This window comes from Medicago sativa, chromosome 2 (assembly GCF_051527215.1).
Source record: "Medicago sativa cultivar Bolivia chromosome 2, Bolivia_mono, whole genome shotgun sequence".
Classification (NCBI taxonomy): domain Eukaryota; kingdom Viridiplantae; phylum Streptophyta; class Magnoliopsida; order Fabales; family Fabaceae; genus Medicago; species Medicago sativa.
In genome coordinates, this window is record NC_140750.1 from 36672883 (window position 1) to 36744971 (window position 72089).

At 35.6% G+C, this 72089-nt stretch overlaps 1 protein-coding gene, 3 long non-coding RNA genes and 1 other non-coding gene across 6 annotated transcripts; 3 read left to right on the forward strand and 2 right to left on the reverse strand.

The window, feature by feature from the left end:
• Nucleotides 1–6118: 6118 nt before the first annotated feature.
• LOC146946617 (small nucleolar RNA R71) lies at nucleotides 6119–6225 on the forward strand. Its single transcript, XR_015029486.1, has one exon. It is a non-coding gene; the product is annotated as a small nucleolar RNA R71 (small nucleolar RNA).
• A 24586-nt stretch (nucleotides 6226–30811) lies between these two features.
• LOC146946618 (uncharacterized) lies at nucleotides 30812–31412 on the forward strand. Its single transcript, XR_015026783.1, has 2 exons — nucleotides 30812–30901; nucleotides 30984–31412. It is a non-coding gene; the product is annotated as an uncharacterized LOC146946618 (long non-coding RNA).
• Nucleotides 31413–36776: 5364 nt separating this feature from the next.
• On the forward strand, nucleotides 36777–56203 carry LOC146946619 (uncharacterized). 2 transcript variants are annotated; one of them, XR_015026786.1, is made up of 3 exons: nucleotides 36793–36937; nucleotides 37358–37502; nucleotides 55770–56203. It is a non-coding gene; the product is annotated as an uncharacterized LOC146946619 (long non-coding RNA). The 2 variants fall into 2 exon arrangements; XR_015026785.1 differs by lacking the exon at nucleotides 55770–56203 and having other exon boundaries at nucleotides 36777–36937; nucleotides 37358–37807.
• On the reverse strand, nucleotides 40597–44315 carry LOC146946620 (uncharacterized). The gene is made up of 5 exons (XM_085747690.1): nucleotides 44119–44315; nucleotides 42341–43892; nucleotides 41573–42243; nucleotides 41170–41467; nucleotides 40597–41067 (listed from the first exon to the last, which is right to left on the reverse strand). The coding sequence occupies exons 1-5, from the start codon at nucleotides 44313–44315 to the stop codon at nucleotides 40597–40599; spliced, it is 3189 nt and encodes a 1062-aa protein (XP_085603816.1).
• On the reverse strand, nucleotides 46006–48470 carry LOC146946621 (uncharacterized). The gene is made up of 2 exons (XR_015026784.1): nucleotides 47978–48470; nucleotides 46006–46191 (listed from the first exon to the last, which is right to left on the reverse strand). It is a non-coding gene; the product is annotated as an uncharacterized LOC146946621 (long non-coding RNA).
• Nucleotides 56204–72089: the final 15886 nt, after the last annotated feature.

The window sequence follows — 72089 nt, forward strand, 5'->3', positions numbered from 1 at the left end:
ATCCAATATTCATTCCTGAAATATAAAATATGCAGTTGTAGTAAAAAGATTCATAAAGGAAATAAAATTGCAATAAAATAAAATCGAATCTAAATAAAACTAAACTAAATACTATATAAAAATAGACTAAATAATTACTCATCAAACTCCCCCACACTTGAATCTTTGCTTGTCCTCAAGCAAAAGGCAATAGACATATCAGCAACGAAAAAAGATTTAACATGGAAACACAATTGAAAACTTATGTCTCTCTTAAGGTTTTATTTCAATACACACTAATCACAACCTCAAGCATTCCTTATGAACCTATTCAACCCAACATCAAGTCTCAAGTGAGTGTGTGTGTGTGTGTGTGCAGTCCAACCCTTTTCTTTCTCTTGTATAAGACAGATATTAAGAGGAACAGGTTCTATCCCTAGTACTAAAGTAACCGAGAAAAGTCCTTTCTTCATTTCATATAAGGGAGATGGGAATTTAGTTAAAATTAGATTAGATTAACAATTCAAGCACAAGGGTCTGCAAATTGCTTAGGGGCTATCTATCCTCATAGGAAGTCTTTATGGAGAGGGTGTCATTTCCTCCTAGATTCAAAATCACCCTAAGTAGTGCTGCAAATATTTTTTCATCTCCGCGTAGGAAGTCTTTTTGGAGAGGGTGTCCTTTCCCCCTAGCTTTGATGAATTTATTTCCTCATTTGAGGGAATTGGAATTTAAGTTCAATTAGGGAGTCACCACCACATTTAGGAAGTCAGAGAGGGAGTGTCCTTTCCTCCACATGTTGGAGCCATTCTCCCGCCCCATTTTAGTTTAACAATTATAAATATAACAATAAAGCACATTAATTATTTCCCACACAAACTTATATTACTTTTACTATAAAGACTTTTAAGGGTCTAAGTTACTACTAAAGATAGAACGTGCTCCTTAGAATACCTACTCATACACTTACTCAAAGATTGCAACTGAGTGCTTTTCTCATTGGTGAATTTTTCACAATAAAACAAGATGTGGATATAGCAAGAACACAGAAAACAAAAAAGATCACTTTCATGTACAAGAAACAACCATTTAAAAAGAGACAACAAATTTTTTTAAAGTTCATGGGAGTTTGGAAACACTACGACTCTAGACACTTTCAACCTCATTGTGCATCCATGCCCATCTTTCATTGTCATTAAGCTCTCCGGTTTCTTGGTCATGGTGCTCTCCCTCATGGTGCAAGTTAGCACCTTCTCCTTCCTCTTGTTCCTCATGCACCTGGTTAGCATCAACATACAACAGATTTTCTTCCACCTCGGTGTTAGTCCGAGATGGGTTAGGAAGCAAGAATAGAATAGGTACATTGAGTTTAAGGGCATATTGCAATGGTGGATGATGCTTAATGAATTTCATAGAGATTAGTGTCTCTATGTTAAGCCTATTGTTGCCCTCAATTAGATTTATCCCCTCCTCCTCACTCACTCCAAACTTCCTAGCAATGAATGTAATAACACCACCCACTACTATATCAGCTACATGATCAGGCTTAGTTCCTATGGAGGCAAGGTAATCAATCATGTAAAAACAAGTATTCACGGGATCATTATTAAGCATAGCCCAAAGCATGAAGAGTTCATCCATCCTACATGTTCCTACTTACTTCCTACCTCAAATGGTACAAGCCATCACTCTTTGGAGGTACCTAAGCACTAGATTGTGAATGTTACTTGCCTTGTTGTTACGTGAAACATATTGATTTAAACCGGTGATGCGTTTCCAAAAGCTAGCAGGGTCATAATCTTCTAGCTTTAGAGCTGGATTCCAAGAGTCATGGATGAACCCCGCATTTGCGAAGCCCATTTCGGTGCAAAAGTTTTCAAGGGACATCTTGTAATCAATATTCAAAAGCCGTAAGGAGACTCTATGATCGGGGTCATCGAAATTCAACTTATCCTTCTTGAATTGGATAGAACTTAAAAACTCGTAAGTGAAGTTCTCGTACCCCCTCATAGGTTTAAGCATCTCACCCCATCCTAACCTATTCAGCAATTCAAAAGCATTGTCCCTAATCTCTAAGTCAATTAAGGTATAAGAGTCAGGGTACCTACAAGGATGCAAAGGTTTAGAAATAAGAGCTTTATACCTATCCTTTTGGTTGTTGTCTTTGAAGAGGATGCCATGATTCTTAGCCGGTGCTTGTTTCTTTCGTGGAGGTCCTCCGGAAGAGCTTGCTAGTTCTTTTCCACTTCTTCTTAAAGCCATTAGACCTTGACCTTGACTTTGAGTTTTGGTGAAGGTTAGGGTTTGGAAAGAATTTTGGTGGAAAAGGTTGGTTTAGGTTTGGGTTTGATGATTAAATAAGTTTTATGAGTTTAGGTGTTGAGATTGGTTAAGAATATGTTGTTTTTGGTTTAGGTTTAGGGGAATAGGGTTTTGGTGAATTATGGATTTGGATGGATGAAAGTTATTTTTGATTGGTGGGTTGTGTTTAGAATGAAGTTTAGAGTGAAATTGGGTAAGAATTTGATTGATTTGGTGGAGATTTGATTGAGATATGAAGGTTTGAAGGTGGATGGTTATGGAGGTTTAGAGAGAAGTTTGAAAGATAGAGAGATTTTTGTGTGTGAGAATGAGGAAGAAGAAAGAAAATTTTTGAGGTTATAGTGGGCTAGAAGACGGGCACGGCCGTGCCAACCTTGGCACTGGCCGTACCAAGCTACTGGAATTTTGCTGGTTTTTGGCTCTCAAATTCTGGCACGGCCGTGCCAGCCTTAGCACGGGCCGTGCCAACCTTCTGGACAAGGGGGCTTCAAAATTTTTCAACTTTCTCGAATCAAACTTGGACAATTACCTACAAAACACTTAAAACAAAGGAAAACAAACAAAATAAATGCGTGGGTTGCCTCCCACGAAGCGCTCTTTTATTGTCATTAGCTTGACGGTTAGAAAAAGTCCTTAAAATGGATCAAAGAGATCATGTTGTGTATATGACACTATGAAGCGTTCTTTCACGTCATTATCCTTAAATAATGCATAAGAGTAAAGAGCAGGACCTTTCATAACATTTTCCAACTCAAAGCCTACCATTTTATCACTCACTTGAAAGACAATCCTACCATTCTTAACATCAACTAGAGCTCCCGCTGTTGCGAGGAAAGGTCTACCTAGGATTATAAGGACGTCATCGTCCTCTTCAATGTCAACTACCACAAAATCAGCTGGGATGTATATTCCTTCTATCTTAACGGGTATGTCCTCAACAAAACCAACTAAGTTTATGGTAGAACGATCAGCTAGTTTCAAGACCAACTCAGTAGGTTTTAACTCTCCTATTCCCATCCTCTTAAAGAGAGACAAAGGTAGCAAACTAACACTAGCTCCTAAATCACACAAGGCTTTGTCAAAGGTCTCACTTCCAATCATACAAGGTATGGCAAAACTAACTGGATCTCTAAGCTTAGGGGGTGTCTTTTGGATAATTGCACTAGTGTCCTTAGCCAAAGCTATTGTCTCATTATGCTCTATAGCCCTTTTCTTTGAAAAAATTTCCTTTAAAAACTTAGCATATAAAAGGCATCCTAGACAAAGCTTCCGCAAAGGGGATCTTAATGCAAATTTTCTTGAGGATGTTGACAAATTTATTAAATTGACCCTTCAAGTTGAGCTTAGCAAGTTTTAAAGGGGAAGGAGCTTGGTTCTTATCAAGTGGTTTCTCAGTTTTCTCACCTAAAAGCTTGACACTTTCTTTCTCAATGTTTTGAACCTTAGCAATAGTTTCTCCTAACTTACTACCCTCAACAGAAATAGCATTGACATGAGCTTTAGCTTGGCTTCGGTTTGACCAGGAAAGACTCCCGGTGTTTGAGAAATGGTGGCCACTTGTTGGGCTATTTGGGAGATTTGTGTTTCAAGCATTTTTGAATGAGTAGAAATAGAGTCGACCTTGGTATTGAGTTTGGAAAGAGAATCGTTCAGAAATCCGGTTTGGTTTGTAAGTTCTTGAAGTTGTTTATTTTAGTTGGCAATAGAATTTTCCAACAAAATTTCCAAATTAGATTTCTGAGAGACTCTCTGGTTGATTGCATAGCCAGGTGGTGCTACTTGTCCATAGGGATTTTGATTTTTATAAAAGTTTTGTTTTTATCTCATCCCTTGGTTGTATTGAGCATAATTCATTTGCTCAACACCATTAATAACACTGCTTAGGGTGATTTTGAATCTAGGGGGAATGGACAACTCATCCATAAAGACTTCCTACGAGGATAGATAGCCCCTAAGCATCTGCAGCCCCTTGTGCTTATATTGTTAATCTAATTTAATTTTAACTGAATTCCCATATCTCTTATACGAAATGAAGAAAGGACTTTTCTCGGTTACTTTAGCATTAAGGATAGAACCTGTTCCTCATAATATCTGTCTTATACAGGAGCAAGAAAAAGGTTGGACTGCACACACACACTCACTTGAGACTTGATGTTGGGTTGAATAGGTTCACGAGGAATGTTTGAAATTGTGATTAGTGTACTTGAAACAAAAACCTTAAGAGAGACATGTTGTTTTCAATTGCATTGCCATGATTAATCTTTTTGTTGCTGCTATGTCCATTGTCTTTTGCTTGAGGACAAGCAAAGATTCAAGTGTGGGGGAGTTTGACGAGTCATAATTTAGTCTATTTTAATGCATTATTTAGTTTAGTTTTATTAAGATTTTATTTTATTTTATTGCAAATTTATTTCCTTTTTGAATCTTTTACTTTAAATTGCATTTTATTTTATTTCAGGAATGAATATATGGTGGAAGGTGTCTTGGAGCAAAAACAAGAGGACTGGAGCAAATAAAGTGCAAGAATACGAAGATACGGAGACAAAAATGTCTCCACAAAGTCAGAAGCTTGGCACGGCCCGTGCCAACATGTGGCACGGTCGTGCCACCCTCCAGAGCCTCTTTTGCTGCTTTTTCTTCGGGCCCAAGTTACTCTGTTGTAGTTTTACTGATTAGCCCGGATAGTTGCTTAGATTTTAAGTCAATTGTAAAGCTATAAATAGAGTAGCACTCCATCATAAACATTCACCTTTTCTTAGAATATTTTAGTAATTATTTTAATAAAGCTCTTTTATTTTATTTCTTTCTTGCAATTTATTTTATGCTTTCTCTTCCCTTCTCTATGTCTACAATGAACATGAGTGAGTAGACTTCTCTTGTCTTGGGATTGTTGGATAAGTCTAATGACGTAATCCGGATTAAACCAAGCCTTAAACCTTAATCTTATGTAACCTTAATTTCTAATCTAGATTCACTGTTTTAACATGAATTAACCATTATCAAACTGTAGAAACGAAAGTGGAGGGTTTGATAATTGTTAATTCATTATTCCAAATATCAATTCATAAAACGAAAGTGGAGTTTTGATATTCGAACAAGTGAATCTAGACAAGGATTACGAAACATGAAAATAGTCTAGCAAACCTTGTGACATATAAAGTTTCGAGCTTCAAGGATTCCAAAGGCAATCACCCATGAAAATAGGTGTGGTTGTTGGAGGAACACACTCACTGAGACCGAAAGGAGATGTGATAGGCTAAAGAGAAACTTGTCTTTAGAAATTAAGACCAACATAAGGTTATAAGTTTAAGGCTTGTTTGTGAAAAGATTCGTTATTACGATAAACCAATAATCCCAAGGCTATTTTTATTATTGTTATTTACTTTCAACAACTGAACTCTCAACCTTCTTATTTCTTTTCTCCTCTAATCAATCTCTAAAAGTTAATTGAATTGAACAACTCCCTAGCGGAACGATACTCCTTTACTACTATTACTTCGATAGACCGTACACTTGCGGTTTGGCCTATCACACTAACATTTAGTGTTTCAAATTTTTGGGTTAGTGCATCAATCTTAGCAGCAAGGTGATCATAGTTAGAGACTTCGTACATACCTGCCTCCTTTTTGGAGGATGAAGAACTAGTGATGGCTCTCTCGTCGGTCCACTTGTAATGATTTTGAGCCATGTCTTAATCAAGGCGTATGCCTCCGTATAGTTCTTGTTCATTAGAGCTTCACCTGCAGCTGCATCAACAGACATCTTAGTGGTATAAGATAAGCCATTATAAAAAGTGTGGACTATAAGCCACTTCTCTAGGACATGGGGGGGACAAAGTCTAAGCATTTCCTTGAAATGCTCCCACGCCTCATAGAGAGATTTCCCATCTTTTTGATTGAACCGTGTGATTTGGTCCCTTAGTTTAGCAGTTTTAGAGGGGGGAAAGAATCGGGCAAGGAATGCTTGCCTCATTTGATCCCATGAAGTAATAAAACCGACTTCAAGAGAATGGAACCAAGCGCTAGCTCTATCCCTTAAGGAAAAGGGAAAGAGATGAAGTCTTACAACCTCTTGGTTCTCCTTTAGGGTTCCACTAATTCGTAGGAAAACAGAGATATGAAGATTGGGATTATCGGTGGGGAATCCCGAAAACTGATTTTGCTGCACCAAGTTAAGTAGGGCAGGCTTGATTTCAAAGTTGTCATCCTCAACCGTTGGGTACACAATAATAGCTTGTGGCTCAGCCGTAGACGGCGTTGCATACTTTTTGAGAGTGCGATCAGCCATGGCGGTATTATTTCGTGCGTCTCTCTTTCTTTTATGCAAAAACCTTTCGATCTCGGGAATGAATACCACTCGATTTCTAGTTTTTCGCATAAAAAATTAAGAACCCAAGAAGTTAATGATAACAGAAAGAAAAGAAAAAAAAGAAAAAGAGAAAGAGAAGAAAAAGAAAAAAAAAAGAAGAGAATTCTAATCACTAAGAAAAAGTTAATTAAATTAGTTAACTCCTCGGCAACGGCGCCAAAAACTTGATAGACCAAACCGCAAGTGCACGGTCTATCGAAGTAGTAGTAAAAGAGAGTATCATTCCGCTAGGGAGTTGTTCAATTTAACTAACTTTTAGAGAATGATTAGAGGAGAAAAGAGATTATAAAATCGGAGGTTCAGCTGGTTGAAAGTAAATAACAATAATAATAAAAGAGCCTTGAGATTATTGGTTCATCGTAATGACGAATCCTTCACAAACAAACCTTAAACTTATAATTCTACGTTAGTCTTAATTTCTAAAGACAAGTTTCTCTTTAGCGTATCAAAGCTTCTCTGGAAGTCAGTGAGTGTATTCCTCCAACAACCACACCTATTCTCATGGGTGATTGGCTTTGGAACCCTTGAAGATCGTAACTTTATATGTCTCAAGGTTTGCTAGACTACTCTCATGTTTTGCAATCCTTGTCTAAATTCACTTGTTCGAATATCAAAGTTCCGCGTTCGTTTCCACAGTTTGATAATGGTTAATTCGTGTTAAAACGGTGAATTTAGATTAGAAATTAAGGTAACACATAATTAAGGTTTAAGGCTTGGTTTGATTCGGATTACGTCATTAGACTTATCCAACAATCCCAAGACAAAGAAGTCTACTCGCTCATGCTCATTGTAGACATGGGGAAGAAGAGAGAAAGCATAAAATAAACAAGAAAGTAAAGAAATAAAAGATGTAACACCCATACTAGACGTATCTAGAAAGTCTAGCACGTGCGTTGAATTTAGTACTGGATACATTAAAAATTTACAACATAAAAACTTCGAATGAATTTATATACAACAAAACGCGTTCGTACACTATCAAACATCATAACTTATCTAAATTAAAATAAATACATCCTTGAGATCCATAATCTTCATGCTTCAGGTACGAACGAGCTCTTGCTGAAAATCCATCCGGCTACTATCTTGACGTCCAATCTGATATCTGAAACAAATAAGGATTGGGATGAGACATAATGTCTCAGTGAGTTCCACCTAACCCTAGGCCATAGGTAACCTCAGGGGAAACCTACGGTCACCACGTGTCTACTTTACAACCTGACGGTTGATTATACGTGTGTGGGGACTTGCTTTCTTAGACGGTCGTGCAAACTAGGGCCGTCATAATATTCTTAACTTGTTATAGGCTTCTCTTCTATACGTGCCATGGCGGTTAGGGGAAATCTAATACCGCAATGCCAAGATACGCTCTAAGCATCAAGGCTCTCTTATATCTCTATCATGACACGATTCTAAACCGGACGATTAGGGGTAACCTAAGATCGTCGTCGGCATATATTTCTTTACTTGCTTCTACTTGCTTAATATGTTGTATCTACAACATATCATCTCTTATCACCTAAGTGATTCTTGCTATGTAGCTACTTCTTGACGAATTACGCCAAGTCTCTACTTGTTCTTGACGATCTATGTCAAGGCTCTATGACATAACATAAACATGTATAATAGATATGCATAGTTAGCTTCATTGATTATGTTAGTGTGTAACAAACAACTTATCTGAGTTCATTTTACGGATTAGTTCCGAGTGGAGTAACCCCGGAAGTTAATCCCTTACTACCGGTGAAAAAGCTTTGCAATAGCGCACCGGACTCCCTTAGTGAACTTGCGGGTCCCTTACGGCTTACCCCATTCCCCTTGGAGAACCTTTTATACCCAACCTTGGAAGGAATACAAAAGACACGACACCTTAACTTAGTGAAATGCGGCTCCCTTGCGGCTTAACCATTCCCCCTTGGGGAACCCCTTGAATCCAACCTTGGAAGGATTACAAGAGACATAACACTCTTTCTTTCTTATAAGTCTTAGTATTATGCATGAAAAATAACTTAAACATGCTAACTCGTTTACCTCGGATCCCTAGACGATCCATTAGAGGTAACTATATGCTTGATTAACTTACCTTGTGAATGGATATGAAATCGATTCACGTCTTGCCAAACTTGTATGGCTCTTACTTCTTTAAGTAGATAAAACTCTAAACATATGCGAAGAGCTTAAACTTCGCGTCTTATCATTCTAGGAATTCTTGCTAACTAGCTAGTTTTCGACAACTATCGAGGCTCTAGTTTTCCCTTGCTTATGAATAACTTGCTACCCGATTAATGACTTGTTTCTCTAATATGTCATGCCTTACTAACATGCCTAATACTTGCTTCATTTCATAATAATCTTGCTTTCATTGATCATCATTTGGGACCTTGGTTTGAGGGGTTTACTTTATAAAAGACTGCTCGAGAAAGTCCGGAACGAAAAACACCGAAACTGCCTGAAACGAGCAAGCAGCACCAGATGGCACTACTTGCTCGCCTAGGCGAGTACACTTACTCGCCGTGGCGAGTGGTTGCTTGCCATGGCGAGCTGGGAGGCGAGCAGACCTCCAGAACTGCCATTTTGCTCGCCTAGGCAGCCAGTTGTTCGCCTGGGCGAGTTATGACAGTCTAGCCACCTCAAAACTGATATTTTTGACTTAAAAACCTTAAACCAAGCATCTCCAAGTGTTATATGACCCTTAGGATCATTAGAAACCTGTAAAACATGGACTCAGCAAGTATTCACAAGTCAAGCAAGCATGGCATACAAATGGGGTAACTAAACATACACTTGAAAACCTAGAATTATCATATTGTTTATATTGATCTAATCATGGCATAAACATAATCCCAAAGGGTGGAAAAACTATCTATGGAACTCACCTAATCAAATTCTTGAAGCATCACCAAGTTCCAAGCCCAAATAAGCCAAAACCCTAACTTTGTTCCATTTGCTTCCTTTGCTCAAACCAATCAACTTGTCATTCTTTCTTGCAAAACTAACACACCTTGACCATGAAGAAACCATACTTGAACCATCTTTAAACTTACCACATACAAACCCTAATTTCAATGATTTTTCCCTTGTGAAGATAAAGTTGGCAAACAATCTCCAATAAAGCTTCTACTTGTTCCTTGATCATGAGAATACCATAATATAGGTCCAAACTTCTTGATCAAACCAAACCCTAGGTTTTTGAATGACTTGAGAAGAGGAGAAGAGTTGGAATCAAGCATCACTCTATGTTACAAATCTCTTGAAGGGTGATGGAGGAACCAATTCTTGATCTTGAATGTTAAAGGAAGAAGATTTGATGAATTAAAGAAGTAGGGAGGGAAGAGAGAAGGCCGATGGAGAGGAGAGAAGGGAGAGAAGATATTTTCTCCAACTTAGAAAGAGAAAGAAATGAGAGAAATGAGATATTTTTGGTCCAAATCATATAAATATCCTTTTCCATGAAATTACCATTATGCCCTTGCCTCAAGCGTGCTTAAAACGACTCTGATACTTATTCCTCAATAAGCTAATATTACGTAATAAATATTCTCCATTAACTTTCTTCCTAAAATAAGTTCTCTGGGACGATCAACTGATACAGTTCTAATACTGACAGGCGGGATGTTACATTCTACCCCCCTTAAAAAAATTTCGTCCTCGAAATTTAGAAACCATCTATCCATCTCTGAAACGGAACCTATCTTCTTCAGGTTTTTCAGTTAAACAAAGTCTGTTCATACTCACTCTAAAGAGTTCATAGCATACTTTCGTCATCAAACATGTAACTCATACTTCTTTCTTAATCCGCAAAAACGATTATGATCTCTTCAATCTTAATATTTTTCTCACAATCATGGAACTATCTTAGAACCGTGATTGATTCTTACCTTGTTTCATGTGGATTGGTTGTCTAGGCTCCACATCTTAACTACTTAGCATAGCCATCAATAAGTAACTTATCACTAACTGAAACACTCAGGATTTGCCCCGCAGTGTTTTCTTGCATTTGAAACATCTTATCATGCATACATCTTACTATGCATACATAATCTTTCTTACCGCATCTTGCGATCTATATCTCTTACTTATGCTACTTATCTTGATGATTATACAAATCTCTTAACTCTTTCGAGCTCTTCAATAACCTTTCTAACTCGACATGAAGAAGCGAAATCCATTACGTCGATTCACCTGTTCAACTTAATAACTAGTTATTGCAGTTCACTTTTCCTTAAAACTTTATCCTCTACAGTCTCTGCATACTTTCAAATACCGCTTCTTGTTAGTTAATAACGATACCCAGTCTAGTACTTCGCTTCAAAAATTTCTAAACTTTGGTACATAGGTTTTTGGAACGAACATTTACTGGAATGAAGAAAATCTCATTTTGAAACCAAGTTTGTAATGGTACCTCAGAACCACAGGACGAGTCTCTAAATTTTATTAAAAAGGTTTTACATCTCGCCCAAACTTATCTAAATCAAGTTGATCCTGAAGTCCTTACGTCTTAAGTGAGCTTGCTCACTTACGGCGCAACTCATTGGTTTAATCAATGTTTAAAATCATTTTTTTTTAAAACAATTTCGTTCCCAAGTTCCTTAATACCAATCTTAACTCTTAATGGTCGTAAAATTATGGCTTGTCTTTATTCTAGTAAGTATCGTTATCACTCAACAAGTTTGGCATTGGAGGGTATGTACTTCTTCGTGCATATCTCATGAATTGTTCTCTATCAACCTAGCATATACTCCTTCTGACTAACTAATAGCTCTTCTACGCATTCGACATTACCAATTAGGCAACCCAATGACTCTAGTCTTCGTTGTCTTACTAAAGTAGAGATACGTCCTTTATACTTTTCCCTTAATCAATTCTGTCTCCATAAGCATTGATACTTACTTCTCATCAAGAGCTCCTTGCTCATCTCTTAATGCTTCTTCACTAAACTGTATTACTAACTCGAACATTCTTCACGGAGATTCTACTACAAAATTCCATGTCCCATGGTTATTGCTCACACTTTACTGACTATCCTCTGTTGCGCTACTCTGATTCCCACCGGTTAGGTTTAACCAATATCCTAATCCGTTAAGACAAGTGAATCTCACACTCCTTCTATCAATACTTAATATCTTCTTAAATTCTTCTCAAGACTTTCTATGTTGTAACTAACTCTGCAACCTTGTTCTAGCCTTTGCTCATATGATTGAATCTCCAGATAAACTTTTCTCTTTACATATAAGTGCCCTGCTTACACTTATTCTCGAGAATCTCAACTCATAGAGTACATCTTTGTTACTACTTCCATGATTTGTCTCTCCGACTTTCTATGATAAACTCTTCTCGCTCTTGAACATATATGCCTTATGCATCTAACACGGTGCCTTCGTATTCTCTCTTACTACGTTTTGCTTAATAGTACCTATGCTTGCTCGTTGATTTTTTTCTTTCAAAGGAAACTTTGTAAATTAGCACATGGGTTATCGACGTTGATGATTTTCCACTATATACGTTTATAAAATATACTGAACCTAAGCCCCAGTTGTTACTCTAAATTCACAGGACGAGTTGACAACACATACGTGCCATCAAATCTTATTCCTAGTGAGGTTAATATACTCTACGCGAGTCGTAACAACCGGTACCTGTAAAAATTTCTTTTGAATTCCAAAAATGTCAACTTCAATCACCCATACGCATATATCTTTCTTAAAATCTCGTAAACTTTATGATTCAACATCCTAACGAGCTTTAGCAAGTTAATTAAGCAAAACATAGATTCGAGGAATACATCATAATTCCACAATTCCAAGAACCTTATGACTTCGTATAACTCTTCACCTCTTTAATTCTTACTTTATGTCTTCAATTCCGTGCAATCCATTCTAAATATCAGAACCTCTACACTCTTGATCTGAACTCTTTATCGACCCTTGACATATTATCTTTCAAAGTTACCTTAACCGTATCGATTTTCGTTAATAGTTGCTCATGCCTTTTTCTTTGAAAATCTTAGGATGTGATATGCATTCATTACTCGATGTCATAAAAGGTTTTTGTTGCATAATAAGATTGCGAAGACAACTCCCCATTAGCCACTATAGATCCTAGGAAGGAATTGACAATTTTTTGAAAAACTCTAATTTCGCTCCTGGTTCACTATTGGCGAGTTTCTTCGACTCAATTTTCCTAAAACATTCTTCACATGAAAATTCTTATTTCTCAGGTAATTCAATGCATATCATTCATTCCCATCATCATAAAATGTTCTTCAATATATGCACGACAACCATCAACATATATCGATACAATTTTTGGCACGTCGGAATTAATGCCTTAGTTCTGACAACATAAACTTTCACTTAAACTCTTAACTTCTTTTACTACGAGTAACTTGCCTCACTACATTGCGACTTGACGCACTTTCAGAGCACTAGAACCTTGTCCACTATGAGCTTACAAATCCATAAACTCATTCAAATAATGATATCCCTGAGAGCCTACCAATTCCGTCAACAACGTCGACTGCTTTCTAACTTGTAGCCTTGCACTTACGTTCCAAAATACAATTTCTTCCTGTACAAACAACATTCCTTACTGAAACTTCAAATCATACTTAGACATTTCCAAACTCTTACTTACAGGTAAGCAAAGTATCTTCCACATCTTACCCAACACTTTTGGAACGTTCCTTCTTAACTTTATCTTACATTCCCGAAGAATTCATACTTCTACTACTCAGTTCGCCGACCACCTTTTGGCACGATCAAATCTTACTAATACTCATTCCTAGTTCTTACTTCTGAGTTCACACTTCCAGTGCAACTTCATCTCATACTTCATTTCTCCTAGGGCCTATTCAGCTCTCAGGCATCTGTTCTAATCGTTGAATGCTAATTTGAGTTGATCAGGCTCAACTAACAACAACAACTAGAACATTTACCCGGAACCCAATCGTCCCGCTACTTTAGTTGTAACTTAACGACCCAAGGCACGGTCTGAATCGACCTGCTCTGATACCAAATGTAACACCCATACTAGACGTATCTAGAAAGTCTAGCACGTGCGTTGAATTTAGTACTGGATACATTAAAAATTTACAACATAAAAAATTCGAATGAATTTATATACAACAAAACGCGTTCGTACACTATCAAACATCATAACTTATCTAAATTAAAATAAATACATCCTTGAGATCCATAATCTTCATGCTTCAGGTACGAACGAGCTCTTGCTGAAAATCCATCCGGCTACTATCTTGACGTCCAATCTGATATCTGAAACAAATAAGGATTGGGATGAGACATAATGTCTCAGTGAGTTCCACCTAACCCTAGGCTATAGGTAACCTCAGGGGAAACCTACGGTCACCACGTGTCTACTTTACAACCTGACGGTTGATTATACGTGTGTGGGGACTTGCTTTCTTAGACGGTCGTGCAAACTAGGGCCGTCATAATATTCTTAACTTGTTATAGGCTTCTCTTCTATACGTGCCATGGCGGTTAGGGGAAATCTAATACCGCAATGCCAAGATACGCTCTAAGCATCAAGGCTCTCTTATATCTCTATCATGACACGATTCTAAACCGGACGATTAGGGGTAACCTAAGATCGTCGTCGGCATATCTTTCTTTACTTGCTTCTACTTGCTTAATATGTTATATCTACAACATATCATCTCTTATCACCTAAGTGATTCTTGCTATGTAACTACTTCTTGACGAATTACGCCAAGTCTCTACTTGTTCTTGATGATCTATGTCAAGGCTCTATGACATAACATAAACATGTATAATAGATATTCATAGTTAGCTTCATTGATTATGTTAGCGTGTAACAAACAACTTATCTGAGTTCATTTTACGGATTAGTTCCGAGTGGAGTAACCCCGGAAGTTAATCCCTTACTACCGGTGAAAAAGCTTTGCAATAGCGCACCGGACTCCCTTAGTGAACGTGCGGGTCCCTTACGGCTTACCCCATTCCCCTTGGAGAACCTTTTATACCCAACCTTGGAAGGAATACAAAAGACACGACACCTTAACTTAGTGAAATGCGGCTCCCTTGCGGCTTAACCATTCCCCCTTGGAGAACCCCTTGAATCCAACCTTGGAAGGATTACAAGAGACATAACACTCTTTCTTTCTTATAAGTCTTAGTCTTATGCATGAAAAATAACTTAAACATGCTAACTCGTTTACCTCGGATCCCTAGACGATCCATTAGAGGTAACTATATGCTTGCTTAACTTACCTTGTGAATGGATATGAAATCGATTCACGTCTTGCCATACTTGTATGTCTCTTACTTCTTTAAGTAGATAAAACTCTTAACATATGCGAAGAGCTTAAACTTCGCGTCTTATCATTCTAGGAATTCTTGCTAACTAGCTAGTTCTCGACAACTATGTCGAGGCTCTAGTTTTCCCTTGCTTATGAATAACTTGCTACCCGATTAATGACTTGTTTCTCTAATATGTCATGCCTTACTAACATGCCTAATACTTGCTTCATTTCATAATAATCTTGCTTTCATTGATCATCATTTGGGACCTTGGTTTGAGGGGTTTACTTTATAAAAGACTGCTCGAGAAAGTCCGGAACGAAAAACACCGAAACTGCCTGAAACGAGCAAGTAGCACCAGATGGCACTACTTGCTCGCCTAGGCGAGTACACTTACTCGCCGTGGCGAGTGGTTGCTTGCCATGGCGAGCTGGGAGGCGAGAAGACCTCCAGAACTGCCATTTTGCTCGCCTAGGCAGCCAGTTGTTCGCCTGGGCGAGTTATGACAGTCCAGCCACCTCAAAACTGATATTTTTGACTTAAAAACCTCAAACCAAGCATCTCCAAGTGTTATATGACCCTTAGGATCATTAGAAACCTGTAAAACATGGACTCAGCAAGTATTCACAAGTCAAGCAAGCATGGCATACAAATGGGGTAACTAAACATACACTTGAAAACCTAGAATTATCATATTGTTTATATTGATCTAATCATGACATAAACATAATCCCAAAGGGTGGAAAAACTATCTATGGAACTCACCTAATCAAATTCTTGAAGCATCACCAAGTTCCAAGCCCAAACAAGCCAAAACCCTAACTTTGTTCCATTTGCTTCCTTTGCTCAAACCAATCAACTTGTCATTCTTTCTTGCAAAACTAACACACCTTGACCATGAAGAAACCATACTTGAACCATCTTTAAACTTACCACATACAAACCCTAATTTCAATGATTTTTCCCTTGTGAAGATAAAGTTGGCAAACAATCTCCAATAAAGCTTCTACTTGTTCCTTGATCATGAGAATACCATAATATAGGTCCAAACTTCTTGATCAAACCAAACCCTAGGTTTTTGAATGACTTGAGAAGAGGAGAAGAGTTGGAATCAAGCATCACTCTATGTTACAAATCTCTTGAAGGGTGATGGAGGAACCAATTCTTGATCTTGAATGTTAAAGGAAGAAGATTTGATGAATTAAAGAAGTAGGGAGAGAAGAGAGAAGGCCGATGGAGAGGAGAGAAGGGAGAGAAGATATTTTCTCCAACTTAGAAAGAGAAAGAAATGAGAGAAATGAGATATTTTTGGTCCAAATCATATAAATATCCTTTTCCATGAAATTACCATTATGCCCTTGCCTCAAGCGTGCTTAAAACGACTCTGATACTTATTCCTCAATAAGCTAATATTACGTAATAAATATTCTCCATTAACTTTCTTTTAAAAATAAGTTCTCTGGGACGATCAACTGATACAGTTCTAATACTGACAGGCGGGATGTTACAAAAGATGAACTTTATTAAGAAAACAATTGTCACTATTGAATTCCAAGAATAAAGATGAATATTTGTGATGGAGAGCTACTCTATTTATAGTTTACAATCGACTTAAAATCTAAGCAACTACAAGGGCTATTCGGTAAAACTAAAACATAGTAACTTGGGCTTCAAGCAAAAGCAGCAAAAGGCATTCTGGGAGGTGGCACGGCCGTGCCACATGTTGGCACGGGCCGTGCCAAGCTTCTGACTTGGGGGACTTATATTTTGTTCCCGAATCTTTCGTATTTTTGCTCCGAATCAACTCCAAACTCCTTTCTTTTGCTCCAAGGCTCCTTCCATCCAATATTCATTCCTGAAATATAAAATATGAATTGTAGTAAAAAGATTCCAAAAGGAAATAAAATTGCAATAAAATAAAATCAAATCTAAATAAAACTAAACTAAATACTATATAAAAATAGACTAAATAATGACTCATCAAGTTTTTGTCTTTCTTCTGAATTTTGCTGAGAAAATTCTTCAACTCGGAGAAATCTCAATAGGGTTTTTCTCTAAACTCGAAGTTACGCTGTTTTTCGTTGTTGTTGTTGTCTTATCAATGGTGTTTTCTGGTGAAGAAGAAGAGAGTGGCGCTGTTATGGGTAATGGTTCCAGTGAAGGTGTGTTTTTTGTTTTGAATTGCTTGTTCTGATTTGTTTGATTTGAATTTTGATGTTAAATTAAGTGTTCTGATTGGTTTGATTTTGGTTTTTGCAGAGGTAGAAGAAATAATGAGAATGGCAACTTGATTTTCGCAGAAGTGGCTTGATTTGAATTCCTCAATTTTTTATTTTGGTTTCAATTACTTTACTACATGAAGCTTGAAATTGATGATAACATGAAATTGTTGTTATTGTCGTTTCAATTTTTTGCAGAGAAGCTTGAAATTGAAGGGACCATGTTCATGAATCTATGAAGGAAGATTTTGAGAAGATGAACACATGGGCTTAATGGTCTTTTCGCATTTGTCTATAAAGCTCAGGGGTATTTTAGTCCTTTCGTACCAACTTTTGACGTGGCAATGATTAAGTTGGTCATGGGACGAAATTTTAAATGATTAAACAATGCAAGGGTAATTTGCCAGGATTAACGATTACAGGGACCAATTTTTAAATGACGCCTAATTGCAAGGACGAAACATATATTAAAGCCTTAATTTAATTTGCAGCACAAGTAGCTCATGGTTTTCCTTTGTTGTAGGCTTAATTAGTGTCCTGTGTTTTATGTTTGTATGGTTATTTGTTTTTCTTTGTAATTAATGGCTGAACTTTCTCTATTTTTCTTTGGGTTAATAGGTTTTTACCCCTGTAATTTGGGTCATTTCCAGTTTTCCCCCTGTAAAATATTTATTTTGATTCACCCCTTGTAATTTTTTTTATTTACCCCCCCAAATAGGCCAAACAAAAACAATTTTAATTTTTTTTTTAAGAAATTTTCGTTTTTGTTTGGCCTATTAGGGGGTAAATAAAAAAAATTACAGGGGGTGAATCAAAAAAAATATTTTACAGGGGAAAAAACCAAAAATGACCTATATTACAGGGGGGTAAATACCTATTAACCCTTTTTATTTTAAGCAAGATATGTATTAATGGAGTAATAGTTGCACTCCAACTGTGACAACGATGCTCTTCTGTATTTGCTCAAAAAAAAAACGATGCTCTTCCGTATGTTTCTTGCTTGTCCTTATAGTACCATGATTTAGTCTCTTTATAATAAATCGACTGTAATCATAAAATAAATCATGTTAAGAAATTGATCAAAAGTATTACAAAATATTGTAAAGTATTGAAGAATAGAGAAAAAGAGATAAAGAGAGAATATGACAGTATAATATTGTATTATTTTACAAGTGTGTTCTTTACAATGCAAATAAGTCCTATTTATAGGACACAAATATTGTAAGTTACAAGTGTATGAAGAGTCATAGGACTAAATACCAATGATAGTAAGTAAAGTCATTTACTCATAGGAGTTAAGGATGGTAGAAAGCTTATGGACAATGGACATCCACATCATAACAATATTATTCATAACACTCCCTCATTAATGTTCTTGAATGATATGCCTCGTTAAAACTTTACTAAAAAAACTGATAGAGAGTTGATTACAAATGTTCCAAAAAGAAAAGTCGACAAACCAATTTGGGCAAAAGATAATGTTCTCAAATGATGTTGGGCCATTGAGTTCAGTTGCAGTTTTTATTTAGATTTCTGCTCTTTACCCAGCAAGTTTCGCTTGCGCCCAGCTGAAATACCCAAACTACCCTTGTGTTAGTTAACTAATGCAAGTGTAAAAAATTGCGCCAGTTAAGTTACGCTGCGTGACTTAAGTCGCGCACAATGACTTAACTCACTTTTTTTTAATTTATTTACTTTACTATAATTAATTTATTTACGTATTTACTTTATTCTAATTTATTTATTTAAATTAATTTACTTTATTCTAATTTATTTATGAACTTAAAATAAATATTGATTCGATTTTATTCATTAAATAAATACAAATATAAATAAAAGGAAATGAACTAAATTAATATTTATTCATTAAATACAAAATTAGAAAATAAAAGCAAATATGAAAACAAGGAAGGAAGGAACAAAATTGAGGCATATAACAATATCTCATTTTATTAATAATTCATACAATACTATAATTTATTCGAATTCACTAAATCTACTTATTTTCTCCCTCTTGGGGTAAAAAGTGACCAGCCTTCTTGGGGTAAAATAGTGAACATCCTTTTTGGGGAAAATACATCATCAACCCTTGGGCTAAATTTAAATTTGTTTTTTTTTACCCCCAGAAATTCTTTTTACCCATGGTAAAAAAGTTTCTGGGGTTAAAAAAAGCAGATTTAAATTTATCTCAAGGGTCGATCACTTCCTCAAGTCGGCTACTCACTATTTTACCCCGACGAAGTTTGATCACTTTTACCCCCAAAGAGACTATTGAAGAAAAAAAAGAAGAGAAATAGAGGGAGAGAGTGAGGAGGGAGGGAAAGTGATATGGTGTGAGGAAATAGGGAAGTATGGAGGGGTATTTTTAGATGAGAATGATAGTATAGGTTGTAAATACCATTAATGTGGAAATAAACATGTATAATGGGTAAACAACATGTAGATTGAATGTTGAAAAACTGACCAAAGATAAAAAAAAACGTTTAATTCAGCTCTGACCACCGGCCAACGTGCGTGAGTTAACTTGCGCACATGCCAATGGTGCGTGAGTTAAGTCACGCAGAGCTTATAAGGTGCGTGAGTTAAGTCACGCAGCGTGACTTAACTCACGCAGGGGTATAACAGGAAATCATGTTGGGCGCGAGCAAAAAATGGAAGGGGATGAGCATAAATCTTTAATTTATTTTATTTGGCCCAGGCCCAATTTTGTATTAGGTCTACAAACCTAACCTATCTATTTAAAGGATGCTGCTACCTCTGAGAGGGGCATAAATGAATTGTCGTTTTTTATCTTTCTTGTTCTTTATGTTTCTCTACTTTGTTTATTGTTTTGCATAACTTTGAATTTGTTAGATCCAGTTAGCCTGAAACTTCAACAGGCTCATTTAATGCAATCAACTTTAGTTGACTTTTTATCTTTGCAGGAATCGAAGTCTTTTTCTTCAACTTGATGATTTCGACGAGATTTGAACTTGACGTGAAAGGGTCTAAAAGCCCCGGACTTCGACCAGACGCAAGCCAAGGACGCTAGTTCGTCGAAGCCAAGCAGTTATTGGCAAGGCCGGAAGACTTCGAATTTCAAAGAGAAGCAGTTTCCTCAATGGGAACGTGGGAGACAAGCGGTTGACTAGATGGAAGAAGCGTTGATCGTGGAGTTAGGCTTTTTCCAGTAATTTTGTTATATATAAATAGTTGTTTTCCATAGGGAAAACAGGTCGAAAATCACTTATAGAAATTTTGCAAGACTCGAAGTACCGGCGCGAGAGAAAAGAGTTATACAGAATGTATGTAAAGTATTTGTCGAACCACCTTTATTTTTAATGCAATGGAATTTATCTTTTCTTTAAGTTTCTACACTTTTAACTTTCAGCCTTTTATTTTGCATTTACTATGTTTCTTTTTCTTTTAAAACCTTTTTATGTCGAAAGATGCCATACGGTCTCGTCTTGTTCATAAAGCAACCTATGAATTTGATGAACACAATTTCTATTTTCTTAAAACAATGCACAACTTGTCCTAGGATTTATGGTTTGATCTTGTAACACCCATACCAGACGTATCTAGAAAGTCTGGCACGTGCGTTAATATTAGTACTGGATACATTAAAATATACAACACAAAAATTTTACGAATGCATAATAAATACATCAAGTCACGTTCGTATAAATCATAATACAATACAACTCATCCATACATAAAAACACAACATTGATGTCCATTCCGTCCCGCAGCTTTACGAACGAACCCTTGACGTAATATCCATCCGGCTCCGAACTTGCATAACATCCTGCTTATCTGAAACAAATAAGGATTGGGATGAGACATAATGTCTCAGTGAGTTCCCCTAAAATCTAGGCTATAGGCAACCTCAAGGGGAAACCTATGGTCACCACGTGTCTACATTACAACCTGACGGTTGATTATACGTGTGTGGGGACTTGCATACTTAGACGGTAGTGCATACTAGAGCCGTCTTAGTCTTATCTTAACTTGTTATAGGCTTCACTTCCTATACGTGTCATGGCGGTCGAGAGGGAACCTAGAACCGCATTGCCAAGAATACGCTCTACGTATCAAGGCCTAAACATAACATAATCATGGCACAATTCTAAACCGGACGATTAGGGGAAACCTAAGATCGTCATCGGTATCATGTTCATTACTTGTTCTATTCCATGCCTTGTACTTGTCTTATAGCACCTAGTGCTCTAGTTCTTAAACATAAACGTGCATGGACTCATTCTTACATGTCATAACATAATCATAATCATAAGAAACATAATTGTATTCATATCATGCATAAACGTATCTAAGTTCATTCATTAGGTTAGCGTTGAACAACCAGTTATTATCTTGATTCATTTTACGGAAAGTCCCGGGTGGAGTAACCCCGAGTACAATCCCATACATGACCGATGTACGTACATCGGACTCCCTCGGTGTCGTGCGGGTCCCTTGCGGCTTAAACCGTTCCCCTTAGGTCGAGAATCTCCCGTATCCCCCTGACGTGGATAACAAGAGACACGAGCACCTACGTCTTGTTAATTTTAGTGACATGCGGGTCCCTTACGGCTTGAATCGTTCCCCTTAGATCGAGAACCTCTTGTATCCCCCTGATGTGGATAGCAAGAGACATGCCACCTACTTGTTATTCATGGTCTTGTCGTACATATACTTAAACGTATTCATACTTGCTTGCCTATTACCTCGGACCCTTGAGTCGATCCGATTATCGGTAAATACATACTTGTTCATGCTTGTAAGTCTTAATCATGGTGGAGTGATTAACTAATCAAACCACGACTTAACATGCTTGCTATCTTAATCTTAATCATGTGCGAAGATAGTATACTTCGCGTCTTAACATTCTAGGGATTTTGCTAACTAGCTAGTTCTCGACAACTATGTCGAGGCTCTAGTTTTCCCTTTCTTAATTAATAACTTACTACCCCATTCATGAAACGAACACTTCTCTCATATGTCATGCTTTCCAATATAAATAAATACTTGATTTTCTTTTGATACAACGTTTAAAAACCTATGCCTTGGGGTCTTGTTTGAAGGGTTTATATGTATAAAAGCACACACGAATGAAAGCCGAACCAAAGCACGACATCTAGGCAAGACGAGCAAAACAGGGCAGCAGCCATGCTTTACTCGCCACTACGAGTTGGCTAGCTCGCCATTGCGAGTAGCATTTACTCGCCACTATGAGTTGGTTGCGAGCAACCCTACAGGACGGCCATTTTGCTTGCCATGGCGAGTAATAGCTCGCCGTGGCAAGTTATGACAGTCCAGCACCTGTACAAAACATGTTTTTGACCCAAAATCTTCAAAACAAAGTTTTCCAAGGCATATCATGACTCTATGGATCAAAATGAACTTGCAAAGTAGTCTTGGAACAAGTATTCACGTGTATTGGGAGCATGACATAAAAGGGGTTATTAAACATATACCTAAAACCCTAGAATTTCATATGTTTCATATTATTTAACAAGGCTTAACATAATCCCAAAAAGGGTGGAAAACTAACTATGGAACTCACCTAATCAAGCTCTTGCATCATCTCCAAGCTCCAAGCTCAATCATGCCAAAACCCTAGTTTTGTTCCTCTTGCTTCTTTGGCTCAAACTTTACCAATCTTGTTGTTCTTTCTTGCATACAAAGACACCTTGATTCTTGATTCATCATGAAGAGACCATACTTGAATCATCTTCTAACCCACCTTGAATTAAACCCTTAGTTGTTCTTGCTTGATTCATCAACCCTATGAAACATATTCATCAAAAGCTCCCAAAACCATAACCCAAAGCCCTAACTTCTTGCTCAACACCAAACCCTAGATTCTTGAATCATTTCTTGAGAGGAGGAATAGAAGAAATTAAACATGATACAAACTTCCCCTAGCTTGGAAGATCATAAGAAACATATCTTGGAAGCTTGGCATGGGAGGAGAAAGATTTGGAAGGTTTGATGGAGAAGGAGAAGAGGGAGAGTGGCGTGAGGGAGAGAGAGAAGGGAGAGGAAAATGTTTTCCAACAAGTGAAGAGAGAGAAATGGATAAGGGTAATAAGATATTTTGCCACCCAAAACATATAAATAATCATTTCTGTGAAATTACCATTATACCCTTGCCTTGAACGTGTTTAAATCCGACACTGATACTTAATCCGTATTATGCTGACATGTCATAAAATATTTTCCATTAACTTACTTTTCCATAAATTTAATTCCTCTGGCACGATTGACTGGTAATATACCGATGCTGACAGGCGGGATATTACAGATCTTGTTTGTAATGATCAAAACCAACCCTTATTGTTCACCAAAATCACCGGTAAACAAATTGGCACGCCTAGTGGTGTTATGTTTGTACATTATTTTAAAATCTTATGGAAGCAATTTCCATAAATTTTCAAACTTTTTTCTAAAAACCTTTCTTGTGAAAACTATTTTCTGAAAATTAGCAACTATTTATAGTAAACTTTTTATGAGGAAAAATTCGCATTTTGTGCATGCATTTAACAAGCGGAAAAGCCTTGAAGATAATGAGTAAATCCGTCAGTGTTGATGCTTTTACGTCATCACAATCATCGCAATCCTCTTCACAAGCACAATTTAAATGGGCATCCGCCCCAACAGTGGGTGCTAGTGTATCAACGACCATGGGGGAAATCATGGCCATGCCGGTTTTGACATAAATGGGAGTAACCGCTTCCATATCTGCTCTGACTATAACAGCTGCAATGACACAACCAGAAATGGGTACCGTTGTGCCACCATTTATTGCTGGTGTTCCCATGTCTACAAATATCCTTGCCTCTCCTAACCCTCAAGTTAGGGATAGATTTGATTATAGGTTCATAAACATGCAGACCCTCTCTAAGGAACAACCATACAGTATGCCAACTTCAATGATGGCAAATTTGCATAATAATCCTGCATTTACAGGACATGCAAATCCATTTACACCGTTTAATACGCATAGTCCGTTAAGTTCTAGCGTTTTTGGCAGAAGTGCACCACCAGTCTTAACTACAGATTCTATGATGTTGTTTAGGCAACAAATGGATGAGAGTAATCACGAAATGGTTAATTTGTTAACACAGCAAATTGGTACAATGTTTAATTATTTGATTCAAAGTACTGTTAGCCTGTAATTTCGACAGACTCATTTAATATGGTCAACATTTGGTTGACCTTTAACTTTGCAGGACATTGTGATAAGAATGACATCATTCTTTCAAGGAGATATGAAGTTTTTCAAAAATGTCCAATCTCTCCTTTTTTGTTAATTTCAGTCGAAATTGACATTTTTGATGGGAAATTTGTTAGCCCGTATTTTCAAAGGTGTGTTTTTCGACAGGAAAAGGAAGATACAAGACTGCAGGATTTTCTAAGTCCAGAGAGAAAGAAGGCAAATTTCGACAAGGAAGGACTTTGACAAGTGAAGACTTCGACTGGAGAAGCCTTAAATGTAGTTATCAACTGGAGAAGTCTTAGATGTAGTTTTCAACTAGAGAAGCTTTAGATGCAGCTTTCGACTGGTGAAGTCTTTGAAGACTTTGAATTCTCTCTAAGGAGGCAGGTTTGGAGTTTCAGACACGTGGAATACATGCTGAAGTTGTCGAAGATATATAGTTCTAGTCGTTGGTCTTTGCAGTTATTTTTCTTATGTATAAATAGTAGTTTTTCATGAGAAAAATGGGTCACAAATCATTATCAAAATTGCTTACACTCAAAGTACCAGAGTCTAGAGAAACGAGTCACAAAATATATGTACAGTGATCTTGTGAACCATCTTCATTTTATGGAATGTAATTTACTTTCTTTTAAGTTTCTTTGCTTTTAAAACTTTAAATTTTTTACTTGTTTCATGCTTCTGATTTCTATCGAAAGACAATTATCTTCATCCTAAAAAATAGTTTTCTTCTACTTGTTCATAAGTAAACCTGTGAATATGATGAACATTTATACATTTTCTAGAAAAAGATTGCACAACATGTCCTAAGATTTCTGGTTTGATCATGCTTGTAATAATTAAAACTAGTCTTCTTATTTTCCAAAAACACCGGTAGACACTTAGATATTATGAACCAACTAAGAACTCAAAGTCTCTTGCTCTGATGTCTAAGGGCAAAGCACTTCAAGATATGGAATCAGAAGAAAAAACTCTAAAACGAGATTCTGAAGATGGTTCTGATGTTAAAGAGATGACATTTTTTTCCATGAGGCTTTAATATCTAAACAAGAAAAAATCCTAGGAGAAGCAGTGGAATCAAAGGATCAAGCTAGAAAGAAAATAAGGATGGGCCAAAGATTGCCATCATTTTCTCTCGTTTTGGGCTTTGGATTTGTAATTCAAACTCAAATAAAAATTCTTTGAATTCTGCTCTTCTCCCAGCACATTTTTCTCGCGCCCAGCTGATTTACCAATTATACCCCTGCATGAGTTAAGTCACGCTGCGTGACTTAACTCACGCACCTTGTAGCTATGCGTGACTTAAGTCACGCACCACTGACTGACTCGCGAGTTAACTCACGCAGGTTGGCCGGTTGGTCAGAGTTCAAAAACTCACGTTTTTTGGACTTTGGTCAATGCATTTTAATGGTTTTTACACGTTTCTTTTTTAAGTTTTTTCACGTTTTTTTGACCTCATTAAGTGCTATGTTACCTTAAACCACCTATAAATACCCCTCCAAACTTCCCCATTTCCTCACACCATCTCACATTCTCTCCTCCTCACTCTCTCCCTCTATTTCTCTTCTTCTTTTTTTTTCAATAGTCTCTAGTCTCCTTTTACCCCTTTGAGGTATAAAGTGGTCAGTTTTGAGGTAAATAGTGGCCAGCCGGCTTGGAGAAAAAGTGATCAACTCTTGCGATAAAATTAATTTTTCTTCTTTTTACCCAAAAACTTTTTACCGTGGGTAAAAAGAATCTTGGGGTATAAAAGGAACCAAACTTAGATTTAGCCCAAGGGTTGATGATGTCTTTTCCCCCAAGAAGCTTGGTCACTATTTACCCCAAGGTTGATCAGTTTTCACCCCAAGAGGGTAAAAAGAACATTTTACCCCAATAGGGTAAAAAGAAAATAAGTAGATTTAGTGAATTCGAATAAATGTATCAATTATTGTATGAATTCTACTAATAAAATGAGATGTTGTTATATGTATTAATTTTGTTTATTTCATTTATTTATATTTGCTTTTATTTTCTTATTTTGTAATTAATGAATAAATCCGAATAAATATTAATTTAGTTAATTTCCTTTTATTTATTTATTTTATATTTGCATTTATTTCATGAATAAATTCGAATAAATATTTATTTTATGTGAATAAATAAATTATAATAACGTAAACGAATAAATTAGAATAAAGTAAACGAATAAATTAGAATAAAGTAAATAAATAAATTAGAATAAAGTAAATAAATAAATTAGAATAAAGTAAATAAATTTATTTGAATAAAGTAAATAAATTAATAAGTTAACACTTGCGTTACTTAACTAACACAACGTTAGTTAATATACGTAGAATTTAACATTTGCGTTACTTAACTAACGCAGGGTTATTTTCGGCATTTCAGTTGGGCGCGAGCAAAATTTATTGGGAGAAGTGCAGAATTCAAATTCTTTTACCTTGAGTTTTGAGGGATGTTAAAATAGTTGGAAGATAGGTAGTGTTAGTTAAGGTAGTTAGCATTGGTTAAATGTTAGGTATGTAGTTAGATTTGGTAACTTAAATAGTTAGTGTAATTGAGATCTATAAATAAGACAATCCATGTACTTATTACCCATCTTTTATTAAAATGTTTCTATATGAATCTCTTTCTTAATCAGAGCCTTGAAGCTCTTTTGGCTCCAGTTTTCCAATTTCTTAATTTCTCAACATTAAATTTGAAATTCACATGTATAAAATTAAACGTATATTAGGATGGTTTGATGAAGTTGGCATGAGACATTAAAATGTGCTCCTCTCAACGTTTCACATTCTATTCTTTCTCTTATAAATTTACGTAAACTAGCTTGACTTCCTAAAAAAAAATCAGAATTAAACTAAATTAAAATGTGCTAGTGATACAACAAGTGTAACCTATTTCAACGATCCATAATATATTGCCATTAATTTGTTGCGGGATGATTTATTTTAAACAAATGCAAAACCACAAGAAACAAGGCTAAACCACAAAAAGAAAAGAAAAAAACCCATCCAAACATAAAAATAGGCTACTAATTAATTAAGATTGGAGTATAAGAATACACTTCTTTGCTGCTCCGCGTTCTTAACTCTGGCATAGGTGGTCGAGATCGCCTTGGAGGGTGTACATGTGGTGTGCTTGGGACCGGTATTGGGCAAAAGTTATTATGCATAAGGAGATCCTTATGCACCGTGCATAATTGCTTTCTACACCCAACATAATTGCTTTCTACATCCCAAGTGAAAAGAATTATTTGGGTCCACTATAAAATCTATTTATTTGTGGGCCTAATAAAGCCCCATATTATAATTTTTTTCTTAACAATTTATTTATGCAAAATAGCTTATTCGAAATAGTTTATTTATGCAAAACAACTTATTAGAATGATTTTTTAAAAACCGCTTATTCAAAACAACTTATTTATGCAAAACAGCTTATTCCGATTAATTTTAAAAACCAACTTATTCAAAATAGCTTATTTATGCAAAACAGCTTATTCGAAACAACTTATTAGGATCACTTTTTTTAAAACCGCTTATTCAAAACAGCTTATTTATGCAAAACATCTTATTTGTTCAAAACAGCTTATTCAAAACAGCTTATTTATACAAAACAGCTTATTCCGATTTCATTTTAAAAAACAACTTATTCAAAACAACTTATTTATGCAAAACAACATATTTATGCAAAACAACTTATTCAAAACAGCTTATTTATGCAAAACAGCTTATTCGAAACAACTTATTTATACAAAATAGCTTATTTGTGCAAAACAACTTATTCAAAACAACTTATTTATACAAAATAGCTTATTTGTGCAAAACAGCTTATTCAAAACAGCTTATTTATACAAAACAACTTATTCCGATTTCATTTTAAGAAACAACTTATTCAAAACAACTTATTTATGCAAAACAACATATTTATGCAAAACAACTTATTCAAAACAGCTTATTTATGCAAAACAGCTTATTTGAAACAACTTATTTATACAAAAGAGCTTATTTGTGCAAAACAGCTTATTCAAAACAACTTATTTATACAAAACAGCTTATTCCGATTAATTTTAAAAACCAACTTATTCAAAATAGCTTATTTATGCAAAACAGCTTATTCGAAACAACTTATTAGGATCACTTTTTTTAAAACCGGTAATTCAAAACAGCTTATTTATGCAAAACAACTTATTTGTTCAAAACAGCTTATTCAAAACAGCTTATTTATACAAAACAGCTTATTCCGATTTCATTTTAAAAACAACTTATTCAAAACAACTTATTTATGCAAAACAACATATTTATGCAAAACAACTTATTCAAAACAGCTTATTTATGCAAAACAGCTTATTCGAAACAACTTATTTATACAAAATAGCTTATTTGTGCAAAACAACTTATTCAAAACAACTTATTTATACAAAATAGCTTATTTGTGCAAAATAACTTATTCAAAACAGCTTATTTATACAAAACAACTTATTCCGATTTCATTTTAAAAAACAACTTATTCAAAACAACTTATTTATGCAAAACAACTTATTCAAAACAGCTTATTTATGCAAAACAGCTTATTCGAAACAACTTATTTATACAAAAGAGCTTATTTGTGCAAAACAGCTTATTCAAAACAACTTATTTATGCAAAACAGCTTATTTGTGCAAAATAGCTTATTCAAAACAGCTTATTTATACAAAACAGCTTATTCCAATTTCATTTTAAAAACAACTTATTCAAAACAACTTATTTATGCAAAACAACATATTTATGCAAAACAACTTATTCAAAACAGTTTATTTATGCAAAACAGCTTATTCGAAACAACTTATTTATACAAAACAGCATATTTGTGCAAAACAGCTTATTCAAAACAGCTTATTTATACAAAACTGCTTATTCGAAACAACTTATTTATACAAAATAGCTTATTTGTGCAAAACAGCTTATTCAAAACAACTTATTTATACAAAACAGCTTATTTGTGCAAAACAGCTTATTCAAAACAACTTATTTATACAAAACAGCTTATTCCGATTAATTTTAAAAACCAACTTATTCAAAATAGCTTATTTATGCAAAACAGCTTATTCGAAACAACTTATTAGGATCACTTTTTTTAAAACCGGTAATTCAAAACAGTTTATTTATGCAAAACAGCTTATTTGTTCAAAACAGCTTATTTATACAAAACAGCTTATTCCGATTTCATTTTAAAAACAACTTATTCAAAACAACTTATTTATGCAAAACAACATATTTATGCAAAACAACTTATTCAAAACAGCTTATTTATGCAAAACAGCTTATTCGAAACAACTTATTTATGCAAAATAGCTTATTTGTGCAAAACAACTTATTCAAAACAACTTATTTATACAAAATAGCTTATTTGTGCAAAATAACTTATTCAAAACAGCTTATTTATACAAAACAACTTATTCCGATTTCATTTTAAAAAACAACTTATTCAAAACAACTTATTTATGCAAAACAACATATTTATGCAAAACAACTTATTCAAAACAGCTTATTTATGCAAAACAGCTTATTCGAAACAACTTATTTATACAAAAGAGCTTATTTGTGCAAAACAGCTTATTCAAAACAACTTATTTATGCAAAACAGCTTATTTGTGCAAAATAGCTTATTCAAAACAGCTTATTTATACAAAACAGCTTATTCCAATTTCATTTTAAAAACAACTTATTCAAAACAACTTATTTATGCAAAACAACATATTTATGCAAAACAACTTATTCAAAACAGTTTATTTATGCAAAACAGCTTATTCGAAACAACTTATTTATACAAAACAGCGTATTTGTGCAAAACAGCTTATTCAAAACAGCTTATTTATACAAAACTGCTTATTCGAAACAACTTATTTATACAAAATAGCTTATTTGTGCAAAACAGCTTATTCAAAACAACTTATTTATACAAAACAGCTTATTTGTGCAAAACAGCTATTTTGCACAAACAGCTTATTCGATTCCTAGGTCGCCGAGTCCAAACGGAATTGCAGATCATCCCTATTCTTCTGAGGTATGTGTGTATTGTAATTCGTGACAAGTTTGCGTGATTGTGAATTTGTAGAGATTTCAATTTTGAATTGCGGAACGCTATGCGTGAAATCGTGTAGATTTATAATTATGAAGATGTGGTTACTGATTGCAAATCTCACAAGGTTGTTGTTAAAGAAGAAAAAGCGGATCCATTGAAGGTTCTTGAAAGAGTTCAGAGGAAGAGTCATAGACAAGTTGAGCTTCTTTCTCCGATCCTAAAACCACCTTCAGAACAAGAGAAAAAAATTGAAGAGAAAGAGAAACCTAAGCCAGAGGGAGAAAAGAAAGTTGAAGAGGTTAATTAATTATTTTTTTTCTTTTTAAATTTATCTGAATCTGTGATGGATCATATTTATCATTTTTATTTTATTATATGGTGCAGCCTAAGGTTATGATAGTGATTCTGAAAGTTCACATGTATTGTGAAGCTTATTCACAAGAAATCAAGAGACGCATTGAGAAAATCAAAGGTATGTTACTGTGTTCTGTTTTGATTGAAATTCATATTTTCTTCACTTTTATTTCATTCACTTGCTTTGGTTCAATTCTCAGGTCCCATCCTTTCAGGAATTTGTCAACTGTTACTACCGATGATTTTGTGTTTGAATTCGAATCTTGCTATGATTTTCAATTTTGGTTACATATAGATGATGGGTTTGATTGGTTTGGTGATGAAGTTTGCTGGAGATTTTCAAGTTCCTTTGCATTCTTGATTTTTGGAAGAAAAAGGACGACGTTGATTGTGAAAGGACGACGTTGAAGAGGAGGAGAATTGGGAGTAATGAGTTGGAGGGATTAGGGATTGATTTGAATTTGGGAAAATTGATGATGGACTTGGTTTGAGAAATTGTCGAAATCAAATTGGGAATTTTTCTGAGAATTGTGATTCTGTTGCTAAGAATTCAAAGTTGGTGCCTGAATCTGATGGTTTTGAAAATGTTCTGTTATGGTTAGAAAATTCCATATGTTTTTTATTTTTGATTGTGATATGCACCATGTTGGATCAAAGAAAACCATTAAGTACATCTAATGGTTTTGAAGTACAACTCACATAAACCATTTCCACAGCAAAATGGTTTTGGAGTACAACTCACAGAAACCATACCCATAGCAAAACCATTAAACAATTAGTTTGGTTTCGTGTAGAACACTATCAAAACCATTAAACCACACTTATGGTTTCATTAATAGTTTTTATTTAAAATCATTTGTCAATAATAATTTTCACTATTCTTTTATTTTATTTAGCATTTGACAATTATTTTTCTTTCACATACAAGTCTATTAAAACCATTAAAGCGCGATTATATTTAGACAAAGTCAGAAATTCGTTTTACAACGTAAGAAATAAAAGAGAGATGACGAGGCTTTACAAAAAAGTGGTTACTTATTGATTAATTCACATTAGGTTATAAGTGTGTACTATTAAGTGGTTACTTAATAATGATTTAAATGTTTATCACAATTTTTTTATTACAAAACCATTTTCACTGGAATTGGGAAATGATTTGATGTGAAATCTGTTGGTATAAGCTGGAATTCGGATTTGATGAATTATTGAGAATGTTGTGATGAATTGTGTTGTTTATGATCAATCCGGTTCGGATCTGGTGTTAGCATTACTCACGGAAACCATTTTCACTGCAAAATGGTTTTGGAGTACAACTCACGGAAACCATTTCCACAGCAAAATGGTTTTGAAACCAACTCACAGAAACCATAGCCATAGCAAAACCATTAGACAATTATTTTGGTTTCTCATAGAAGACTATCAAAACCATTAAACCATAATTATGGTTTCAGTAATAATTTCAGTGTATAACATCTTAATCATTATTCAAAACCATCTAACAATAATAATTTCATTAAAAATCATTACACATTTATCTTGGTTTCACATACATGATTATCAAAACCATTAAACCATAATTATGGTTTCAGTAATAATTTCAGTGTATAACATGTTAAACAACGTTCCAGTAAAGAAACTCATAATCCATACTCATTTCTCTCTCTAACTCATAAAAAGCTTATTCAAAACAGCTTATTTTGTGCAAAATAGCTGTTTTGCACAAACAAGCTGTTTTGTATAAATAAGTTGTTTTGAATAAGCTGTTTTGCACAAATAAGCTATTTTATATAAATAAGTTGTTTCGAATAATCTGTTTTGTATAAATAAGCTGTTTTGAATAAGCTGTTTTACACAAATAAGCTGTTTTGTATAAATAAGTTGTTTTGAATAAGCTGTTTTGCACAAATAAGCTATTTTGTATAAATAAGTTGTTTCGAATAAGCTGTTTTGCATAAATAAGCTGTTTTGAATAAGTTGTTTTGCATAAATATGTTGTTTTGCATATATAAGTTGTTTTGAATAAGTTGTTTTTTAAAATGAAATCGGAATAAGCTGTTTTGTATAAATAAGCTGTTTTGCACAAATAAGCTGTTTTGTATAAATAAGTTGTTTTGAATAAGCTGTTTTGCACAAATAAGCTATTTTGTATAAATAAGTTGTTTCGAATAAGCTGTTTTGCATAAATAAGCGGTTTTGAATAAGTTGTTTTGCGTAAATATGTTGTTTTGCATATATAAGTTGTTTTGAATAAGTTGTTTTTTAAAATGAAATCGGAATAAGCTGTTTTGTATAAATAAGTTGTTTTCCACAAATAAGCTGTTTTGTATAAATAAGTTGTTTTGATTAAGCTATTTTGTATAAATAAGTTGTTTCGAATAAGCTGTTTTGCATAAATAAGTTGTTTTGAATAAGTTGTTTTTGCATAAATATGTTGTTTTGCATAAATAAGTTGTTTTGAATAAGTTATTTTTTAAAATGAAATCGGAATAAGTTGTTTTGTATAAATAAGCTGTTTTGAATAAGCTGTTTTGCACAAATAAGCTATTTTGTATAAATAAGCTGTTTTGCATAAATAAGCTGTTTTGAATAAGTTGTTTTGCATAAATATGTTGTCTTGCATATATAAGTTGTTTTGAATAAGTTGTTTTTTAAAATGAAATCGGAATAAGCTGTTTTGTATAAATAAGCTGTTTTGTATAAATAAGTTGTTTTGAATAAGCTGTTTTGCACAAATAAGCTATTTTGTATAAATAAGTTGTTTCGAATAAGCTGTTTTGCATAAATAAGCTGTTTTGAATAAGTTGTTTTGCATAAATATGTTGTTTTGCATAAATAAGTTGTTTTGAATAAGTTGTTTCTTAAAATGAAATCGGAATAAGTTGTTTTGTATAAATAAGCTGTTTTGAATAAGCTGTTTCGCACAAATAAGTTGTTTTGTATAAATAAGTTGTTTTGAATAAGCTGTTTTGCACAAATAAGCTATTTTGTGTAAATAAGTTGTTTCGAATAAGCTGTTTTGCATAAATAAGCTGTTTTGAATAAGTTGTTTTGCATAAATATGTTGTTTTGCATAAATATGTTGTTTTGAATAAGTTGTTTTTTAAAATGAAATCGGAATAAGTTGTTTTGTATAAATAAGCTGTTTTGCACAAATAAGCTGTTTTGTATAAATAAGTTGTTTCGAATAAGCTGTTTTGCATAAATAAGCTGTTTTGAATAAGTTGCTTTGCATAAATATGTTGTTTTACATAAATAAGTTGTTTTGTATAAGTTGTTTTTTAAAATGAAATCGGAATAAGTTGTTTTGTATAAACAAGCTGTTTTGCACAAATAAGTTGTTTTGCATAAATAAGTTGTTTTGAATAAGCGGTTTTAAAAAAAGTGATCCTAATAAGTTGTTTCGAATAAGCTGTTTTGCATAAATAAGCTGTTTTGAATAAGTTGCTTTTTAAAATGAGATCGGAATAAGCTGTTTTGCATAAATAAGTTGTTTTGAATAAGCGGTTTTTAAAAAATCATTCTAATAAGTTGTTTTGCATAAATAAACTATTTCGAATAAACTATTTTGCATAAATAAATTGTTAAGAAAAAAATTATAATATGGGGCTTTAATTTAGTGGGCTTGGTGGGAGCTTTTTTAACTGGGCTTTGAAATTTGGGGCTCTATTGACACCTCTACTTATTAGAATTAAGATTTCACTTGAGGTGTAGAAAACAATTATGTTGGGTGTAGAAAGCAATTATATACGGTGCATAAGGATCTCCTTATGCACCATAACCACACCCCCGGTATTGGAGGGTGTATAGGAGGTTTAAACATAGGAGGTTTCGGAGAGTGTATATGTGGAATTCTACTTGGTGGACTGTAATAACGACCATTGGTAAGAGGGATAACTGCCAGAAACAAAACTAGCACGGATAAGTAGTAAGACATGACACAGAGTAATTATACAGGCCATAATATATTGCCTTTAATTTGTTGTTGGATGATTTATTTTAGACAAATGCTAAACCACAAGCAACAAGGCTAAACCACAATAAAGAAAAACAAAAGACCATCCATCCAAACATAAAAGCAGGATATTAGTAATTAATTAAGATTAGAGTATAACAATACACTTCTTTGCTGCTGTAGGTTCTTAATTCTTACATCTTAGGGAAGTGGTCGAGATGGCGTTGGAGGGTGTATATGCGGCGCGCTTGGGACCGATATAGGTTTAGGAGGTTTAATTATAGGAGGTTTAAGAGGGTGTATATGTGGTGTGCCTGGGACCGGTATTGGAAGGGTTACAATAGGAGGTTGAAACAAAGGAGGACTTGGAGGGTGTATATGTGGTATTCCACTTGGTGGACTGTAATTGCGACCATTGGTAAGAGGGATAACTGCCAGAAACAAAACTAGCATGGATAAGTAATAAGACATGACACAAATAATCTGTGTATATATAATATAACAGAGCTTTACAGTTGAGGTAGTAGTTTTTGGGCTGGGTGCGTCTATATATAGAGAAATGTAATTTGCACAAGTCTTGACCACAGTACCGACACTTTTTACTCTTCACCTTACAAAGTGTTGTATAGTTGTTAAATTGGCGTGTTCTAATTAAACAAAGATAAGTTGCATCCAGCAACTCAAAGATAAATTGAGCTAGCTTTTACATATTATAAACTTTGTAACACTTTTTAAGTTTATAAATTTTTAACCGGAGACTTTTATGTTTATTGAAAAATAAACTCTACGTATATTTGTAGAGGGCTTTTACATATGAATTTCTATATCGTGTACAAATTTGTATAAGTTAAGAAGTTTAAAATTGTAATTTTATATTAAAATGTACACATTTTAGATGAAATAGATCACTTTTAGTTTCTTTCAATATTTCAGCTCATTGTTAGTTGTCAAAAGTTATGACAAGTCAACATTGACTAAATGTTATTGGGATGTGTGTTCAAACATTCATCACATTTAACTTTTTCTTGTCATTAAACATTCATCACATTTAACTTTTTCTTGTCATTTTTCTTTTGAAGTTTTGTTAACATGTGTTTTTTTAAGAATCAAAATATAAATTTTATATTAAAATGTAAATGTTTAAACTTTTAAAAATTAAATACACAATTTAAAAAAAAATTATCTTTTAAATTTCTTAACTTGTGACTCTATGCTAATCACTTCATATTTAGTGCTATTTGACATAAATGTAATACAGTATAAACTCTTTGAATTAATACTCGGTAAATTAATAAACTCTCTAAAATAATAAATTTGTCCGGTCCCGACTTGGGCCAATGTAAAAAATTGAAAAACTCGATAAAATAATAAGATAATAATTTTTCGGGAAATCCCTTTATAATTTTCGGTCCCAAGAAAATCATAAATTAATAATTCATAGAAACTGAAAAAAATATATTAAGAATACATTGAACACATTTGTTCCTCTTGTTTACATTTACTGTACTTCAAATGTCATTTTTAATTTCCAATGCATATGAACACAGTAGTTACTAATTTACGTTGAGTCTCAAGGTTCGCTGCAGCGTAATTATAAGAGGCATAGACTAATTTGCCTTTTTGTTTGGTATGTACAGTATAAACTTAAAAACTCTTTAAATTAATAATTATTAATTTATCGATAAATTAATAACTCTCTAAATTAATAAATTTCTCCGGTCCTGACATTATTAATTTATAGAGTTTTAACTGTAGGTGGAGTGGAGTGGAGGCAAAAGATAAGAGTGGACCATAAAAAAAAAAGGATAAAATTGCTAGTATCATGGATAATATTGCACCTGGAAAATATTTCGAAGAAATTACCTCAAAACAAAAATTCAGGTTTAGTTATCTACTTATTATACCAGAAAAAACAGTCAATTGATATATCCATTTTTTCCCTACATAAGGGCATTTAGGTAATTTCCTAATTGGTGGGATCTCTTTGTTGACAACTCACTGATTTTTCACTATATATACGTTGTTATAATAAAGGGAAGATAGAGAAGCTCTAAAAACGCGTTCTCTCTGGAGAGAAAAAACGCGTTCTCTAAAACACACCCAACTCTCTCACCCGCGATCTTGCTCTTGCCGCCGCCGACCTCGCCGTCTCCGCTGTTAGGGAACAAAGAACAGGGTTTCATCTTCTTCTTGATCAAAGAGGTGATTTTGTTATTATTTCTTGAATCTAAAGCCATGCATGTCTGAGATTGAATGAGTTTTGTGCCTTTTCTGTTTTATTTTTGTTCTTGTTGTCCAATTGGATGTTAAAGCTATGGTTTTTGCTGAATTTTATTTTAATTCGAAAATTTAGGTTTTTGGGTTTGTTGTTTGTTGATTTGCATGTCTCAAAAATTTAGGTTTTTAGATTTGTTGTTTGTTGATTCTGTATTTATTGGTATGTTTTATTGTATTCCTTTTCCTGATTCTTTTTTCAAGAAAGTTCTTTTTGGCTTGAGGTTATGATGTTGAATTTTTTATTTTTTTTTTTGGTTATGTGCAACTTTCTGACATAAATCAGTCAAGGGGATGAGGAGGACACTCATCAAATTTTTATTAATCAGTCATTTTTCTCTTTTGTAGATATCAGAAACAATGGAAGATCCGAGCCGTAACAATAACAAAGAAAGCGAAAACGATTTATGTTATCAACATACAAGAAGTGTTGCTACTTTTGAAAATCCTTTCATCAGCAAAACTATCTTGGATAGTGAAGATAGTGCATGTGGTATTGTTTTAACTCTTGATTTTCTTTACACTTCTTATGAGCATATTTTAATCTTGAGTAGCTTTCATTTAAGAAAACTATAATTTATAATTGCAACATTCCATGCTTTTGAATAAGCTTGAAACTATAATTTATAATTGCAACATTCCATGCTTTTGAATAAGCTTTTGAATAAGCTTGCAACATTTAGAAGTCTGGAATTTATAATTGCATTTGATTTAGCATTTTCTTTGTCTGGAATTGAAGCAGTATAGTGTAAGCTTCAATAAATAAATTCTAGATGTCTATACATTTTAAGCTTTTTCAGTAAACACTCTTTTTTATTGGGTAATTTTTCCATCTTTAATTATTTCTTATTTTACTCGTTTGATTGAATACCTCATGGATTTACTTTTACAACTCATGTTCTTTTTGGGTTACAAATGTGTGTTTTATATTTAGGCTTTGAAATTGTCTCCAAGTCCTGTTAAATTCTTCAATTTATATGTGATCTGTAATAATTTTGATAAAAATTAACATCATGGGTAGTGTATCATAGCGTGATGTGGCCCTGCAGAGCATGTTCTTTTCACTTGCGCATGTTAATATCTTGATTCATTTTGACCATAATTGAAATTCCGGCAGACTAGCTTTCATGTGTTTTATACGATGTTATGATCAGAATGTCGAGTAAAATATTTTAACATCGAGCTAGCAGAAAACAGACAGATCAAGGCAAATATAACATATATAGATTTTTAGCACGTTAGTTATCAGCTGTTTTTATGTGATGTTTCAAATCCATATCTGCAGAAAGCAGATGTTCCGTTTAATGTTTCAACATCATTCTGGCAGTAAGCATAAACAAACAGCAAAATAAACGACAGGAAAGTAAAAGGCACAGAGAGTTTGTTGACCCAGTTCAGCACAACACGCTTACATCTGGGGGCTACCAAGCCAGGAAGGAAATCCACTAGTGTAGTCCTTATTCAATAGCTCTCAGCAAACTCCTCGTTTACACTATATGACCTAGGACCTACCCGTCTAGACTTCAACCTAGGAACTCCTAGATCTGAGATCCCATCTCACTATCCTAATGGTCAGTCACTGCCCAAGTGACCTATCAGACCGCAAACACAATAAAATAGAAGTTACCTTCCAACACAAACAACCAAACCTTGTTTCACAACTTCAGTTTGATGCACAAGAGTATCAATACTCACAAATTCAGTCCTAAACAAGTATCACAGACGACACAAGAAGGCACACAGTAAAGATTCTAAACCTGCATCAACATGATACAAGAGTAGAATACATGGAAGACGACTCAAAACCCTAAAAATCTATTCTTTTACAAATCGATGGTTTTGATAAATTACAACTCAACTAAAGGTCCATCTCGATGCATCAAAGAGATACAAAGAGAGGCTCACAAATACGGCACGAGTTGAAACCCTAATGACTCAATCCAATATTCTTGAATTGGTAAATAAAACTAGGGTACAAGTCTTCCTTATATAGCCTTTTCAAAGCATGGGCATTTTCGTCATAGGCTAAACATATATTTGTATCAAATATTCTCTTCAGAAATATGTTGAAACAAATATTCTTCAGAAAATATATTTTCTAAAATCTGTTTTGAAAATATATTTTACAAATATGGTAACTCCTAAAAAGTAGGAACATTTTTAGGAACTTCCATATACACCACCAAGGAAATCTAAAATATTGTTTATATTTTAGAAAGGCTTAAATGCACTTTTGGCCCCCTAAGTTTCGCCCGGTAGCGATTTTGGCCCCCTATTAAAAAAAATGACTTTCCAGCCCCCCAACTTCACCCCCTTTTGCAACTCGGTGGCCCCCGTCAATTTTGACTGGGTCAATGCCCATGTGGCGGACATATCAGATAAGTGAGTGGCCACGTGGATTTTTGAAAATTTAAAATTAAAAAAAATGAATTGAGAAAAAAGGTGGCACGTGAGGAGAGAGGAGAGGCATAACGGTAAGATTTTAGGGTTATTAAACCCCAAAATCCATCGTTCTTCTCCGATCCATCCTTCTTCTCCAAATCGCCGCTCCTCCATCAATCTTCTTCTCCTTCATACTCGTTTCATCGATCCATCCTTCATCTCCTTCATCGATCATAGTCGTTTTCTTCACCATCCTTTCCTTCGCTCTTAATCGTGTCCAGGAAAAACGAAAATGGGTGGTGAATATGAATATTCTTCTTCGTCTGGTACCACAACTCCATTGAAACGCAGAACAAGCTTGGTATGTGACTGTGGTTCTGAAGCTCCATTAGTGACTGGTTGGACTTATGATAACCCAGGTAGGAGATTCTATGGTTGTGGGAGGTATTTTCAGAGAAGAGAATGCAACTTTTTCAGATGGTATGACCCTGAAGTGCCTGAAAGACAAAAGAAGATTATTCGAGCTTTGTTGAAGAAGAATGATGAATTGCAGGAAAAATTGAAGAAGAATGATGAATTGCAGGAAAAATTGAAGAAGAATGAAGAATTGCAGGAAAAAGAAAGAAAGCTTGCAATTGCGAAGGCTGCCATAGTTGTTTTAGGAGTTATGTTGTTGATCTCTGTTTGTTGTAACGTGTTTAAGTTGGTTTGATGTATTGATGAAAGTTTGTTGTAATGTGTTTATGTTGGTTTGATGTTGTAATAGTTATGAACAAAGTTACACTTTAGTTTAATGTGTAATGATCTACAATATGTAATCATTTGTGTTGGAAAATGAATGGATTGATTAATATTGGTTAATATTTGTTGTTTGAAATTTGTTTTTGAGCTATCTATACCAGAAGAATATCTTAGCATATAAAGCAAGCATAATAATATAGCACCATGATATAAGTGACCAAAGTGGGGTTAATCATAACATAAGAAGTCACCTTAACAGGCTAAGAAGTAACCATAGTGTACTTAGGCATACAAGCAAAAGATGTAGCAGTAGTGTACTTAATAGCAGTAGTCACCATAACAGGTTAAGAAGTAACCATAGTGTACTTAATGATACAAACTTAATACCAAACCAAACTAAGTAACCAAATTGTATTGTTAAAGGTTACAATCCAAAATAAAACCATAATAAGCAAACTTCCTCTTCACACTTTGTTAACTGACTGCTGAGTCCCAATTGGTTCCACATCATCAAGCTTCCTCTTCACACCAACTGTCCTAACCTTCCTAGGCACAAGAAGTGTAGCATCTCCCACAATGTGTTTTGTTATTTTGAATGGTGAGGCTTTCTGAGCTGAGTTGCTTGCAGCCTCTACTGATATGCTTGCAGAAGGTACAAAAGGTGCAGGTGCAGGTGCAGAAAATGCAGGTGCAGAAGTTGCATGAACTGCAGCAGTAGGTGCAGTAATGTGAGCATTTGCAGAAGTGTGAATTGTAGCAGCAGGTGCAGCAGATGTTTGTGCAGTTGTTGTTGATGCAGGCTGAGATGTTTGTCCATTAGTAGCTTGTGAGGTTGAAGCAGCCTTGGCTTTTTTCTTTGCAACAGGCTTCTTTTTGGGCCTCTGAGTATTGTCATCTGCAGCATGTGCATCAGGCTGCTCAACTTGGGGATTGTCCTATAAACATACAAACAAATATATATTTATACATATATAGCCATATCAGACAATAAATATACAGACATAAAGGCCTCTGAGTTGCTTGCAGCTTCTTTTTACCTTATTTCCACCTGCTGGTATCATCCTCTCAGCAGTTGCTTTCCCTTTGCAAGTTCTCTGATTATGCCCAAGCTCTTTACATCTTTTACACCTAACAGTATCCTGGTTCCTCTTTGCCAATCTAGTACCTGAAGTTGATGGCACCTCATCATTGTTCTTCCTTCTTAGTTTTTTTGGTCTGCCAGCAGACCTTCTCACATAAGGGGGTAAAATAGGCTCACTGTCTACTATTGGCCATAATTTTGGACCATTTGAAGGAAGGATGAGATTGTCATAGGTATCTAAGAAAGTTGATTTTCTGTTCCAACATACAAGCACAAGTCATCAGGATACTTACGAAATGCTAACATATAACATATAAGTCAATTGCTAACATATAACATAACAATAACAGTATACTTACCTATACAAATGTGCAACATAGTCATCAGGATTTTGATTGTTAAACCACATACAAGCAATGGCATGAGGGCATGGTATCCCAGTAAGTTCCCATCTTCTACAAGCACAAGTCTTCTTACTAAGGTCAACTTCATAACTATCAATACCATTGGACACAGTGAAATTTGAATAATCTCTATCTCCACACCAATGTGGGGACCATCCATCAGCCTCTTTTTTCAACACATCCAGTCTCTTCACTATCATTGGACAGATTTCACCAGGATACCTAAGCATATAGTCTCTAAGTCTGACTATCCTATTAGTTAGGTAGAATTTCAGACCCTCAACTAAAGAAATGATAGGCATCTCTCTATACTCTAAGATAGAACTATTAAAAGCTTCACACATGTTGTTAACCTGTAAGTCACAACATGCATATTCACTATACCCTGCCCTTGACCACATACCTGGAGCATACTGATTCATTTCTGCCCAAGCAGGTTCACTAAGCTTCTTCAAATTTTCCATAGCTCTCTTGAACTCAGTCATTGTGGTTGACCTAGCACATTTCCATAATGCTTCCTTTAACTGCTCACCAGCATGTCTTTTCTTAAAATTCCCATACAAGTGTTTAACACAAACCCTGTGCTCCACATGTTCAGAAAACCCAGCAATTGTATTCACCAATCCCTTCAGCATTAATAAACAACAATCAACCTCTAACTAACAGTAAACAACATATAACATAAGCATAAAACTGAATTATAATGCAACAAAAAACACATACCTTTTGCTGATCAGAAATAAAAGACCATCTCTTGTACTGAATTCCATTCAAGTCAGAAAGTAGCAGATCAAGGAACCAGTCCCAAGAGTCTTTTGTTTCAGCTTCAACAATAGCAAAGGCAATTGGCATCATCTGGTTATTACCATCCTTCCCAACAGCTGTTAGCAACTGACCCCCATATCTTCCCTTTAGGAAACATCCATCAAGGCCTATCAGAGGCCTACAACTTGTCACAAAGGCCTTCTTGCAAGCATTGAAACACACATACATTCTTTCAAAGACAGGATCCTTAGGTCCAGGTTTGCACTTAATTGAAACTGTGCTACCTGGGTTACTTCTTAGCAACTCTTCAGCATAACTCCTCAAATGAGCATATTGCTCTTCAACTGCACCTTGTATCATCTCTAAAGCCTTAACCTTTGCCCTATATATCTTCCACCTTGTCAAGATAACCCCCCACTGGTTTTTACAAATTGTGCCAAGACTCTTAAGGGTTGCAGTTGGTGTGTGTTTCAGAATTGGAACAAACTTCTCAGCCAACAACTTTGATTTGAACAACCTAATCTTAGAATTCCTAGAACACTTGTGAGCAGAATTGAAACTAGAAAGCACAAAATATGACTTTATGTCTGACCTACTAAATCTCATATGAAATGGACAAGTAGGAGTACACTTCACAATAATCCTTTTCTTCTCATTTTTTTTCAGGTGTATGTTTTTCCTAACTTGCAAAGCATGTTCTTTAACAGACTTCCTAATTAACTCAGCATTAGCAAAAGTCTGACCTAATTGGTACTTCACAACATCACCTTCAGAATACTTAAACTTCCTAGATCTATTCTTACCTCTTTCACTGTCAGATGAGTTTATGCTATCAAGATCTGATGAATCTCCATCTTCAGCTTCAAAGTCATCAACAGTTGTTTCAGCATGGTTCCTTGATGACTCAACAGCAATCAATCTGTTAGCTGCACAAACTTCAGAAGGCACAGCAGCTGTTGGATTTATAGTTTGTTCAGGCAAGACATTGGTCCATTCCCAACCTTCATCATACTCACTATCATCCAGAGATCCATATGCACTTTCAGATTCTTCTTCAACTTCAGCAAATGAAGCATATCCATCTTCCCCTTCAGCAGCATATTCAGGATCTGTTTCAGCTTCATCTTCATAGTCTTCTTCTACCACTTGAACATCAGAATCATATCTGTCATCTAGACCTGCTTCTGCTTCTCCTTCCACATAGAAATCAGCTACTGACTCACCTTGATACTCATTGATGAAGTTAACAATATCTTGATCTGTCTTTAGTACCCTAAGACCATCCTTCAAATCTGCACCAGGACTGACATACCACAACTGATATGAACCCTTCACACCTATCTCTCTAACAAGGTTATCCAAATCCTTTAAATTGACATAATCTAAGGGCAATTCACCCCCAAACACGTATATCTCACCTTTCTTATAGGCAACAACAGGATCAGATATAAAATACCCTTTGTGGTGGAACCTTATCTTCAATGAGTGGTTCTCAGCAACCCTAGCAGAAATGAAATTCGATTTTCATTATAAAATGCCACAACAACTAGCACATGCAATTTTGTTGTATTCAATACACTACACCAACCCCTTTTTTAGACATAAATAGGTACAAAGGTAATAGGTACAAAGGTATAAAAGACAAAAAAATTACCCCTTTAACCTAACACAAACACAAACAAACAAAAAAAACATAAACAAACAAAAAAAACATAAACAAACAAAAAAAAACTTACTTTGAGACATTGCTGTCGGGAATCTTGTCATTCATAGCATCTATTCCGGACCCAGAAGCATTTTCACCAACCTTTTTCTGCGAACCAGCCTTCGAACCACCTTTCTTCTTCTTCGAACCACTATTTCGGTACCCAGCTTTCCTCTTTGAACCGTCATTCGAACCGCCCTTTTCCTGCGAATCTTCGACCCACTTCATCGTACTCACCAAACCAAGCAAAACCCTGACTTAATCGTTTGAAATGGTGTTCGTTTGAGAGAGAAAAGGAGACTGAAAGATAAGATGAAGATAGAGGGGTGAATATGAAACCCTAACTTTTCACCTTCTATTTCTATCTCCTTCCTCAATCACGTGCCATCATATTTTTTTAATTTCTACTTTTTTTTTAATTTTTATTTTAATTAATTAATTGCCACGTCGGACAAGTTAGTTGCCACATGGGCATTGACCCAGTCAAAATTGACGGGGGCCACCGAGTTGCAAAAGGGGGTGAAGTTGGGGGGCTGGAAAGTCATTTTTTTTAATAGGGGGCCAAAATCGCTACCGGGCGAAACTTAGGGGGCCAAAAGTGCATTTAAGCCTTTTAGAAACAAATCTTCCAGTTTATTCTGGGCAATAACGCGCTGCTTGGTGAACAAGAAATAGGGCGAGGTTTCCTTACTGAGATAAAGATTGCGTAAACCAAGCCACATGAACTGGGCACACTGAACCGTGCCAAGATGTTGGAACATTGTATCCAACATACAGGAGTATTTGTTTTAGCAACAATGAAGCCAATACCCAAATACCCAACAATAATACTATCTTCATCTTTAAATAACTCATCCAGTTACTTGATATTTTACTATGCTTTGTTAGTGACCTGGCTAAGTTATATATGTTTATCTAATGGGTTTTGCAATTTGAATGTTTCTGCTTTCTTTTTGCCATGCGCTTGTTTACGCTGGTTCTTAGTAAACAAACGCTGGTTTCCAAAAACGATTAGCTTGAGAGATCAACCAGAAGATCTCGGGGCATATTGTGTTAGTGTTTGACAGAAATTGCGATCGTTCTTGAAATGAACCAAAAAAGTGTAAGAATAAGGATCGAACACGCGTCCGATCCTTTAGTAGATTGTTGAGAAAAGGGGATAAATTGCAAGGAAAAAGGTAAAATTGCATAAATGAATTAAAGGTGGTACACAAATTCATACATTTGCGAATTGTGTACTCGTTTCTCCTATAGTGCGGATAGTTTGAGCGTGTAAGTCTTGTGTGTATGCGAATTGTGACCTGTTTTCCCTATGGAAAACTCTTATTTATACTAAGTTACTGCCTATTGTTAGCTTGTGAATTTTACAAGCTCATTTAATATGGTCGACATTCGTTTGACCTATCACTTTGTAGGAATCGAAGAGCTTTTGGAAGCTTCGACAAAGCATCAAGCCTAAGGCACATTGGAGTTTCGACAAAACAAGGCAGTTGCGCGTCGAAGACAAGCAAAAGGGCGGGGAGCACGATTTCAAGCAAGGAAGCGGTTTCCTTTTAGTGTAAAACGTGGGGCAAGTGGTTATCCAAGATGGAAGAAGTGTTGATCATGGAGTTAGTGGTTCGCCATCTAGTTTATTAGTATAAATAGTAGTTTTCAAGCCGAAAAGTGGGTCGCAAATCATATACAGAATTCTACAACACTCAAACTACCGGCGTCTAGGGAAACGAGTTATTCAGAATCACCCCTTTAATGCATTTGCAGTTTACCTTTTCCTTGAGTCTATGTGCGTAAACTTGCTTTGTTTTAAGCCTTTTTATCACATTCTCAAACCTGTCGGAGACAGTGTGTAACACCCATACCAGACGTATCTAGAAAGTCTGGCACGTGCGTTAATATTAGTACTGGATACATTAAAATATACAACAATTAAAAACTTCGAATGAATAATATTTACATCAAGTTCCGTTCGTATAAATAATAATACAATACAACTCATCCATACGTAAAAATACATCCTTGAAGTCCATAACATCCTGCAGCTTCACGAACGAACCCTTGAAGTAATATCCATCCGGCTCCAAACATGCATAAACATCCTGCTTATCTGAACAAAAAAAAGGATTGGGATGAGACATAATGTCTCAGTGAGTTCCCCTAAATCCTAGGCTATAGGCAACCTCAAGGGGAAACCTACGGTCACCACGTGTCTACATTACAACCTGACGGATGATTATATGTGTGTGGGGACTTGCATTCATAGACGGTAGTGCATACTAGAGCCGTCATAATCTTATCTCACTTGTTATAGGCTTCACTTCCTATACGTGTCATGGCGGTCGAGGGGGAATCTAGAACCGCATTGCCAAGAATACACTTTATGTATCGAGGCCCAAACCTAACATAATCATGGCACGATTCTAAACCGGACGATTAGGGGAAACTTAAGATCGTCATCGGTATCATGTTCATAGCTTGCTCTATACCTAACTTATACTTGTCTTAAAGCATCTAATGCTCTTATTCTCATACATAATCGTACATGAGTTCATACATGTTCATAATCATAATCGTAACATACATAAACGTACTTAAGTTCATTCATATTGGTTAGCGTTGAACAAACAATGTTATCTTGATTCATTTTACGGATAGTCCCGAGTGGAGTAACCCTGAGATCAATCCCATACATGACCGGTGTACGTACATCGGACTCCCTCGGTGTCGTGCGGGTCCCTTGCGGCTTAAACCGTTCCCCTTAGGTCGAGAACCTCCCGTATCCCCCTGGCGTGGATAACAAGAGACACGAGCACCTACATCTTGTTACTCAGTGACATGCGGGTCCCTTACGGCTTGAATCGTTCTCATAATGAGAACCCCTTGTATCCCCGTGATGTGGATATCAAGAGACATGTCACCTACACTTATTAGTTATGGTCTTGTCGTGCATATAAGTTAAACATAATCATACATACATGTTTACCTCGGAACCTTGATCGATCCGATTATCGGTAACCTATACTTGTTCATAAACATACCTAATCATGGTGGATAGATCAACTAGTCAATCCACGGCTCACATACTTGCTAAGGCATACTAGATCATATGCGAAGAGAATACACTTCGCGTCTTATCATTCTAGGGATCCATATCCTATATTTGCCTTACTTGTCACATGCTATCTTCTAGTTCTCGACTAGCTAAGTCGAGGCTCTACATACATTCCCTTTCTTAGTTCATTACTACCCCATCATACTTAAACTCTCTTGAGCCATCCTCGTGTTACATGCTAAGATTGCCACGATTAATGATGCAAGGATCAATTGACGATGTGTGCAAATTTCAATACTTTCTAAAGACCGAAAATGCCATAAACCCAAGTTCCGAGCCGTTTATAAGTTCTATGTTTTGATAAAGCCAAACATGTTCCAGTAGAAAGATAAGTAAAAACAGTGAAAGACCACTTCGAAACGATCGCTACGGACCCCCACGCGACTGCCCCCAAGCACCCGAGCGCAGAACAACGCGAACGTTGTCCTGTCTGGGGCGCCTGGCGCCAGAGGGAGGGCGCCTAGCGCTGGGCTCTCTGACTTTGGGCGCCTAGCGCCCTTGTTTAGGCGCAGCGCTGCGAATTCTGCGTTTTCGGTGATTTCGGCTGCGGGTTTTCGCCATTTTCGACCCAAAACTCGTCCAATTTGACCCTGTAATGCACCAAACTCATCCAGCAACTTGTATAGACTTAATTAAACATATATCATGGCAAATTTTAACATATAATCAACTAGGATTGGCTTAGGGTGCTAAAGTTTCATAAAAACTAAACTAACATAAATCATGATTTTCTACAAGATTAATCAATCCCAAAGGTGGGTAATCTATCTATGGAACTCACCTAATCATGTTTGCTTGCTTTCCTTCAATACCTAGCTTCAAACCCTAGCTTTGCTTCATTCCTTGATTTCTTGTTCTTTCCCACCAAACCATGCTTTGATCCTTTCCTTTGCTTGTTTCTTACTTGCTAAGCCATGCTTAATCATGCTTGATCATGATTTGGAAGAAGTTTGGTTGATTAGAGAAGAGAGGGAGGGCGCATGGTAGAGAGAAGGAGGAGAGAACTCTTTCTCTCAAAACCTAGAGAGAGAAAGAGGAAGAAATTATGAGGTTTTCCACCCTCAAATCACTTATATACTCCCTTGAGCGAGATTACTTAAATGCCCTTCGTCTCAGTCGTGTTTACCTGACCCTGATACATAACTCATGCTTAACTGATATTACTTATAAATATCTTCCGTCGTACTTAACTTTCTTCATCATAATCACTTTCCACGAATCTTAGTCCTCTGATACATTTAACAGATGAATTTTCCATTAGCTGACGAGCGGGATGTTACACAGTGCCTTTTTTATATCAAACCCGTCCTGCTCTCTAAGAAACCTGAGTGCATTTCGTGGCCTTTTTTCAAACTCTTTTTCGATAAAAACCTTTGCACAACGGTCTTGAAATTTCTTGTTCGATCTCGCTTGTAATAATCAGAACTAGCCCCCGTTTGCCAAAATCACAGGCAAACACCTATACAGAAACCGTTGGGCATAACCGCTAGTAACTAACCTAGACATTAAATGAATTTCAAATACCATCTCTTCAACAATAACTGCTTTTGGCTCGTATATCTGGCACTAACTTCTCATCGATTGTTCTGCTTGCTTGTCGAAGCTTCTTCGTCGACCCGCAAAGTCTCTTTGAGTTCTCGAACCTGGCTCAGCTTCTGTGTCGAACTTGATCAGACTTCTTCAAAACTTGAGTCGAACTTGATCAACTGATTTTAGCCTATTGAAAATACAGGCTAACGAATTGCCCCCCAAAAATGTCTTTTTCATTTGTTTCTTCAGATAGAAGAAGAAAGAGACGTTTTTGAATCCAGTCGAACGTGTTTTCCCGTCGAGATAAATTACATCATTCTTTTAAAAATCTAAAGGCAGTTGAAAAAGCCTTTTTATGACGTCATCTAACCCCGCTTAATGGCCCACGTCCCAGTTCTTGGGAACCAACTCTTTGCTCCACTTCCAATAATCGTCCATGATGAAAATTTGAAGTTTAAAAAGATGTACACCTTTCCTTCTTATTTTCTCTAGTTCATTGTGTTGGAACAAAATGTGTTTAACATTACCCTTTAAGTTTTGATGATAACAAGGTATTAAAAATTGTCAATTGGATATGCTAATATTTGTTCAAGTATGCAGGACCATAGACAAAAAAAATTAATGTCTCTTTAAAGCATAGGTTCTGGAAGAACAAATGAGAGCAATGGAATCAACAAGAAGGAAGCTTGAAGCATCTGATGAAAAGAGGTTCTGAAGACAAGTGCTCCTGAAATGTTGACGTCATCAGAAGCATCTCATCAGAAGCAATATCACCAGAAGCACATTTCATCAGAAGTTCTGAAGATCATCAGAAGCTAAGAGAATTGAAGCTTCAAAGGCTGTTCAAATAATTTAATCACGCTCATCATTGCAAAAGACTAGAAAAGTGAAGCAATGGCTAATTCAAATGGATTTGAAGGCATCAGATGCTTATTCGTTGGAGAGAGTTGAAAAAGGACAATTGTACGAATTGTACAACCACTACCTCCATTACTCTGTTTTTTCTCTGCAACAAGACAAGAACAACAACTATGCCTGCACCAGTGTTCCTCCAAATTTGGAATGGATTTGAAATTGATCCTTCATAGGACAATAACCATATCAGGCAAAAGATCATTGGTGATTTGATCAAGCTTCAAAAGACTCTTTTTGATGTGCTGGCAATTCAACAACGTCTCTTTCGCACCTCTATATAAAGGAGTGAAGACTTAAAGAATGGCAAGACTCATACAACAATTGTACAAGTGCCAAAACTCTGTTGAAATTGTTCTGCATCAAAAGTTCACTTAGAATTTCTTAATCACTTTCATATCTTAGAAATTCTAGAGTCTTAAGATTCTGTATCTGATTTGTATTGTGAACACCACTGATTGTATATCAAGTGTTCAACCTCAAACAAATTTCTTTGTAATTCTGTTTGAATAGAAGTCTCTTGCCTGTGTGCTTGAGCATAAGAAGTCTCTTGATTTAGTTCTTGAGCATATGAAATCTCTTGCAGTTGTGCTTGAGTAAGTTTGAAGTCTCTTGCTAGTTTTAGCAGTGAGCAGTTGTAATCAGATATTACATTTTTAGTGAACTCTCCTTGGAAGTGCAAAAGGACAGGACTACTTCCGGTTTGTGGAAGGAACCTGTATAATTGCTTTGTGTCTTTCTCCTCTCTCTCTCTCTCTCTCTCTCTCTCTCTCTCTCTGTTTTTATCCACTGCATTTAGAATCTGAACATCACTTCAGAAGTTGAACTCTATCTGCTTCTGACCAGTGATTTTAGTAGGATAAAACGAAGAAAAAGCTAACACAATTCAACCCCCCCCCCCCTCTTGTGTTTTTCTCACCTTCACATTGGAACTTTGCATTTTCTTTTTCCCGACATGAAACTTTATCGCTTCTTACTCAGATGCTCTAGGACTTTGGAAGGTGGGAAGTCTCTTAAATGCGAGAAATATCTTGGAGAAGTTTAAAAGATCAAAGACCCCATCGACTTTTAAGCTTTTAACTTCTCATCTTGAAACACATGTTTTCAAAGGTTGCTAAGTGGCCTCACCCGAATGGTAAAAAACTACGTTAACCATAAATGCCCAGAAAAAAAAACCCCATGTGCCTATATAAACGGGTTTTTCTATTTCTGCATCTCACTTCCAACCCAATTTCTCCATCACTTTTTCAGAAGATATCTCGTTTGTACCTTATTCTTTTCTCTGTATTTTCTGAGACTATGGAACGATTGCGTGATGATGAACTTATCATCATCACGAAGAAAGTTGCTAATTTTGGTGCTCATCATCTTCACGAATTTTTGTTAACTTTGAAGAACTTCGCAAGGATCTGCAAACTCCCCATCGTTCTTAGGGCTTTGCTCCCAAAGTATGCAAACTAGATTGATGATGATGAACTAAATCTCAACCAAGTGAATTTTTTCAATCTAATGATCGAGAATGGGCATGCAGATTATTGTGTACTACGTGCGACTAGCCTCTTGTATGATACTGAGCCGGACGTCACCGAAGCTTGACGCATTTTGAATATCGCATATAAAGCCAAAGTCAAGAGTGCAAATTATATCTTGGCCATGTTAGATGCCTCTACTGCACGGGGGAGAACGTCGAAACAACCATCTCCACTTTTACTAGGTTTTTTCAGGCACAAAAGTTAAGTGTATTTCGTCGGCATATAACCGGATAGGGAACTCCTTACTGGAATCGTGTTCGCCCTCTTTTTTGGAGTAGGTGTACGCCAGATGGTTTAGTCCTTAAGACTCTCTGCCAAGCTATCATCAATTTCCCCTGGGGATGATCACGAGTATTCCCAAACTGAAGTGTGTATCCTTTGTAGCTTTGACAGTGAGCTTCATTGTTTCGGAAGGACATTCAGTTCGGACCAATTTTCTTTGGCTTCAATTAATCTTTCTTAGGGCTTTTGCATTTATAGTACTTTGTCGAATGTTATATGACGAGACTTTTTGCTTAATGTTTTAACATTCGAAACTTTTGTACTTTGCCCATTAGAGGCTTTAATCAATTAATGCCATCTTATATGTTTTCAAATCAATTTTGCGTTATTTTGATTTCTTGTAATAATGGCTTATATTTTTTCAAATACAATCCATTTATGCACATAATTCGATTGTCGTCCGCTAGTTCTTCGACTTCGTACGCATTGTTCGAAAACACTTTCAAGACTTTCCATGGTCCCTCCCAACTAGGAGACCATTTGCCAAGAACTTGATCTCTCCTATCCATAGGTAAGATCACTATCCAGACCAAATCGTTTACAACGAAAGTCTTAGATTTGACTCTTTTGTTGTAAGACTTTGTTATTCTCTCCTTTTGCCTTATTAGAGCATCTAAGGCTTTCAACCTTTCTTCGTCTAAATCAACCAATTCGTCTAAAATCATATCCCAGTAATGATCGACGGGGATTTCACATTGTCTTTGAACTCTAGTTGATTGAAGACAAATTTATGTTGGCAATACAACGTCATGTCCAAAACTAAGCCTAAAAGGAGTAGTTTTGGTAGATTCTCTATGAGAATTTCGATATGCCCATAAGGCTTAATCGAGAACCTTATGCCAACTCTTTGGGTTTTCTTTTACCTCTTTTTTAATTAAGGTAATAATCCCTTTGTTGGCCGCTTCGACTTGACCATTTGCTTGAGCATAATATGGTGTCAAAGTCAACAGTTTGAATCCTGTTTGATTGGCAAACTGCACCATCTTTTGGCCGGTAAAGACCGATCCTCGATCAGTAGTAATCGTCTCTGGGATTCCAAATCTATACGATATGATTTTGAATGAAACGAATCACTGCATCTTGATTAACCTTACGTAAAGGGATGACTTCTACCCATTTGGTGAAATAATCTATCCCAACTAGGATATGTGTATGTTTCCCTGGAGAACCAGGTTTTATTTCACCAATTACATCTAACGCCCATCCTCTAAATGGCCAAGGTTTTATGATTGAATGTAATTCGCTAGCAGGGACATGTTGAATTCTAGCATGCATTTGGCATTCTTGACACCCTTTTACAAAATCTATGTAGACTTTTAACATAGAAGGCCAACACAACCCTTGTCGAAACAAAAGCCATTTCATTTTGTGGTCTGCCTGATGAGAGCCATATGCTCCGCTGTGAGTGTTGAACACTGCTATATACGCCAATCATTACTTGATAAATTGTCGATGGCAAAAAATTTGGCATAAATTTCACCGTCATAATTATTACCATTTTGATTCGACTCTCTTGCCCCCCCCCCCCCCCCCCCCCACCCCCGAAGTAATTTGAGCTAAGTCATTTGCCTCTTGACTCTCAGTTCGTGGCACATGTTGAATATTTGCCAGATCAAAACGTTTTAACAACGCTTTAGCAGTAACAAAATAAATGATTAAATTTTCTTTAACACATTTGTATTCTTTTGTCAACTGCTTGACAACCAACTCAGAAACTCCTTTGATTTCGAGATGTTTTGCCCCCAGTTCCAGTAGGATCTCAAGGCTGGCAATTAAAGCTTCATATTCAGCCTCATTGTTGGAACAAAGCTTATCAAGTCGAAACTTAAATTTAGTGGGAAAGTTTTCAGGTGAAATAATTAAAATTCCCACTCCAGTGCCATTTTTATGGTTGGAACCGTCGAAATAAAGCTTCCAAAGTTGAACATCCAAAATTCAATGATTTTTCAATCACAGAATGATCAACAATGAAATCAGCAACAATTTGGCCCTTTACAGACTTTAACAACTGATAAGTCAAAGAATAGTCTGTAAGCGCCAAAGCTCATTTACCAACCCTGCTGTGTAGTATTGGTTTCGAAAGCATATGTTTGATTATGTTAAAATGCGAATAAACATAAACATCAATAGGCTTTAAATATTGTTTAAGTTTCATACAAGAGAAATACAAACTGTAGCACAATTTTTCACTTGGGTGGTACCTTGTTTCAGCATCATTTAAAACCCTACTAAGATAATAGATGGCTTTTTCTACGCCATTTTCATCTTCTTGAGCTAGCATACTTCCAATAGTATTGTCTGGAGCAGCTATATAAAATTTCATTACTTTATCTCTAATGGGAGGTAACAAAACAGGTGTGACGATTCTGTGTTCGTTGCTTCCGAAGAAGACAGTTACGTGAAGGATCTTGAACCTGAATTGAAGATTCATTGCTCTGATTTTATCGTTTCTGAAGCGTCGGAAGAATTTGTCATTCACACAGCTCCGGTGAGATTGAGGAGCACTGATTACGGCGTCGCCGCCGTGACGACTTTCGCCTCGTGGTTGCTTGCTGGAAAACAGGCTGAACAACTCGCTTCTGATGTCAACAATCAGGTTCAATTTTTCCAGTTCCATGATGAGTTCATTGTTGATTTTGATCCTGGTGGAAGCATTTTCTCGTGTTCTCTGTTCTCCGTTTTCATAGTTCTCCGACAAACTCGTTTGCATTTATGGTGGATACCTTGGGATGGAGGAAAGCAACGTCTGTCTTTGTTCAATACACACAGTGATACGCCATTACAGAAGCAATTGAATCTTCACAAATCATGACAGATGATCGCATCATTTGTTTCGATTCAGTTGTTTCATTCATTCTTCTTTGCTGATTCGATTGAAATTGAGCAAGAATTGGAAGCAATTGAATAAATTCGAAACTGAATCGACAACAAAAAACATTTTTCAGTTGAATTCATGTTTGTGTTGCAAAATCGTGTTTGGTGGAAGCGAACTCCAGAAGCACGTTTTACAAAAGCAGTTTTGGTTCAGTCTTTCGGATACGTACGGCTTATACGTGTGTTTGATTCAGTTATTTGAAAAGTGCGTTCTCAAAAGGTTGTTTTTGAAAAGAAGAAGAAAAACGCGTTTGGCAAAAGCACTTTTGCAAAAGCTGATTGCAGACTTTAGGAAGAATGAAGCAGAAAGAAGAACGCACGTTGTGTGTTTCTAAACTCAGATTACCATCAAATCATGGATTCCTCATGTGGGCCTGGGCTTCATCAGGTTGTTAGGCTTCAATATTGGCTTCCTATGTTTTCATATTTTTCTTTAAGTCATTTGTTAGTTTTATCCCCATTTTACTTAGTTACTTCAGTAAGAATAAATTGTAATTTTCATTGTATTTCAAACTCAAATTGGTGAGTTTTCCCACTTTGAGTTTGAGGGGGACTATTAGAGTATAGTGAGAAGATGACTTGGAGAGCAGGCAATCTAGATAACTTGGAGAGCAAGCAAGTTAGTTAGGAGTTAGTTACACTAACTCACCTCTATAAATAGCTCTCATCATTGTACTCATATTCATCTTTTATCAAATCTATTGATTCTCCTATGAGTCTCTATGGTTATCTACCACATGAATACTATTATGCTCTCTCTCTAGCTGATCACAATGATCTTTATCCCTGGGATTCCATGATTCATAACAAATATCTTGTTAATAAGTGAATGCGTGCAGGGTATATGGATGACTATTGAGTATGATATTTGTAATACTCAATTTTTGCTCATTATTCTATTGTGAGTTAAAATTGTGGTTTTCTTTTATATATCAATGTTATATACGGTATTATATGTGTATTAGAGTTTTTTTGTTGTAACCAAATCTATTATTCAATATTTTTAATCTCCAACGTGATATTTTTGTTTTAAATTGAAGAATTTAGTTCTATCATGTTATATTATATAACAAAACTAGCTTATGTTTTTATTGACGTACCAATAGCTTCATTTTTTTAAAATTGTCGTATTCTCTTGTTCAGTACTCGTATTGTAATGGGTATCGTACCTGTAACTATACCACATAGATTACTTTACAAAAGAAATTAGTATATCTTTTTTATATATAAAATGGAAGAGTAGTTTATTTAGTGGTGTGATAAATTAATTTATTCCTACTTCCTATACATTTTTATAATCAAAATAAGTTTTGAACAATGTCTCTGAAGTATTGATGATAACATATGAAACAACAATTGTATGTACTAATGTGTGTTCAAGTGTGCAGGTCCATAGAATTAAATTCTGACTCTTATAGTCAAGTTTTGCTTTTAAAATGTCAGGACTCTGAACGCATAAAAGAGTATATGAATCAAAAGAGAAGCTTGTATGACTTGAAATAGGATCTGAAGAAAGGTCAATCAGACATATAGTCAATGTTTTGATCAGAAGAGGCTTTTTATTCAGAAGCCTCTGAAGGAATGAAGACTCTGATGGATGAAGCATCAGAAGATGATGTCAGGAACTGAAGACTCTAACTCTGTTTGTCGTCTTATAAAGGAAGATTGTTGTCAGACTTTGAGTAGTACAATTTGTCGTCTTCTTACAACGTGCATAAACAAACAAGAAAATTCAAGGACAAAAAAAATGTAATGGATCATTCTATTAGAAGTAAAGGCAACATTTCAACTTCTCTAATTAAGCTTCCCATTCTCAAAGAATTATTCGATGCGTTGTAACTTTTTCAACAACGGCTCTATCATTCTCTCATATATAAGGACCTCAACACTTGAAGAAAAATAATAAAACTTCTATCATTTTACAAGTTCCCTTACTCTGTCAAATTATATAACGCACAAACACTTAAGGAAATTCTTATAAACTTTCAATCATAGAATTTGTTAAGGTTAATTCTTATACTAGACTACTCTCGAATTGTGAGATGAACCATCTTAATTTTCTCGTGTCGTCTCTTTCTTTCTGTGTTTCACTTAATTTCACTGCGTACTCTGTTTCAGACTATAAAAAGAACTCTGCTTCTGTTTAAACTCTATACACTGCTTTTGATAAACATTAAGAAAAGTTTTCGAAAAAGCCAACTCAATTTAAGCCCCCTTATCTTCTCTTTTCCTCTCCTTCAGTTGGGATCAGAGCCCTTCGTCTGTTGCTTAACACTTAACACTATAACTGATAAAAGATCGTGAGAAAAAACATGTTTCTTTCAGGTGCTACCTCTTATTCTGCTACCGGTGGTACTAGTAACAATAACAATGTTTTATCTTAGTAGAACTGTGGCTTAAAACCCTTTATGGTATCAAAGGGATGAGAAGGAAGACTCAAATTTTCCCATGACATTCTACACAAAATTCTACTGCATTGTTAAATGAAACTAAAAGTTAACAAAGTTTTATTACCTCAAGTTTTCTCATAAAACATTTATTGAGAGAGTTCAACCCATAAAACAATTTTATTACAGAAAACAAGACAATAGGGTAGTCATTGTGCTACAATGACAACATGGGAAAAACTAAGAGTAGAGTCAATATTATTTACAAATAGAATTTGTATACAACTGAACAATGATAGTGTATAGATGTAGTAGTTCTATTTACAAAAAAAAGTTGAAAGAAGTTGAATCCCTTCAGGGAGTATTCGAAACCAAATCGAGGAACACTTAGAGATCATCCAAGCCTAATGAAATTTGAAGTATAAATCGTTGAAAATCTGGCGGTTTAACGAAACAATAATTAGTACACCAAAATTGAAAACAAACACCATTATCATTTGCAAACTTGTTTAGTTAGGTGTAATATGGTAATGAACCAGTTTTGTGATTCTTTAAAAAGTGTAATCATAGGTGTCGTGTCGGTGTCGGTGTCGGACACCGACGCATGTCCGACACGGAACACGCCTAATCCGAGAAGTGTTCGTGCTACTTATCATCCCATACAACTTTACTTTCTCTCGTTATGATGTTGACATCTCATTCTTTTGGATGGTGATCTTCTTTAATCATGCCTTGAGAGAAGGGCAGAATGTGTTGATTGGTTGATTAAGGTTGATGCTTCTAATAATATCAACCTTTTGAAAATGTGGATTGCTCATCTTCTTCAATTGGATATTATCTTGCATCTGCGGTGTTTAGGCAGCGAATAGCTTAGTACTTTTTCCTTTTTCTATACATTTTGTAAATATTGATTAATCAAAGATCAGATATAGCAGATATAGTCTCTCAAGTGCTTATGTCACCGGATAAACTCAAATAAGACAATCCAAAATTCCAAACAGACCCATGCTATATTTGTTACTAAGAAAGCCATTTTCTTGAATCCCATCGGATTGATATAAGGATCTGTAATAACTTAAAGCTATTATTTATTGTGGAAACTTTGCAATTATGCTTCTATCTTTCTCTTAATCCATTAGCTTCTTATATATGCTGTTTTAATTTTAATTTTCTACTCAATTTTAACGAGTAATGACAACATTTTGTTTAGCCTACTTTATTGTGTAAAATTTTATTGGTTAAAAAAATACATTCTTATCTTGACCTGTTGAGAATGTGACCATTGTAGGTACAAATGGAGTCTGTTTGATGAGAAATGCATGGAAAGAGGATCAACATTTATCCTTCATTGATTTAATCTCCACTTTCCTCTCTGCTAATAATTTTGTGCCAATTGCTCCGTTAGTAGCCTGTTTTCTTTCCCTATTCTTTTAAATGCTGGTTCACCATTCTTAATCTTTAGCAGGTTACTAGGCTGTTGTTTTGGAACCATTCTTAATCCTTGTGATTATGTGTAATTAGTATTTACACTTAGCAAAGTGTTTATGCTTGATTTATATTTTCTGGTGCTGAGTTCATAAACTGAAGACTCAATTTTCACATGTTTATGTTGTTGCCAGAACAAGAGGAAATTGATTCATTTACTCAGTCGTCATATTTCAAGTGAGTTTTGTTACTTCTGTTCCGATTGATTAATATTAGTTATGTATATGACTTGAATAATGAGAGAAAATGGATCATGGTTACGAATATGTGAAGATTTGGAATGGAGATTGGAAAGCCTACATTTGTGACAGTTGAGGACTTTGAGATGGGGTTGAAAAGATGGTAAAAATAGCCGATTCTTCTGGAGGAACAACCTGAAAATTCTAACTAGCTTTAATCTGTTGTTTCGATTTATAGTTATTGTTCTCCAACTAATTGCAGTATACAAACAGCGCGGAATTGAAGAAAAATTGAAAACTGAGGTCAGCTCATTGATTTTACATTAAAATTTCATAATATGTAGATGCTAGGAACGTCATCACATAAGAAATGAAACTAGCATTATTTCATCATGAAGAATAAGAAGAGAATAAGCATTAGTTAGATAGATAACTTGCTACACAAGTTATCTAGTTAGTTAGTTATAACTAACTAATCTAGGTTTCTATTATCTACAACCATTGTAATATAGTTATCATGCTCCTTCCTATGATCTATATAAGTTGTAATGCTACTCTTTTCACAATTAATGAGAATACATTTGATTCATTTCTCTCCTCATAATCAGCATATTGATGTTTGAATATACATTTGCAGTTCCCGTATATACACTTTATCAGAAAACGTAACAGATTTAAACATATTGCATAAAATAACTGAGTTAGAAATATTTCAAGTGTCTATATTCCCTTTCTCTAGTGTTGGAATTAAGATTTATTTTATTTTATCAACACAATGTATTTATTAAAAAGAGGCTAAAACTTGTAACGACCATTTTTGCAGTACCGTTCCGTTTTTTAAAACCTTGGTTCGTTAAACCAAAAAAGAACGAAGAACAAAGAACAGATTTCCACCCGACATGAAAAGAGGATACAACATACTACAAAGGAAATTTTGGCAACATGAAAAATCATAAATTAGAGTCTTGTAATATACCGGAAAGATGTTGTACTGCTATGTTAATTAGCAGGATTTGAGATTGGAGTGACAGTCCGTTATGAAGTTTATTTTTTATAAGATAGACAAGAAAAATTGACTTAAAAATAGCACAAGATAACAGATAAGTGGATGACAATACAAAAGTGAAACTGATAGAAATACCGAAGAGAAACACAACAAGCAGCCCCAACATATAACAAATGACAATCAAAACAGAAACTAACAGAAATACAAAGCAATAACTTGACAAATGCACTGCAAACCATGGCACACCCAAATTCCCAGCCAAGATGATACACAAATGAAAAGCCGAATCAACCGAAAAGGAAAGCAAGTTCAGCCTAGGATCTCAGTCCGAGCCACTAACGACCACCGTCTGTTATAAAATGGTGCGTTCTTAAGTCTTTACTTAATAATTAGGAGGTGGTCAAATTGGCCATCGAGGCTGAATATGTGGTATTCCTGGGATGTGTATGACAGGATGACTTGATGGTGGAGGAACAGTAGGAGGACGAACAGGAGGGATGGGATTGAGATCATCAATAGTCGGTGGCTGGTAATCGGTCAGTCCACCATTGGGTTGCGCGTGTATTTGATGCTTGGTGGTGAGAGTGATAACTGAAACCGTAAGAAACAAAACTAACATGGATAAGTAGTAATACTTCATTCCACCCTTCCCAATGATATGATCACCGGTGTATATGACAAATAATTACTGTATACGAGCTTTAGAATTGAGCTAGTACCTTTTTTCTGGGTATAGCATAACCATGGAGTGTTTCAACATTTTTGACTAATATTAACTTTGTAAGACTTTTACATTATTGTTTTTAAGATTCATGCTATATTGTGGTTTAAGTGCACACGTTTTTTCTTTTTTGAAAGGACTAAGGACATAAGTTAAAAAGTTAAAAAAGAAATTAAAAAAAAAATTTTGTATTTGACATATAGATAACACTTTAAACTTTGAAAATATTGAATGCTAAAGAAAAAAATTATATATTTAGATTTTACACTTGTATTCTAAGGGTAAAAGTTATCGTTTCTCTTTTTTTTTTTTTTTTTGTTAAAGAGAAGACTTTTATGTTTAGCAGAAAGTAATGTTTACGTTTGTTTTTGTGGTCATAGATCACTTTTACATATCCATCCATCTATTAACATAAAAAGTCAAGTAACGAAAAAATTCCTTTTGAAGATTCCACCTCCTTTGGCCCCCATTTTAACATAAAGGGCCATGACTAAAGGGTGCATTGATTGAATGAGCACCAAGGCCAAAGTTGATTTTGCTATCTCTCTTTGGCCCCATTTTAGTTCTGTATTTATGGTTAATGCATTTTTATTTTAATGAGTCATGACAATTATGTTTATTATTAATTAAACTCTTGTTTGAGTATTGTTATGTTCTGGTTGAATATTCTCTTAAAAAAAAAAGTTCTGGTTGAATATTGTCTGTTATCTTGTTTATTATTAATTAAACTTTCTTTCTTTGTAACACCTTTTCAGTTTAGTGATACTTCTGATTGTATTTTGAGAACTTCAAAGTCTAAGTTCTAAATTGCATACACACTGAGATGGGATTACATAGAATATCATGAAAGTTCAAGATATGGATTGAAGGGTACAAAAGAGGAAAAAATTGCATGTTCTAACGGAACAACTTTCACATAAATTATTGTTGTGAGAATTTTATCCTAAAAAATATATTCATTGTATACTATTTTTCTTTCATATGTGAGCATCCCTCTATGTGTTCATTTTCAAGAATTGTATTCATTCTCTGTAGCTGATTGTTCTTTACATTTACACACATTGAGGTGTTTTTTATTGGTACATAAAGCCTTTTCAAGCCACCATATGCATATTATTATTCTTTGCTAAAACCCTTCAACACTAAAGTTATTCTCATTACGTTCGATGACAAACTTCACTATAAGCATATCTCACCCTTTTTTGAGTTATGTAGAAGCGTTTGGATCTAATTGCGTTCCAATTTTTACTTTTGAAGAATCATTGTTTGGCAATGAAAACTGATGTTGGACAAAAGTGCAATTCAATTTTTGAGAATCGTGTTTGCAGAATCACTTTTTCAAAATCATGTTTGAAGAAAGCGCGTTTTGAACAAAAAAAAACGCTATTTTGGCTGAAATCATTTAGGATTGGCGTTTCAAAAGTTGTCATTGTGAAACTACGAAGTACAAGATGAAGGTGTCCTGTGTTGTTGTGCAATTTTCATCTCACTTCTCAACATGCTTTCTCACTATAGGGTTGAGAGTCTCTAGTCAATGTCTATTTTTTATTTTTTTACTAGTTTATCCCCTATTGTTTACTTATACAATTTTGGGCCATTTTACCTTCAGTTTGAGGGGTGTGTGTGTGTTAAAATAGTTGGAAGATATGTGGAGTTAGTTAAGGTAGTTAGAGTTGGTTAAAATGTTAGGTAGTTAGTTAGATTTGGTTACTCAAATAGTTAATGTAATTGAGATCTATAAATAAGACCATCCATATACTCATTACCCATCTTTTATTAAAATGTTTCTATATAAATCTCTTTCTTAAACAAAGCCTTGAAGCTCTTTTGCCTCCAATTTTCCAAATTCTGAATTTCTCAACATTGAATTTGAAATTAACATATACAAAATTAAACTCTTATTGGATTGATTTGACGATGTTGGCGTGAAACTTTGGAGTATGTTCCTCTTATAGTAAAGTTTCACGTTCAATTCTTTTCTATATAAATTTAGGTGAATTAGTTTTGCTTCTTAAAAAATCAGAATTTAACGTATATTAATGATACAATAAACAAGTGTAAAATATTTTATTTTTATCTTTTTACTAGTATATCCCCTTATGTTGACATGAGACATTGAAGTGTACTCCTCTTAAGATATCACATGTCGATTCTTTTCGATATAAATTTAGGTGGACTAGTTTTGCTTCTTAAAAAAACACAAACGTATACAAATGATACAATAAACAAGTGTAAAATATTTCAACGATACATAATATATTGCCTTTAATTTGTTGCTGGATGATTTATTTTAAACAAATACTAAACCACAAGAAACAAGGCTAAACCAGAATAGAGAAAAACAAATGACCATCCATCCAAACATAAAAGCAGGATACTAATTAATTAAGAGTAGAGTATAACAATACACTTCTTTGCTGCTGTAGATTCTTAATTCTTACTCCCTCCGTCCTAAAATATAAGCAAAAAAATCTCATTTTCTTTGTATCAAAATATAAGCAAAAAACACCAACTTTTATGTTATTATTGTGTTTTTTCAAACAAATCATCTTTTCCAATATAAAATTAAATGCATGTTGCATTCAATTTGTTTCTCTTTTTATTTTCTCCATAATTTTTAACCAATGAGAATTATTTTTACATCTTTCCATGAAACTTATTCCAAGGAGAACACAAAAAATTATACCTCAAATCACTAAGTATTGGTTTTCTTAATAAGTGTGAATTAGTGTTTTTTGCTTATAAAAAAAGACGGAGGGAGTACATCTTAGGGAGGGGTAAAGATCCTCTCCATTTTGTATAATAAATGGAGTATGCAATTTGGAGAGAGATAAACACATAAAATAGATAGTGGGTCCCACTATTAAGTGGGTCCCACCATCATTAATTACTTTTTAGTTTTTCGAGATTTTTTGTGTCTATATCTCTCCAAATGGATGAAATGGAGAGAATACTAAATGGAGAGGATCTTAACTCCTTAGGGAGGTGGTAGATATGGCCCTGGAGGGGTTATATGTGGTGGGCCTGGGACCCGTATTGGAGGGGTTCTAAGTGTACTTGGCGGAATGTAATTGGTAAGAGAGATAACTGCCAGAAACAAAACTAATATGGATAAGTAATAAGACATGACGCAAATAATCTGTGTATATATAACAAACAACTTCAGAGAATTGTAATTTGCACAATACCGACACTTTTTACTCTTCACCTTACAAAGTGTAGTAGAGTTATTATTAAATTGGTGTATTCTAATTACACAACTGATATATATATATATATATATATATATATATATATATATATATATATATATATATATATATATATATATATATATATATGTATATATATGTATATGGGTTATGATAGAAGACACCTTTTATGAAGGTGTCTTTTATCAAGTTACTCTATGAGCATTTGCGAAAAGACACCAACTTACTTTTAGGAAGGTGTCTTTTATCAAAGTTATAACTAAAAAGTGAAAATCACACCTTAAGGTGTGACTTGATAAAAGACACCACCAAAGGGTGGCTTGTAACATAACCCTATATATATATATATATATATATATATATAATGGAAAAGTTAGATGAGTTGCAGAGCTAGGTCTTACATATTATAAATTTTGTAAGAAGTTTATAAATTTTCTTAACCGGAGACTTTTATGTTTATTGAAAAATAAAGTCTGGTTATTCTCATTTTTTGGTCGTAGAGTGCTACATATTTCTTCTCGTTGTTGGTTGGCAAAAGTTATGACAAATCAACATTCAAATGGTATCCAGATGTGTGTTCAAACATTCATCACATTTAATTTTTTTTGGCATTTTTCTTGCCAAGTTTTTGTTAACAAATATCTTTAAAGTGCTAGTGAAAGAATTGAAAAATAAAATTTATATTACATAATAAATGTTTAGACTTTTAATAATTAAATAGACGATTTTTAGAAAAATGTTTTTGTTCTGTCCAATGAAGATCCATAAAAGGGTACGGTTGTGTTGAATATTCCATTGCGGTGGACATTGATCCTTCGCGGGAACCTTCATGGCGTAGGAGAAAGGTGCATGCAGGCACGTTGACACTCCAATACTCATGTCAATATGAGAATAAGGTGGATGAATTCGAGAAATGGTAAAAGTGAATCGTACATTGGAGATGACGCTATGTATAAAGGCGTTGCACGAGAATAATTGCCTCCGTGAAATGTGGCCTCTTTGAAGTCGGAGATCGTGTCTTGTTGAGACATCCCAAGGAATTCTATGGGTACTTCGGGAATCTACAATCAAGGAAAGGTTGGAACGGACCATTCACAATTAAGAAGATCCGCAAGAACAAAGAAATTGTGATTTGGGATCAAGATGTTTGAATATCACGTAGGAGAAGGCTCATCGAAAGAAGAACCTGCTCCAAAAAGGTGCAAAAGCTGCAAATAGGCATATTCATCAGGCTCGAGACATAAAACACGCGTTGAATAGGAGACAACCTATTTCGTCAAGCTAGTGACCTAAAAGAAGCGTTGAATAGGAGGCAACCTACTGATCGTCAGGACGGAGATGTTAAACACGAGATGAATGGGAGCAACCCATTAGTTTATTTTTCTGCATTTATTTTCTGCTAAGATGAGTTTTCCTTTCCAATCAACTTTATTTCTTTTTCTGTTACTAATCCTCATGTTTATTTTTTTTGACACATAATCCTCAAGTTTATATCATCTAAATTTTATTCATTTGCATTTACATTTGCAACAGTTCCTTTTATGATTTACTTTGTATTAGTCTTAGATAGTCATTTCAGAACGTTTACAGAGGAAGCTAGGTTACCCTTACATTCAAGAGCACGATAAGTCGATAACTATTGCAGATTACTATTAAAGGTACTCATATTGTCACCGTCTCTTTTCTGAATAACATAACAGGTGAGATTTAGAGCCAAATATTTCCAATCCATTCTATTACTGTAATTCTTTCTATCATGAGTATTTCATATAGATGCTATTTTTGCTCGAATTTGCGTTCGTTCTTTATTGATTAAATTATATTACACATGAGGCAATTCTTTCTTTGGTACCTTGAGCCTTTCAAACCACCCTTTTATATTCTTACTATCCTTTGTAAAACCACTTTGAGTCTTCAAATATAATTTTCTTTGTTGTTACTAAGTGACGAATCATATCACAGTCCTGAACATTGAACCCAACTGCTTGATTTCTCTTGGAGTTAGATAGGTAATTCCTACACATGTTTTATACGCTGATGATATTATGATTTTTTGCACAGGTTTGAAGTCTAATATTCGTGAGCTCCTCCATATTTTCAAAAAATATTCGGAGGTATCTGGCCAAGTGATCAATAATGCAAAAAGTCGTTTTTATACTGGTTCAATGTCTGTTACTCGAAAAAACATGATTGCTAACATGTTGGGTTTCAATGTGGGAGCTGTGCCTTTTACATATCTTGGCTGCCCTATTTTTCAAGGGAAGCCAAAGAGTGTTCATTTCAGAGCTATTACGGACAAAATCAAGAGTAAGCTTGCGACTTGGAAGGGTTCCGTTCTGTCAATTATGGGCAGATTGCAGCTGGTTAAGTCTATTGTGCATGGGATGCTTGTTTATTCTTTTCATATATATTTGTGGACTAAAAGACTGCTGAGATTACTAGACTCTTGGATAAAAAATTTCATTTGGAGCGGTGATGTGTTAACGCGGAAGGTTTGCACGGTTTCGTGGAGTATTATGTGTCGGTCGTGGGATGAAGGTGGTTTGAATATTAAGGTTAATTAATGAGGCTCTTATTTTGAAGTTGGCTTGGGATTTTAGAACGAAGGAATCAATGGACTGCCCTTTTCATGTCCAAGTTTTTTGCTCACGGACATTCTCTTAGGCGATATTGTAAATCCTCTGTGTGGTCCGGAATTAAATCTCAAATTGGTACTGTTTTGGATAACTCGATTTGGGTTGTTGGCAATGGGATGAGTATTTATTTTTGGACTAATAATTGGCTTGGAGAACCATTGGTCGATCTAATGCACCTTCCTCCTAATTTTCATGCTACTCTTAAAGGAACGGTGTCAGAGGTTATTGATGATGGAGTCTTGCGGCTGCCACCCACTATCATAGCTGTTGGGGACAATCAAAACTATGTTGACAACATAATGTTACCAACATCTCAGCTCCCGGATGAATTGGCGTGGCGACACAGTTCGGATGGGAAACTTTCATCGAAGCAAGCTTGTGATTTTATGAGACCTCGGGCTCCTTCTATGCCTTGGGCCGAACATCTTTGGAGTTCAGCAATCCCTCCCTCTCATTCTTGTATTTACTGGAGGCTTCACCATAATAAAATGCCAACGGATGAAAATCTCAGACGTCGAGGATGCATTGTAGTGTCGGTTTGTAGCTTGTGTATGTCCACAGATGAGTCTTCGGAGCACCTTTTTCTTACGTGTACATTCGCCAATCAGCTTTGGGACTGGATAGGTAATAAGCTTAATTGTTTTATTGATCGTTCTACTGTAGATTCTATTCTATACTGTAGACCATCTCGATGTTCATCGCAAGTGTCGGATATTTATATAGCAGCGGTATTACACACCATACATTCTATTTGGTGGGCTCGGAATTCTGTTCGCTATTCCAATGGTGTGCCTACCTTACACTCAGCTAAGGTACGTATTCATTCACATATAACAATGACGGGTAATATTTCTACGGGTTACTGCCTTCCTTCGGACTCCGGTTTGCTTGATTCTTTCACGGTTTCTCCTCATTGCCGTAAGGTTAAGGACATTATTCCGGTGGTTTGGAAGCCTCCCACCGCCCCGTGGTTAAAAGTTAATACGGATGGCTCGGTAATTGGTGGTTATGCCGCTTGTGGGGGGCTGTTTCGGAATCACCGAGGAACGTTTCTTGGTGCATATGCTTGTAATATTGGCATGCATTCTGTCTTTTATGCAGAGGTTTTGGCCATTATTTTTGCCATTGAATCCACTGACCGACATGGCTAGAGGAATATTTGGTTGGAGAGTGACTCTACTAGTGCTATCATGATCTTCTCGAAACCTCATTTGGTGCCCGTATTGTTACGTAACCGATGGCACAATGCTCGAAATCTTGGGGTTCAGGTGATTGCTTCACATATTTTCCGAGAGGGTAACTGTTGTGCTGATTTTTTGTCACATTTGGGTCACTCTGTGGTTGGCGCGGTTTGGCTTGACACTCTCCCTCATGCTATTTCGTTTGAGTTCTTTCGGGACAGATGTGGTTTACAGAACTACAGATTTCCTTAGTCTGTTTTTTTGTATGTTTCTGTTATTGTTGTTTCTGCTGTTTTTTCTGAGGGTTTTGGCCTAGTCCCCCCTCCTTCTGTAAATATTTTTCATTTTTTTTAATAAAATTTCTCTGAGTTTGGCGGTAGAGGATGGAGGCGTCTCGGGGTGCCAACCTAGTTGGGATGTCGACGATGTCTCCTGATGCCTGTCCTTTCTCCTTGCTTGGCAAAAAAAAGATAGGTAATTATTTTAAATTTGTATGGTTTGAATCTAAGTTTGGGGTTGCTCTTTGGAATTCGCAATATTTTATGTTTGGGGTGAGGAACCAGTAGAACTTATTTATCAAAAAGAAAGAAAAAAAATGAAAAAAATGTAGATTGTCATGGGTCTACATACAAAAAAATAGAAAAAAGAAAAAAAAAATCAAGAGCCAAAAACATCAAAAATTTTGGTCTCTTCAAAAAATATATTTATTTATGTTGAAAAAGGATAAATAGTTCTACTATTGTACCCATTTTGTTTGATTCAAGGAAGGAAGATTGGCAGTTCATTAATGTTTAGTAGGAATCCTTATGTTGATAATCTAACTTCAACTTCTTTTGTTAGCCAACCCTTAACGTAAGTCACGTTATAACCCTGAAAGACCTCAAAATGTGTATATAGTTTATGAGACCTCGGGCTCCTTCTATGCCTTGGGCCGAACATCTTTGGAGTGCAGCAATCCCTCCCTCTCATTCTTGTATTTACTGGAGGCTTCACCATAATAAAATGCCAACGGATGAAAATCTCAGACGTCGAGGATGCATTGTAGTGTCGGTTTGTAGCTTGTGTATGTCCACAGATGAGTCTTCGGAGCACCTTTTTCTTACGTGTACATTCGCCAATCAGCTTTGGGACTGGATAGGTAATAAGCTTAATTGTTTTATTGATCGTTCTACTGTAGATTCTCTTCTATACTGTAGACCATCTCGATGTTCTTCGCAAGTGTCGGATATTTATATAGCAGCGGTATTACACACCATACATTCTATTTGGTGGGCTCGGAATTCTGTTCGCTATTCCAATGGTGCGCCTACCTTACACTCAGCTAAGGTACGTATTCATTCATATATAACAATGACGGGTAATATTTCTACGGGTTACTGCCTTCCTTTGGACTCCGGTTTGCTTGATTCTTTCACGATTTCTCCCCATTGCCGTAAGGTTAAGGACATTATTCCGGTGGTTTGGAAGCCTCCCACCGCCCCGTGGTTAAAAGTTAATACGGATGGCTCGGTAATTGGTGGTTATGCCGCTTGTGGGGGGCTGTTTCGGAATCACCGAGGAACGTTTCTTGGTGCATATGCTTGTAATATTGGCATGCATTCTGTCTTTTATGCAGAGGTTTTGGCCATTATTTTTGCCATTGAATCCACTGACCGACATGGCTGGAGGAATATTTGGTTGGAGAGTGACTCTACTAGTGCTATCATGATCTTCTCGAAACCTCATTTGGTGCCCGTATTGTTACGTAACCGATGGCACAATGCTCGAAATCTTGGGGTTCAGGTGATTGCTTCACATATTTTCCGAGAGGGTAACTGTTGTGCTGATTTTTTGTCACATTTGGGTCACTCTGTGGTTGGCGCGGTTTGGCTTGACACTCTCCCTCATGCTATTTCGTTTGAGTTCTTTCGGGACAGATGTGGTTTACAGAACTACAGATTTCCTTAGTCTGTTTTTTTGTATGTTTCTGTTATTGTTGTTTCTGCTGTTTTTTCTGAGGGTTTTGGCCTAGTCCCCCCTCCTTCTGTAAATATTTTTCATTTTTTTTAATAAAATTTCTCTGAGTTTGGCGGTAGAGGATGGAGGCGTCTCGGGGTGCCAACCTAGTTGGGATGTCGACGATGTCTCCTGATGCCTGTCCTTTCTCCTTGCTTGGCAAAAAAAAGATAGGTAATTATTTTAAATTTGTATGGTTTGAATCTAAGTTTGGGGTTGCTCTTTGGAATTCGCAATATTTTATGTTTGGGGTGAGGAACCAGTAGAACTTATTTATCAAAAAGAAAGAAAAAAAATGAAAAAAATGTAGATTGTCATGGGTCTACATACAAAAAAATAGAAAAAAGAAAAAAAAAATCAAGAGCCAAAAACATCAAAAATTTTGGTCTCTTCAAAAAATATATTTATTTATGTTGAAAAAGGATAAATAGTTCTACTATTGTACCCATTTTGTTTGATTCAAGGAAGGAAGATTGGCAGTTCATTAATGTTTAGTAGGAATCCTTATGTTGATAATCTAACTTCAACTTCTTTTGTTAGCCAACCCTTAACGTAAGTCACGTTATAACCCTGAAAGACCTCAAAATGTGTATATAGTTTATGAGACCTCGGGCTCCTTCTATGCCTTGGGCCGAACATCTTTGGAGTGCAGCAATCCCTCCCTCTCATTCTTGTATTTACTGGAGGCTTCACCATAATAAAATGCCAACGGATGAAAATCTCAGACGTCGAGGATGCATTGTAGTGTCGGTTTGTAGCTTGTGTATGTCCACAGATGAGTCTTCGGAGCACCTTTTTCTTACGTGTACATTCGCCAATCAGCTTTGGGACTGGATAGGTAACAAGCTTAATTGTTTTATTGATAGTTCTACTGTAGATTCTCTTCTATATTGTAGACCATCTCGATGTTCTTCGCAAGTGTCGGATATTTATATAGCAGCGGTATTACACACCATACATTCTATTTGGTGGGCTCGGAATTCTGTTCGCTATTCCAATGGTGCGCCTACCTTACACTCAGCTAAGGTACGTATTCATTCATATATAACAATGACGGGTAATATTTCTACCGGTTACTACCTTCCTTTGGACTCCGGTTTGCTTGATTCTTTCACGATTTCTCCCCATTGCCGTAAGGTTAAGGACATTATTCCGGTGGTTTGGAAGCCTCCCACCGCCCCGTGGTTAAAAGTTAATACGGATGGCTCGGTAATTGGTGGTTATGCCGCTTGTGGGGGGCTGTTTTGGAATCACCGAGGAACGTTTCTTGGTGCATATGCTTGTAATATTGGCATGCATTCTGTCTTTTATGCAGAGGTTTTGGCCATTATTTTTGCCATTGAATCCACTGACCGACATGGCTGGAGGAATATTTGGTTGGAGAGTGACTCTACTAGTGCTATCATGATCTTCTCGAAACCTCATTTGGTGCCCGTATTGTTACGTAACCGATGGCACAATGCTAGAAATCTTGGGGTTCAGGTGATTGCTTCACATATTTTCCGAGAGGGTAACTGTTGTGCTGATTTTTTGTCACATTTGGGTCACTCTGTGGTTGGCGCGGTTTGGCTTGACACTCTCCCTCATGCTATTTCGTTTGAGTTCTTTCGGGACAGATGTGGTTTACAGAACTACAGATTTCCTTAGTCTGTTTTTTTGTATGTTTCTGTTATTGTTGTTTCTGCTGTTTTTTCTGAGGGTTTTGGCCTAGTCCCCCCTCCTTCTGTAAATATTTTTCATTTTTTTTAATAAAATTTCTCTGAGTTTGGCGGTAGAGGATGGAGGCGTCTCGGGGTGCCAACCTAGTTGGGATATCGACGATGTCTCCTGATACCTGTCCTTTCTCCTTGCTTAGCAAAAAAAAGATAGGTAATTATTTTAAATTTGTATGGTTTGAATATAAGTTTGGAGTTGCTCTTTGGAATTCGCAATATTTTATGTTTGGGGTGAGGAACCAGTAGAACTTATTTATCAAAAAGAAAGAAAAAAAATGAAAAAAATGTAGGTTGTCATGGGTCTACATACAAAAAAATAGAAAAAAGAAAAAAAAATCAAGAGCCAAAAACATCAAAATTTTTGGTCTCTTCAAAAAATATATTTATTTATGTTGAAAAAGGATAAATAGTTCTACTATTGTACCCATTTTGTTTGATTCAAGGAAGGAAGATTGGCAGTTCATTAATGTTTAGTAGGAATCATTATGTTGATAATCTAACTCCAACTTCTTTTGTTAGCCAACCCTTAACGTAAGTCACGTTATAACCCTGAAAGACATCAAAATGTGTATATAGTTTATGAGACCTCGGGCTCCTTCTATGCCTTGGGCCGAACTTCTTTGGAGTTCAGCAATCCCTCCCTCTCATTCTTGTATTTACTGGAGGCTTCACCATAATAAAATGCCAACGGATGAAAATCTCAGACGTCGAGGATGCATTGTAGTGTCGGTTTGTAGCTTGTGTATGTCCACAGATGAGTCTTCGGAGCACCTTTTTCTTACGTGTACATTCGCCAATCAGCTTTGGGACTGGATAGGTAATAAGCTTAATTGTTTTATTGATCGTTCTACTGTAGATTCTATTCTATATTGTAGACCATCTCGATGTTCTTCGCAAGTGTCGGATATTTATATAGCAGCGGTATTACACACCATACATTCTATTTGGTGGGCTCGGAATTCTGTTCGCTATTCCAATGGTGCGCCTACCTTACACTCAGCTAAGGTACGTATTCATTCATATATAACAATGACGGGTAATATTTCTACGGGTTACTGCCTTCCTTCGGACTCCGGTTTGCTTGATTCTTTCACGGTTTCTCCCCATTGTCGTAAGGTTAAGGACATTATTCCGGTGGTTTGGAAGCCTCCCACCGCCCCGTGGTTAAAAGTTAATACGGATGGCTCGGTAATTGGTGGTTATGCCGCTTGTGGGGGGCTGTTTCGGAATCACCAAGGAACGTTTC

What these genes read in the sequence shown, in the direction of transcription:
- LOC146946620 (XM_085747690.1), bottom strand. Translation starts at nt 44,315, where the DNA reads ATGAAGTGGGTCGAAGATTCGCAGGAAAAGGGCGGTTCGAATGACGGT. An exon ending in CCCGACAGCAATGTCTCAAA is followed by an intron (nt 43,893 to 44,118) that starts GTAAGTTTTTTT and finishes ATCGAATTTCAT; the next exon opens with TTCTGCTAGGGTTGCTGAGA. An exon ending in TATGTTGCACATTTGTATAG is followed by an intron (nt 41,468 to 41,572) that starts GTAAGTATACTG and finishes ATGTTGGAACAG; the next exon opens with AAAATCAACTTTCTTAGATA.